General features: G+C 41.0%; 1 protein-coding gene across 1 annotated transcript; it reads right to left on the reverse strand.

Annotated features, from left to right (window-relative positions):
• Positions 1–6,555: 6,555 nt before the first annotated feature.
• On the reverse strand, positions 6,556–35,911 carry ptchd4 (patched domain containing 4). Its single transcript, XM_041064773.1, has 3 exons — positions 35,312–35,911; positions 25,525–26,020; positions 6,556–8,237 (listed from the first exon to the last, which is right to left on the reverse strand). The coding sequence occupies exons 1-3, from the start codon at positions 35,909–35,911 to the stop codon at positions 6,556–6,558; spliced, it is 2,778 nt and encodes a 925-aa protein (XP_040920707.1).
• Positions 35,912–72,089: the final 36,178 nt, after the last annotated feature.

Consider the following 72,089-nt stretch of genomic DNA (forward strand, 5'->3'; position numbering starts at 1 on the left):
CAGTGTCACATACCATATAAGACAAAAAGGGCGATAACACAGCAGGATCTAATGAAACTTATTTGAATTTCACTGTTATCTATTAAAAAAAAAAAAATGCTGAGTAAAGAAACACACTTGGATAAGCAGAATGCATGTCACCACCATATCTGGTACCTTATCAGTTTTAATACAGAGAATGAGGCTGTTCTTACTGTCAACAAAACCCCCGAGAAGACCAAAACCATCAGTGGATTGATCCTACTAGAATAAATATTATTATATTATTATAATAACATAAACGAATAGAATAAACACTTCTTCCCATACGTATTTATATTCCTTTGTGCTCCATTAATGTCCAAAAATATTAAAAACACATCAGTGAGTCATAACGGTGCATCGGTTGACATGTAGTTGACATGGCATGGAGTTTAGGTATAAAGGTATAAAACCCAACAAGCTGGAAATTTCATCAGGGTGCATTATACCACTTACACCACAGCTACTTGCAAACTAAATGCCATATACAATCAAACTAAAAACATCAGTCCTTAATTAACACATATGACTAAGTGTGAGATAGCTTTTCTGCTATTCTGCTTGAAGCCTCTCTCCCAGCATATTTAAATTATACAGCAGAGGAGTGAGGGAGCAGTGAGTGTAGGAGGTATGGGCTTGTGACCACATAGTGCGTGACATGGAGGGTCAGGGGGGACAAGAGGGAGACTGACTGACCCCCACACAGTCTAACATGGAGTCTGAGCTAAACAGAAGTTACTGTGGGACTTTTCTCTGATAGAAATTGACCCTGCGCTGCAGCTGAACCAGCAGCTCTCCTACCAGAAGCTGGTGTGTGTCTGTGGGGGGGTTACTACTTGCTACTTGTAGCCTCACATCTCTTTATTTTCTGAGCAGTTTTGGTTGCATTTTCCTCTCTGCTCCTCTTTCCTTTCCTCTGCACACGCCCCATGAACTGAGGCTACCAGCTTCATTGTTATTTAGATCCTCTCTAAGTACCAATGTCTTCTTCCTACCATTGCTATCACTTGTTGATTTAGAGTCACGCAAATGTGACACACATTTACAATTAAATGTGCACTGTGTCATGGAGAAGCTTTTTTTTTTGTCCTTTCTTATTGGTGCCTTTGGTCTTTAGCTGAGGCTCAGCTGTTGTGATTTTTAAGTACAATTTAATACTGGCGGATTAATTTAAAATGGCAATCAAGCACATATGTTATTAATGTCTGGTTTAAATGTAGCTAAAAGTTAATCCATGCCTTCCAACCAATCAGAATCCAGATTTTCAATGACCACAGTATAAAGCTGCTGTAAACAACTTTTGGTTTTGGTCTTATCGAGGCATTTGTGGAAACTGTTAATTACATTTTCATCAAAGGATTGCAGAAAATAATATTAAGTGTGTTTTAAATTTGGGATATCCCATGCTGTTTCAATAACCTCAGCGTGTTGCTGTTTCTATTTATTCCTAATGATGCTATTAAAATACACAGTAGCCTAATCAGACAGAATTGGGAATGATGCTGATTGTAAAAAAGCTGAAGAGTAGCAAAAGGTTGCTGGGCAATAACTTTCTAGGTAGCAATGAGTAAGAAGACACCAATTATATCCAGGAATGATGTTCCAGAAGACTTCACAACAGTGCTAAATATTGATATCTTAGCTGCTAAGCTTGGCATGCCATATAGCAAGGTGTAACAGTTGTACTTCATGATATAAACTGGAGATTTCATCTATATTCTGTAAATTTCTAACCAGCGTTTTTGTTAAAAATGATCATTACAAAGCCTGATTGACTGTTCTGTTGTTCAAAAAGGGGCTGTTGAAAAATGAATGTTGTCCTCAAAGGATTATTCTGGTATTTTAAACCTGGCCCCTATTTTCCCTCCTTTTTGCATCTAAATGATTGAGCCAAAAAATACTGAACGAGAACGCCAAAACCAGCGACCCAGAAACCACTGCAATGTCAAAATAGTCACTGCAAACACGGCGCAGTGTGTAGGGGCAGGGGGTGTTTTCGTCCATTTGTAGTACAACTGGCCATAACCTCAGCAGAAGGTAGTCTGTGAGAGCTTTGTGAAGTCTGGCAACCCATTTTGTTGCCACAATTTGACATGAGCAAATGTCCCTTTTGGTACCGTTGCAGATGTTTTGTGGTGGCAGGTTATAGCGTTCCCGCTCAACAATGGACTGATCACAAATATTTTTGCCTCTATTAATCATTTAGAGCCCAAAACAAGGGGAAATGGAACCCAGATTTAAAAATACAGGAACTGTCCTTTAGACATGAGGGCCAAGTGGAGGTTATAAAGGAGTCAAGACACACACACACACAAACAAACAATAAAATGGTGGCAACAGTTTCCCATATAAAAATGTGAATCATCAACAAACACTGACACTGTAGTGTGCAAGGAATAAGATCTAGTATACTGGTAACATTCCACTGTTTGTTACTGGCCTACTGTGTTCAACTTTTTCCCCTTTTTCTTCTTTTTTTAAGAAAATTCTGTCATTAAAAATCTTTCTATAGAATATTTTTTTTCTTAGAAAAAATAGAAAAGAGTAATTTACAGGTATTTTACACATGGTATCCTCTGGCTTTTGTTTTGGAACAGATATGACTCTTTTTTTTTTCTTTTGCAGCACATGGTGTTACAGAATACCCATAGAAACAACAGCCAAAAAATAAATAAAATAAAATAAAATAATACGCAGACTTCATACAGAAAAATTAAATACATGCATACATACAATACAGTGCCATGCAAACACAGTCCATTTTGGGAAGTAAATTATTTAAGATTTGCAATTCTTTCCTGTTTTTCTAACATCTCATGCCTTCCTGCTATACATACATAACATGGCTTTTACATAATGTGATGTTCACTCCAGCTGCTACAGGAAGTAGCTTGCCACAAACTCATTTCGAAGTAGGGCAATGCCTCGTGGATGAAAGATATAAGGTTCTTGACAATTCAACATTTAGTATTACTTTCTAATTCCACAAAAGCAGGAAATGGTGTTCACGGTAAAATATGACAAGTACAAGATGATTCATTCACCTTTGTTCCTCATTTGTTTACTGATATTCATTTACATAAGATAGCGTTTTGTATGCACTCGTTTGTCAAACACATCAACACATACCTCTCACTGGCATTTGGTCCAGTATGAACATTCTAACCTCCCTCCAGCTGCCTGATTAGTTGACCTGTGTGAGAGCCATTCACTGCCTTGGTGGCAGCGCAAAGAAATGAGACAGCAGTGTCCTCTCAATGACAGCCCTGCAAGAACCAGTCAGTCTGCTAAGAAGGTATTGACTGGTCTGCAATCGGCCACATCTGCTCACACATGGGGCCTCTCTATCACATGCCACTAGCTAAGATGTGCCTGCCAGAGGTCAATGTGAGATTGGTATCTGTTGGGCCTGCTGACCTTGAGTGTGTTTGTTTTGGGACTGCAACAGAGATTCTTATCGTGCTTTGGCAGACATAGATAATACTGTTTACCCAATGGGGAAACAGCAGCCATTTTCAACTTCTAAGACTGAATATTGAAGAGGGGTGTTTATAGGGAGTTCTGTTTTTTTTGGATGGAATGTTTTTTCAAGTATTAGGGCAAGATCAAAATATTGGACAAGACCAACTCCAGGCCTACAGGTGTTCTACAGGTTCTACAGGTTTTCCAGCAAAAGTGAAACAATTCCTGCGGTTTACGGTCCATAGTCTAAGATAAAGTGTGTTCATATATATCTTCATAAACTCAACAAGCACTTAAGTAGGAACACCCGTATACCAGCTAATGCAATTATGCAATCTTCCACTCGTTTGGCTGATTGGATACAGGTCAGGAGCTTCGGTTAAGAATGGAGAAAACAGTCTCTGGAGTTTACTCAAACTCCAGACCGGACAGTTCTGTGGACAGAAACACCTCGCTAATGACAGAAGTCAGGAGGAGGAGGAGGATGGCCAGACTGGTTGGAGCTGATAGAGAAGCTACAGTAGCTCAGATAACCTCTCTTTTAAACTGCGGTGAGCAGAAAAGCATCTCAGAATGAGCAACACGTTTCAGGTTCCTGTCAGCCAAGAACAGAGACCTGAGTCTGTAGTGGGATTTACTCAGTATTAGTATGGTGTTCCTATAAAAGTGCTCAGTGAGTGTATATGCTTCTATGTGAATCATTCATGATTGTAATAAAGTTAAAGGATTAATTTGAAAGTATAAAAAACAAAACAAACAAAAAAACTATGCAATGTTCCTAACACAGACTATTATACATCATGACCAATTCTTCCCTGGCTAGTAGCTTGTCCATAATATCCAGTTTGTCAAGCTGCTGATATTAACCAATGATGGACTTAGGTGTAGTGGAAATAGCGTTCATCGAAGCAGAATTAATTGATTTTCCTTTTTGGCCATGTGGGAGCAATAGAACAAAACTGAACACGGACAATTTATCACCTTTTTAAATAGCTGTGGCAAATTAGCAAACAACTAGCTATGTACACATCCAGCAGACTCAGAGCAACACTGACATTCATTTGGAATTGTGTTTCTGACCAGATGATCAGTCCAATATTTAATCTCCTGCTAGCTCTGTTTTGGTTTCCACCAACTCCTTAGAAAAATGTCTGGCTCTTTCACTGCTAAGTACTCCACTATGTTCATCTGCTGGTTGCTAAGTTAGTTTGCTGTTTGGTGCAGGACACATAGCATAAGGAGGCTTTGATAAAGCTTTTTCACAGGCCAAAGCTGCCTTCTGCAGGAAATGAGGCTGATGAGAGTAGTGATAGTGAACCAAAACAGTAACACTGAGGGTTGTACAACCAAAACAATGAGCTGAAAGATGCTAAAAAAATTCTGCACAGCTGAGGGGAATTGCAGAATCAGGTGATAATTCTCCATGACTTCGTTACTATGATCGACCCCTTTCCATTTTGCACTTCGTCATTTGATCCACTGTCAACAGAAAAATATTGACTACAAATGCGTTAAAAAAAAGAAGTAAATAAATACTGAGAAAAAACAATGATGCATTTTTTAAAGTACTATTTCGTGTCTAGACAAATGGAGTGAACAACATGCTCTTCAGCAAGGTTATGTTGCAGGGCTTGATTTTAAGTTGTTTTATTAAAATATCAATGTGACTCTGAGTGGAATTTTCTTACATTTGGAACAAAACCAGCTCTCTATCAGTTTTTCACACTTTTCATAGACGGTGTACTTTACAAAAAGTGTCTCACTGCTTAATTTTAAGCCTGCTTCATAATCTGCTTCACAGACCTGAACACAACACTGAACAGCAATCAATTAAATTAGCTGGAACAATCCATGAGTCTTGTTGATTTGTGTGAAAGTTCAAAGTTATTGATTTTTTTTTTTGTTTGTTTTTGATAGAAATCTGACAAACAAAAAATTCTGTACACCATTTGGCACCACTGCTAGTATTGAAACACATTCAGACCTTCCAATTACCAGTGCCATGTCAGCGAGCTTTTGTAAATGGATCACAAAGACATTCGTACTCTCACAGAATTTTTCCAACGTTATCAGTCTGTTAGAAGTTTGCTATTCCCAGCCTCGGAAACACTCTTCACTTTTGGTTTTACTGGTCTGCAAAAGCAGTTTAGGATTTACTGACGTCATAGTCTCAGAATCAGGCTTACTGCCTTTTTAAATACTGCTGCACAATAGTCACTTATCACTTTCTCTTCATACGCTGCAGCCCACTGCAGTTTCTTTTGCCATTGCCTAAGACCTTATATGACTTCTTGAACAAAGCAGAAATATTTGCCTCCTGTGTACACAAACCTTGTCAGTTCTATTCACATAATGCATTGTGCAAGATAATTCTTCATAATGGACACAGTGTATGCCATCTGCCCAGTTCAGCTGTTCAGCTATTTTTCATGTTACAGAAAAGCATGCAGTGTGCTTTCGGGCCACAGTTTCTCTCTTTCCACAGAATTTGGTTTTGTTTCTTTTTGCTGTTATCAAGGTGTGAGGAGTAAGGTGCGTGCACGGTCGTCCTCTGCACAGTTTTAACTTGCACACTTCTGTGTAATCACCCTATGCGCTTTCACCAACTTGTCTAAGCGTCTTTACTTTAAACAGACTGCTATGCTCCTCACTCACTACCTTTGAGATAAGGGCTGCAGGAGATGAACATAGAATTGCTAATATTAAAATGGACTAACATACTGTATGTTTAGAATTTACTTACAGATTTAGCAAGCATTGGTTCTGGCAACTAACTTGTTTTTTTTTTTTATACCAAATAGTTGGGAAAGAGCTTTAGAACCATGAGCATGTTGCAGTTTGTGCAAATGAGATACACTGTCCAGACTGAAGGACTGAATGACTGACCAGTGGGGCTGCGCTCTACTCTGGCCAGCTTAGCTGCTATTGGTTAGGAGTGACGAGTGCCCACTCCTCAGGGGACATATCGGACTCCCCTGCACCTCTAGAGGCGCTTCACAATTGAAGGACACCTCTCATCCACCAATAACTGACGGATACCCACTGATACACACTGCTAAAATTACAAACTACTCAGACGTTTGTCACATGATCAGGATTCTCCCCAACTTCAATGCACTCTATCTCCTCCCTTTCTCTTTCCCTCTCCCTTTCCCGCTCCCTCTCCCTTTCCCGCTCTTTCCGCTTGGCCCGTTTCTTTTTCTTGTGTCTCTTTTTCGATGGCGGGAAGAAGGTCAGGAAGACCGGCAGGATGACGAAGCAGTGCAGCACAGTGCAGCCCGCAGTGAGGAGGGAGCACTTGAACAGTGTGTAGGTCAGATTGGAAGGCACAAACACCAGGGGCATGATCCCAATCACAAAGCAGGATGTGTTCTGCAGGATGGCAGCCCCGTGCTCCTCCAGTGCCAACTTGATGCACTGCGTCCTAGTGTGCTCGGTGGCCAGCACAAAAGTGTACAGGTGTGGTGCACAGTGATCCATGGCGAAGTTGAGGGTATAAATAAGGCACAGGATTGAGATGCTGTCCATGCCAACGTTCCAGAGGGTCATCAAACCCAGGACGCCCAGCTCTACAGATGTTACTGTGAGGATGAGCCAGAAGTTTCCTAAGGGGTTGATGACCAAGAAGAAAGTGAGGATGAGAATAGTGAGTACGCTGAAGCCTGAGGTCAGGATGGGCGAGATGACGGAGGAGCTGTAGCGGTCCATGAACACAAACGTAGGATTGAAGGCAATGAACTTGATGCTATTGATTAGCATCAACGGACGAAGCTTTTCCAGAAGTTCCACCACCTCCTCGCGCTTCTTCTCAGTTGTTCGCGCCACCAAGTACATCCGTGAGGCAATAATATCGTACTCGTCCGTCTCTCGGTTCTTGGAGAATATGATGTCCTCAGTGAAGTGCTGGTACTCCGGGCTGCGAAGGAAGGAGCCTTTAAGGATGGTGATGAAGTCACTCTTGGTTGACGCACTCACATTCACCACCCGCAGGTAGTGGAAAAAGTTGTCCATCCAGGAGATCTTGTTGAAGCCATGACTCAGAGTCTTCAGGTGCTCCTGCACTGTGGAGTTCCAGTACTCGATGGGCTCGTAAATGTAAAACCCAATCACAGGACTGTAGTTACTGAAGTATTTCTGCTGGGTCAGAGCATATGAAACACTCGGAGAGTTACTAGCCAGCAGGTTGACGATATTCGATCCATCGCTAATTTGTAAACATCCCATGAATGAGAAAGAGGCGTAGATGAGATAGAGAATGACCACAAAGGGTTTGACATAAGTGTTGGTAATCCACTCTGTGTAGTGCTCTCGCAGGAAGTGCTGGATGAAGTGATTCTGGTAGGGAACACTGTCATGGTGCGTGGACAGGTCATGGCCGTCACTCATCATAGTTTTAAACCATGTGGGCTGGCGGTCCAGATACTCCACTGAGGGGATTTTACAACAGAAAACACTGTGGTAGCGGTTCTGCTCCAGCTGTCCGGCAAACACCAGACAGGAGCCATAGAAAGAGAAAACGTAGAAGTAATTAACCAGTATGGCGACACACATGCTCTGGCAGAAAATTTTCACAGACTCGATGTTGGTAAAAGGACTAGCTCCCATGCCAAAAGTGATGATGTAGAGTGAGCTGGTCATGGTGTAGCACACCATGACGTCAGCAAAAGCGTCTGCCACGCGCTCCTTGAAGGGGAGATTTTCCCTTGTTCTCCTCCAGCCTGCCAGCAGCTCAAACACTCCTTTGGTTCCATGGCCTAGAAGAAAAGAGAGAGAGATGTCTTAACACTGTGTACATCAAAAATGACAGTGTGGAAAAATGTTTTATTTGCATGATAAGATCATTTTAAGGAAGTGAAATGGTCCATGTGCCAGAAGCATTTCTGATTTTTTTTGTAGCACCGCCCATGCTTGTCCCGGTATGTCCGATGGACGGCTATGGCACAGAGGAGGAGGAGGGGTGGAGGAGCGACCAAAGACTGCATTTCCGTCTTTCTAACAATAGGGATGGACACCCCAACTTTCTGGTAATATGCTGCTCCCTCTTTGTTTGAAGTAGCCTACAGATTGAAACAGCTACCCAGTTCCCACACATAGCCCCTTTAAATGTATGCTTTGTTGTAGATGTCAAAGCAGGAAGAACAATTTTGTGAAGTTAACTATGACTCCTGAGGTGCATTTCAGTAGAAGTCATCCAGCTCCTGACTTTAAAAACACAGGCAGCACATATAGTCTTATTATCTAGCTCGGCTGGTTAGTGGTGACAACATGCTTTTTCCACACCCTGTGGTACTAGCATGATATTAAAGTGCAATGTTGTATTACAGAGTATATGACAACACACAGCTGTGATGGCAGGTGTGGTTCAAGAGGCTAATAACTTTCAGCTCATAGATGCTGAAATATTTTTCCCCCTTTGAAAATCTCGAGCTGAATATTGCTTACTTTAAAATTCTGTTACATGTGCTACGACCAATGAGCAGAAGCTGAAGTTTGCAAAAACTGATTAAACTGAATAATTAATAAATTCTGTATGAATTCTGCAACCACAGTGCTGTCTTAGCCCCTATGGTGCTGTGTTTTGGCCCCCAACAGCAACGACTAATTTTTTTTAATATGCTGCAACTCTGATCCATGCCCCTGACTGACTTCTTCTGCATAGCTTCTGCAGCCAAGGCTCATGGATTTTATACGAGAACTGAAACAGATGGTATTGTTTCATTGTCAAGGAGCCTGTATTTCATTTTTTTCATTTGGTTTTGGAATATGAAGGATATACATATATATATGTAAAAAAAGAAAGATTTGAAGCAGAAATTTACAGTGGGGGAAAGTACTTCTGGGGAGTGAGTGAGGGAATGTGTTCAGAAAGAATTTCTTAACACTGGAATTAATTTAATTCACCGGCATGTACATATTTCAGTCACAGTGAACAATGGATTTGGCCCATCTGTATGTTTCTCTGCTAACATCAGCTTTAATATATTCCTTTCAGATCTAGCAGGTGGACAGGGAAGTAAGGGGGATTTCTGCCCTTGACAGTATTAAAAATTTCCCCTTGTTTGACACAGAGGGAAAAAAAAAAGTTAATTAACTATAAAGGATTAGGCCTATGTAATGAGTCAGCTAGCTGGCTCTTCCTGCTTTTAGTTTTATTAAGCTGTGCTGCAAGTCAATTAGTTAGTGTCAGTTGGTTTAAAGGGTGTGGAGAGAGAGGAAATTCACACCCCTGGTTTTTCCAACGTTACACCAAGGACACCCGCATGCGTTTCCCTTCACCAGCTACCAAATAGGATGTTAAGTAGCGAGTCATTTTCTAGACATGATTGGAAAAGCTTGGGGATTCATTACAATGATTGATTGCTGGCAGGTGGAGGTGGATAATAACAATGAGCCCATCTGGTAAAGTGTTCCGGGTTAGTATCAGTACTAACACCACTGAAGAAGGATTCTGACAAAGATGCTTTGACCAATGTAGTAACTAGCACTTATTATGTTAAAATCTTATAATCAGAGGTAAGCAGTAAATCCTCACATTTAGAAACTAGAACCATCCAATCATTGTCATTTGTCCTTGAAAACAACAATTTATTAATTTTAAACTACTGATTTATTTTTTGCCAATGGAGCAGCCAATCATACATGTTCTGCAGTTATTCAGTTTAAATATTCAGAATTTAAACTGAATAATTGCAATTTACAGTGAAGAATAAAATAGGTTATACAGAATAAGGACATATCTGATCTGACACAAACACTGTATATGATGATGATGAGTAATGATGTAAACTGGGACGATTTCACAAATAATAAGAGTAATAAAAAGAATAAATACTACTCAAATTATTAATAATAATGCAATTTAAAATCAGGCTAGATGACCACAGAATATCTGATGGGTTAGCATAATCAAATCACTTTCATTTTAACCTGCATAATTATCACTAACTCTGAAATGTGTGCAAATAGAAATAAAGTAACACCTACATTTTCAAAGAACTGACAGTTGGGTCTAATTTGGCATTTAGCAAACTGTTCTGGTCTAAGTGCTGCATGGCTAAAAGTAGATGACAAAGATAATATCAGTCTGCTAATATAGAACCTATTTGGAGTCACATAGGGACATATCTGACCTGATGCCTGCTCAAAATGCTGTTTCATAACAAAGTAAAATGACAAGGTTTTAAAATACATTTCACAAATACACACAATAACAGAATGAACACTTTCCTGCTCACTCTAGTTCTTAAAACCTTAGGGAAGACTTTACATACAAACTCAGTAACGGAGTTTACAAATGAAGGGAAACCAGGAAAGCCTGCTCAGTGTGGACGGTGCAGGAGCCTTAATCAGTGAGAAAGTGACAAAGCAGGAGGGGGAGCAGCACATGGCTGGAAGCATGGACTGAAGCTCAATGCTAATCATCTTTGGAGGAAGCCAGCAGTTCTCTCATTGTCTGAACACTGAAAGATGCAAAAACTGAACGTCCCCATTTTTACTGGGACCTCTCTGTCAGGAAATACAAATGGATGATGGGGGGGGGGGCGCTGGGGTAACACAGCAACTGAGGCTGACAGACAGACTGTAGTCCCATTGGCTATGGTTATTGCTTTGATGAAACTAAACTAGTGTCCTCTAAACAACGGAGCATAAACACACATATGCACGCACACACACACAGTATGACTACCATCTTTATAGCCACAACTATGAGTCTGCAGGGAAGACCAGACTCTCATTTGTTGTTGCTCTCGTCATCTTCACCCACACACAGACACCCACACACACACAAACACAAACACACTCTGGAACAAACACGCACACACTGAGACGGCAAATGAACAAGTCTGCATCTTTTCACCTCCCCTTTTCCTCTATGTATGAGACTGCAGGTGGTGTAACACACTTCTTGGCAGCTGCAGTGAAGAACTTCCAACACTTGGTCCACAAAATATCCGTGAACAGCTGACTACAATGACATGATGATAATATCAACCTGCTACGAGTAATGTCAGCCTGGAAAACATCTAAAAACTGTTCTAACTGTTCTATTATTCCACTTCAGTTCTTCATGTGCCATCTTTAGTTCAGTTTTCAATACAGCAGACAACACTATTTTAATCAACTGTCTAAAAAGCTCTGTTGGCATCAGTGTTGTGGCTCTAGATTCAGCTGTTTCTTGTCCAACAGTTCCTCTGTTTTGGTTGGAAATTCCGCCTCCTTGAATGCTGCGAGTGCTAGTTTCACCTTTTATTCAAACCACATAAACACATCAAGTATTTAGCCATCAAATACATATCTAAGACCTTTTGGCATGTCTTCGTTATCAAACTATTCAAGGACATTAAAAAGTCAGCAAATCATCTGACAGAATCTTTCAGCAACAGTTGCTGTGTCAACTGGGAAAATAAGTTGGCAAGACAATGGTTGCCATTCAGAAACTACAATGAACCACTGAAATGAACCACCAAACACAAAGGTTTGACAGATACAGCAACAAAAGCTTAAGGCAAAAGCTTGAGATTAAGTGCTGAATGTCCATTTGAATGACTATAAATCAAAGACCCTTTTAATTACTCCTTCCCCTGGTCCCAGTACCTGCACTATTAATATTATCTAATGTCTAGTCTGGGTCATGCATGCTTTTATCTCCTCCAGGCTTGACTATTGTTATGTACTTTATTGGAGTCGCACCGGGCACTTATGCTCATGACCTCAGGATTTCTGAGATTCGGGCTATGGCCCTGCTTGTCTCTTTCAATATTTTGCTCATTTTCACCTACAACACTGATGAATTTTTTCACCAAGACAGCAGCTGCTGTCTTGCACAACTCAGAGACTCTATACATCCTCTACAACCTTTGACTGAGTCACCTGTTCGCCTTCTGTTTAACGGGGACTCGCCTGTGATGTCTGCCAGCCACTGCCGCAGCGTGTCAGGAAGCAGGGATGGATAAAGAGAGGAAGAAAGATGAGAAGCTGTAGCTCAGCCTGGAAAGATGAAGAGGCAAGAGATTTTATATCTAAAGCTTCTCCAAGATGCAGGTACAGGCCTGAATGGATTGTAAGAGGGCAGTTTGTCACCAGCTGTCCTGTAGACGATTTTCTGCCCAAATGAGAGTCTCACAGCCTGACCACAGCGATGCTATAATAGAGGCCCTGGCTGCTTTTGCCCTCCCCTCCTCCCCTGGCCCACACCAAAAAGCCACTGAGTCATTAAACTAAGCTGCTGCTCTAAAACTTCTGTGGCTCTTAGGCTCCAAAGGCACATCCATCATGTGGCGAGAGAGCACATCAGCCGCTCCGACCCACCGATTGGATTCTTCCAATCAGGATGACTGTTAACCACGCCGGGTTATCACACAGGTGGTGATGACAGAGGAGCCAATGTCGCAAGGAGGAGGTCCCGCGGCAGAAGAGTGATCCAAACTCAATAAAAACAGATGAAGGGAATGAAAGTGAGAATGAACACAGGGGAACCCAAAAGCAATCTCCACAAATCAATATATGAGCGATAACACTCCATAGAAACCTCAGTCTCTCTTTTTTTTTTTTTTTACAACCATAAAGGAAATTTCTACAAATTTATCTCTTAATTTCAAGCGCACATTTCTTCTGTGCTACCTACACTTGCTGGCCTGGTTAACTGCAGCTGTTAGCTCGTACACTGTTTGCTGGAGGTGAGCTTCACCCTGCTGCAGGGGCTCACATCCAGGAGTAATGACTACTGAAAGACACTATCATTACCCGGACTGCAGGATGAGACTAACAAACTGTGCTCAGGCAAAGAATCAGACTGCAATTAACAAAAACTAACAAGTTCAGGGACTTGTTTCTCACCGGCTTCAAATTAGCCTTAAAGATCCTGAAAACCTAGAAGAAAGACTTTTTTTTTTGGCCAAAGTTTGGTTATTTCACACAATAACCAGATATTTTAACACAGAACTTCCATGCTGCTGGGTTTAAATGATTGTGCACCAAGTAGAGTCACTGCAGACAGAATGAAACCCTATAAAAACTGAAATCTGCATCACAAGCAAAACTTTTATACAGTTCCTCTGCTTTTAAAAAAAAAAAAAAAACACATTTAATAATGCACACATTAATGTATGCACACACTCACCCACATACACTCACACTGTCCCCCCATGCAGTTCACTAGCGATATTATCCTGGATTTTGAGTAGGAGTCTGGCAGGGTTTGAAACAGATTTTCTGGAATTGCCTCCAGGTGTGAAACAGCAAATTTGGTGATTTGCATTTTTAAGTCCCTCTCCTTCTGCAAGAAAACCTCCAAAGTATGCTACTGCTGCTTTTCTGCTAAATATATTTATGTTTTTAACATATATATATGTCATTATTCCTGCTTTCTTCAGCGCTCTCCAGCAGTATGGTTTTATTGTTGTGACAATCTAATAAAATAGCTTCTCTGTCTGTTGAAGAGGTGCAGTGTTCAGACTTTTATTGTTTTCAGGTGAGTGAGCTCCCTGCATTTGTGTGTATGCGCATCTTAATTTATTTATAGAACCTTTCTTTCTCTTTGTGTCTGCCTGCAAATACATAACCCACAAACCGGTCCCCGTCAGTCATATTACAGCACACTAAAACAGCACTAAAAGCATGATCAGGTTTGAGTTACAGGACAGCTAAACAACCCAAGCTGTTTATCAAGCCATGGCATTACTTTGGATGTTGTTACACTTCAGACTGAAAAAAAAAAAAAAAAGAACCCATCTGTATTAAACTACTGATGCCACTATAGGGATGGGACGGGAATTGGATATTATTATGAATATATATTATTACAAATATTATAATAATAATATTATTATTATTATTATTATTATAATAATATCAAATTTCTGTGTGTCTCTGAGTGTGAACACAGGCAGTAGCCTGAGAGTTAGCTGTAGCAACAGTCTGTCGTCATCTAAAATGGATGAAATGAGAGAAAATTTGTACAGCATTCGTTTTCATTTAGGTTTTCTTGGTGTAAAAGTAAAAAATCTGCTAACCCTGCCTGTGTGGCGCTAACGTTATTATGACATAGGATATTTGCCCTCAGTAACGGACGTGCTGCTCTGTCAGGAGTGTAGAGAATTTCCTTGTGGTGCTGGGTGGGAGAGACTGGTTACTGCAGCACACGCAGCTCAGACAGGCGTGTGTCCAAAAGTTAGTGTGTTTGAAATAAGGTGCTCCCACGTATGGAGAAACACTGGATTACAACAAGCACTGTCGTCATCATCATCAAGTCTCCAGCAGAGTAGATGCATGAATTTGATGTCATTGTTTAGCAGTGTGCAGCTGTCAGAGAAACATCGATAAAAAGAGCTGATAGAGCTGAGAAATCCTGATGGTTTGGACACTTTGGAACAGATTCTCAGTTCTGTCTATACACAATCAGATCTCTGTGTTTTCCTTTGACTCTGGCAGAAAGGTCTGTTACATAAGATGCTGAGAGTTAATTAATTCACTGGAGATGCTAAACTTTTATAATACATTCCAGTGTCTGTTTTTCTTTTTGCTGTATAGCATTTTGTTGGGAGTTTTGCTGTTTGGGGCTTTGACTGAGTTCTGTAAAGAGAAAGTGAGGAATGGAAAATTAGTTTGGGGTGTATATGTGTAAGAATTTACTGGATGCAGTTCTGCCTTCAGATGTTACCGTCAGTGTGCAGATGTCAAAACCAGACAGAGCGCAGGGAACACACACACGCAGCCACCAAACAAATCAAATGCCTTTTTGATTCTAAATTTTCCTCAAGTGATTAATAGTTTACATAACTGTCACAGAAAACCCACAGCTATCAGCACCACTCTGAAAAAAAAAAAAACCTAAGAGGAAAACATCGCTGTCACAATCTCATCTTTGATGTGAAATGACTTCACAAGCAATTAGTGACACGCTGCGCACAAAAATACCACAACAGACCAAAATAGACACTCAGGAAGGATGGTGCACAGTTAACAGAAGTCAGACCTTTCTGCTGTCGATCCATTAAACATTCAAGACCACCCGACTCTTTGATGCCACACTTAGCACTGTCCTTTCAAAACCCCACTTCCTGCTGAATGTTCCATTAAAAATAGATTAGCCCCCCAACACACCTGCTCATTGGCTCTCATCAGTAAGAGTGGCTCTCATCCCGGTCAATATTCACACACACACACACACACACACACACACACACACACACACACACAAATGGCAAATCTAATGAGAGGGTGAAATGTAGGTGGGAGTGTGGCTTGTTCTAATTAATCTTTGTTGTCTCTGGCTGGGTTTTCACCTGTGTCTGTGGGTTGGTTTGTTTGTCAGCATGATTACGCAAAAAGCACAATTACGCAAACTGTACTAAACCTATTTGCACTGAACTTGGTGGAGAGATGGGATATGAGCCAGGGAAGACAGATCCTGATCATTTACTATGAATTTCAGTTTTATTCTCCAATGTCTGGTGTATGTTTTCTGGCACAGGCCTTGGTGGAGGTCTGCACTCTGTCCTTCTGGTTCATTTTGGGCACAATCAAAATTACTGGACTGGAATTTAAATAATGTTAGCATGAGCAGGGTTTCTTATTGGTTTTCTCAACGTCGACCTGCTGGTATGGTTATATTGAGTAGAGCATGCTGTGTGTGTGTGTGTCAGTCAGCCATCTCCTGACCAGCGAACTCTAACAGTAATGTGAAGATCAATACTTTCTGACATAATAAGAAAAAGACACACATGATACATGTATAAATATATATACGCACACACACACACACACACACACTCTCTCTCTCTCGCTACTCAATATAACCACACCAGCAGGTCGATGTTGAGAAAACCAATGAGAAACACTGCTCATGCTAACATTTAAATTCCAACCATAGCATACAGTATTAAAGTTTCATTATTCTAATCTATTAATGTTCCAGCATGCAGTAAAATGTGACAGAATTTTAATCAACACAGGTGTCAGATCAGATCCCTCACAGGATAACACATGATGTTAATCCATCAGCTGTATAGTTTTTCATTGATGCCATGGGGGGAATGGACACAATAGATGAGACCACTGTGGCTGACCACGCTCATGTTCAGGCTTTGAAAGAGAAACGATGATAGACAAAGATTTATCTGAGAATCTATTGCAAAGAATCCAGTTTTCAGTTGAGGGTTTGATTCCAACTTTAAAATTTAGTCTGTAGCTTTAGGGTTAAATTTGTCTGTGGAGTTTCAAACCATCCAACTTTAACTGCAGATCAGATTTACTGTTTTTGAAAAACGCATCGTGTGGCAGTAGGGAATACAAATGACTTGCCTGTCATGTAAAGGGCTGACAAATGAGGCTGTAAAGCAGATCATCAGGTGTGTCTCTGCTTGGTTGTGTAGCTGCTGTTGGAGTCAGTGCCTGAGCATCAGTTCGTTTAAACACATCTGCTGAGAATTCGTGTTCGTTCGAATTCGGCTTTTTTTTTAAGATCCAGAAGTTAGAAATAGAGTGCTGTCAAAATAAACTACTGAAGCCTTGGTGTGAACAGCTGTACCTGACTTTTGTTTCCGTGGGGAAAAAAAGAAGATTATTTTATTCTAGTTGAAAACACAAATATAATGCTGCAAAATGCAATCCACGTTACAACTCAGATCTGGTTTGGAGAGTAATATTTTGGAGAACAAGCAGCTTTGTGTTGATAATAAAAGGATATTAATGTAGCAGGAAAACAACACTTTAAATTGAAATTTGTTTTTGCTGAAAACTGGGGCACCACCTTCTACTGAAGGAGACTTGCCTACCACTTTAGAGATTTTTTTACTGCGACACAAACAATAATTAAAACAGAAGAAAAGAAGTCTTGAGTGATTCCAGCTAGTGCCATCCCATCCATCTTTCCCTCAGTCCTGACCAGTTTTCCAGCCCCCTGCCGATGAAAAGCATCTCCACAGCATGAAGCCTCTCACCACCAGGCTTCACTGCGTGCACGGTGCTCTCGGGGTGATGGGAAGTGCTGGGTTTTCACCACACATAGCGATTCCCATTATGTCAAAAAGTTTAGTCTCATCTGACCAGAGAATCCTCTTCAGTGAAACCCGCATGCTGTTTGGGAAAAATCCAAACATGTTTTTATTTTTTATTTTTATTTTTAAGCAGTGGTATTTTTTTTCTGGCCACTTTTCCATAAAGCTCCTACTCTGTGAAGTGTACGGCTTAAAGAGGTGCTTTTGCTGAATCTCTGCTCTCCTTGCCTGCTCTGTGAGGTTTGGTGGACCGCCTGTTCTTGTCAGGGTATTCAAAGTTTGTGATTTCTTTTTAATAGCCCAACCCTGATCTATACTTATCTAGGACTTTGTCTCTGACCTGTTTGAAGACAAGTGAAATGTCTCGACAGTTATTAGATGGATTACTGTAAAATATGTAACAGACATTCATGCTCCCCTCAGGCCAAATTGTAATAATTTTTTTGATCCTTTGAACCTTTGTTATCAGCATCAGGTCAAATTTGTAATCTGTTCAAGACATTTAACAAAAACAAAAACAACCCTTTGATATCTGGCAGTGTGCAGCACTTGAGGCTGGATTTGCCTTGTTGTAGCCAAATACATACAAAACATACATGCTGCACATAGAGGACATGCAATGGAGGATTTTCAGATAAACAGAATTACGTTTCCTCTTTTCAGCAAACATTAAAACCTCCTGTGTTGGAAGAATGTAACAATCACAAACTGTGTTGTTTGATTTAATTAAACTGTGACTTTTTCTACCAAACACCGAAGTTTTACCTGCTGGAAACACAGTGCTCTTATGTGATAAATACAACAAAGTGCCAGTTTCACAGTCATCAATTAAAGATCCTGTGATACAGGCTAGTGAACATTGGTTACACAGTTTTGGATTGAGAAGGGAAGGGATGAGTGGAAAGGCTAAATAAAAGCAGTACATGATACTGGAAATGAGGCCAGGAATAATTCTAGCTCCCAGAATAAAATCTGTCTTCCTGTTGCCCACAGCAACATTAAAATTCTGGTGGAAACATCAGGGATATTGTAATGACTTGCTCCTCCAGAAATACTGCATTTTACCATTTGGGACCATATCATCTTGGAGCTGCATTAATTAATGTATGGACCTGCTTTATTATTCCTCCCTGCATTCCTTAATAACGACCCTGAAGCCGTCATACCTCCATCATCCCAGAGCCACTCACAGCAATAACATCCACAGATCGATCATCAGTCATCCAGTGCTACTTATTGAAAGAGGATGGGAATTCCCAGAAGGCCTTTCACCGTCAGAAGTGATGGCCAAGGCGCATAACTAGCTGTGAAAGTCGAGTGTCACTATCTATCTTGCCCTCACAGGATAAAAAAAAAAAAAAAAAAAATGTACCAGTCCGTGAAAACATCAGTGTCCAGAAAGAGAAAACTCTAAACAGCTTGTAAATCATGCAGTAACACTGACAGGAACATCACAGCTTCAGACTGATGTGGCAGAACACAGAGAGCAGGCACGAGGAGAGAACGTCACATGAAAACACTGAACATAATCACCCTTCCTGCTATAACAGTAAGTCAACCTGCTACATTACTAACTACACTAACCAATTTCCAGGTGCATTAAACATGTTGGTATGTGCAAAGAAAAATGGTTTTTTTTTTTTTTTTTTTTTTTTTTTTAGAAAACGATTCCTTTCCTTAATAAAAGAGAGGACGAGTGCTATAAATCATCATTAAGTACATTATATTTGGTATAATTTATGGAGGGCCTCGAGCCAAAGCAGTCCTGGGGACGGAGAAGATGAACAACTAACATCCAAAATGGATCACAGCTAAAATGCAGAGCTGTTAAATAGAACCAGAAAGTTTTTGAAGCATTTCCTGCTCAGTTTATTTTATTTACTTTGTAAAACCTGGGGTCTATTTTTTTTGTGACAGAAAATTTAATTGTTGGCTCTAGAGCTAGACAGATAAATCTGCTCTCTGATACAGAGAACAGTATTAGCTTACAGTATAAATATCAGTATTGGTGTATGTACTGACTAGTAAATAACAAGAAATTGCAGTACAGAAATGCCCAGACAATTTAGAAACTCCATTAACATGACATAGTTTTTCCACCAGTGGTAAATTTATTTTCCAGCTGTAAAATCGACCCACTCAGAGAAAAAACAAAGGAATTTCTCCTCACAATATTCTCATGAATTTGCAATTTGTTAATGCAGTCTCTGTTTATAGACAGCTCAAGCGCTGCCAAAGTATTGACAGTATAGCCATTAGCTTTAACTAGCTAGCAATGTACACACTACCATCTTAGGTGGTGATGTCCCTTTGCAGTGCACGTCCATACAACATTACCCAAATACTGCTGTGACCACACATGGGATGTTAAGTGTAAAAGTACGAATGTTTGTGATCGATCATGGTGGAAGGTGTTTAAAACAATTTATATTCTTATTCTATCAAACTATGACAGAGGTGAATAAAATGGGAGTACAGCTCTGCACCATGCAGCACCATCCTGTCCCAGTAGGATGTACAGTAACAGTGTACAACACAGTTTAGGAAGGTCAGGTTGATCCGGGCCACTTCCTCTGTAATGTCACAGCATGTATGTTTCATGAGTCCTGCTCTGCTTTCTTTCCTCTCCTCCTCTCCCGGCCTGTTTTTACACTTCTAACAGCCATCACATATCCAGGGAGAGAACGAAGTGACAAGCTCAGCTCAGCAGTAATTGGCCAGCTCGCAGATGACACGGCAGATAGACACAGGGGAGACAGACAGGAGGAGATGCTGCTCCATATTAAACGAAGGTCCGCCGACACATGGAGGTACCTGCCCCATGCAGGCTTTCTTCCTCTACACGATTCAAAGGCCAGAGATGACATTATGTGGATTGTTCAGAGGGAATAATGGATTAGTTTTACTACAAAGTGAGAGGAAGCTCTGATGAAAGAGATAAAGGGAAACCATGACACAGCTTTACATTTAACAAACCAGATTCATCTACAGAGGGAAGGAAATTCACTCTTGTACACGTGGACGCTGTCAAACATTGTCACAGTGCTGCAAATAATAATCCAGTTAGATTTATGTGAAGTTCTATGGTTATGTGCTGGGTATACAAGTGTACATCAAATGTTGGGTCAAACATTTTAAATAAAAATGCTTTTGTTTTTCTGTTTTAGTCACCACCATTAAAAACTTCCCAGCAGCAGGATGCTGTAACCACTGTACCTCCACTACCACTGCGCCTGACCACACATAACACTTGGCATTTATGTCAGAGTTTAATTTCCATCCCATCAGACAGAAACTTTTCCGGCTTTAAATGCCAAGAGACATACACCATTTGGGTGGTTAGCTTTTACTTATAAGTGGCTTTCATCCGGCCACTTTACCACTCAGGCCTGATAGATGGAGAGCTTTAGGGATGGATGGAAATTTGGGTTGTTCTACACCTTTTCTACTTCACAGTGATGGAGCTCCACTTTTTTTTTTTTTTGGTGAGCTATGGTTCTGAATTTGCTCTCATGGAGCTCTATGAACTTGGTTACCAACATGCCTTAAACAGAGTGTTGTAGCAAAGACCATATAATATGTTTTTATTAGGATATTGATAGTAAAAAAGAATATTTTAATGATACACTCTTACTCACTTATATTCTTATAGTGCCCAATGGCACAATAATGGAGGAGGTTAAGTACCTTGCCAAGTGGAGCTCTAAAAACAGCCTTGCACTGTTCACTGATCATATTGTGGTTATGAAGGTACATCAGAGTCTGTAATTCTCATACAAAAGAGAATCCTAAAAAAAAGTTGTCTTGTAGTATGGTTGAGTTTCTGTAACAGTTCTGCTGTTGACCTGACGGCTGTGCAGCAGGTTTTAAAACTGCCCAGACAAGTCCAACAATTCATTACGTCCAGCTCAAATCCAATCTGAGGACATTAGCAGAGACTCTGCCCAGCCTGGCAGCAAAGCAGGCCTTAGTCATTTCTGGAGCCACTGCATGGAGTGGCAGGATTTTAGAATAGAATGACAACACATGACTGACTTTAACATTTGCAAGTAATTCATTTAACATTAATGCACCTTTGTGTAGCATTCTGAATGTCTGGATTTTTTGTGGTAACATTTCAAAGAAACATTGGAAAACAACAACGCACAACATTAATGACCGTCAATATAATCTCAAGGATTCTATGATAACATAACAATTCCACACACAGGGGTTTTATACAGCTCACTGGGACCTCAAGTGTTACTGTAGTCTCCACAGAGGAGATGAAGGGAACACGAACCAACTAAGAAGCCATGGGACTATGTTCAGATAAGGTAATTAGGTGTATAGTGGATATATCGCCCCCATGAATGAATCATGGGACTGTGCAGAGTCTGTGTACCTCTGCTTCAGCAAAGACGTTTGTTAGCATGTGGCTGACAGACACCAGCAGCTTCAGGCTAACTCATTAGCTCAAAATAACACAGCAGAGTCGAAAATATAAAATATTCTTCCAAAAACTGGGCCACAATCCAGTCGACTGACTTCATGCTATCGTATGCAGATCTGTGTAGCTGTACTGCTCTTACATATCTGCTGAGCTGTGACGTTGACATTGGGACACATTTTTGAGAGTCAGCTTCCATGTCTGCCTCAAAATGGTGAAACTGAACGTGACGCCACATGTGGAAGAGCATTTAAGCTAGGTCAAGTTTAAGAACAATAAAAGCATATACAAAAGCTAGTTTTTACAAAATACACATTTATGAGCATATGATGAATCACTGTTTTGTATTTATGAGCTTGTACAGTATCCAAGGGAAAAATTAACAGCAACCAATGAGAAACTGAGCTGTGGTGGGAGGAGAATCAGTGCCGAGCCGCACAGGGGTCTCACTAAGCGACCAGCTAATGATATTAGGGCCACTTTATGATGATCTCTTGGAACTGGTGTTATTAAAAATGCTGACTGAGAACACACTAGAAGGTGGATGAGTGAAAAGCCAGCCATCATAAAAAAAAAAAAAGGAGACATGACAAAACGGGTGACTGCATATTTTCGCAGACTCTCGAGGAAGATATTCATCATGTCACTCTCTGTTGTTTGCTTGAAACGTGCCACAAATAGTTGAGTAACAAAAGAAGAAGAAAAAAGGAGAGATAGGGAGAGAAGTTCAATCCTTGGCTCCTTTCCCGTTTCTGCACAGTGCGTGTGAAGGTTCGATTGTTGGGTTTGGAAAGTTTCAAAAATGGTCTGACACAGATACCCTTCATCTGGCATCTGACAGGTGTGTGGAGGTGTGTGGGTGGTGGGGCTTTCCAAACCTTGAAAGAAGTGCATAGCCCCGCTTAACGTGTGCTGTAAGCTCTGCTATGACACCAGACTAGGCATCACCAAAACAGGTACTGATCTCCTAATGCTTACAGCACAAACTAATGTAGAATTACTTAGAAAGGATCAGCTTTCTTGGTTAGTCATATCTCGTACTGACAGACATATGACACAACCACATTTTTCTGTTTCAGATGTAACAGTCCTGCCTCCTCACCTGCACACAGCTCACCTAAGCACGGAAGCTAGCACTGCTAGCTCCAGACATCACTGGGCATGGAGGAAAAACATTTTTCTAGCCCCTCTCATTATTTTTCTAAGAAGTTTCTTAATACAAGCCTTCAAAGTCAAATTTACCAAACTCTCTTTGCAAGTATGGTATAAATCGCTAATTTAACCCTGATAAATGCAACCTGTTCATGAGGAGCTGCGAATACATGAGATTTCATCGTTAGCATAATCTATGTCCCAAAATGTTCCATAAAAACAACAACAATAATAATAATGATAAATCTGATAACCTACATTTGTAGGAATGTTTCTTTCACAAAGTGTTGCCAAATAGGTATGAGCTAAGTGGCCCATGCTTAATCAATCACAGAGATATTAGACAGGATAATATTATAGCCTACAAAACTTAGCAACTGACAAGCGCCCAGACTCACTACTGTCTACTACCACAAGGTGCACTGTGGGCATACTGCCCTATATGATTATATATATAATTATAAGAAACCAAATCAGAATTTCAATCATTTGCATAATTCCCATTTAACCTTAAGCTCAAATTCAGTAAGGAATTCAACCTACAAGTTGCTCTTGAAATGAATTTCCAAAGAAAGCTTTAAATAGTGATGAGTTCTCAACAGGGGGCGCCGCACTGACAGATTGGGTATCAGTATCCATTTCAGTTCTCAGTGTCTGCCCTGATGTGGCGTTGATATAGTGATAGGGGTGTGCCTCAGTTAGGACCTCCCAAGAGGAGGGTGGACATCTGCTGCCTCTGAGGTCCTGTCACATGAAATTACAGACTTAATCAAGACTCTCCATCTCCTTCGCCCTTCTCCACCTCCTCCATCTGTATGTGACTCTCTCTCTGTCTTCCCCTCTCCTCTACCTCTTCCCTCCGTCTGTCTGTCCCCTGCCTCTCTCTCTACACCCTCCCTTTTTCTTTCCTGTATATCACACATTATTTTTCCCTGCGCTCTTTTTCTCCTTGACTTTACTTTTTAGCCTCTCTCAGCAACCCACCCCCCTCTCCTCTCCTCTCCTCTCCTCTCCTCCCCTGCCTCTAGGTCACAAGGAGCTGATCCAGCCTCCTGCTTCTGAGTCTTACTTAAACTTCACTTATGTCCTCCGGCCTGCAGCAGAGCTGTACCAAAGCCCCAGGGATCCAGTGACCTTAGGAGTGCACTGGGAGGAAATGCAACATATACTGTAGAGTAAATGGACAAAGTATAACTGAAGATGTAAAGAGACGAAGAAAAGAGAAAAGGGGAAGAGTCAGAGGGAGAGAAACAGAGTCTGAGGTACGAGTGTACAGGAAAAACAGATATATCCCAGTGACCAACCAATACAACATTACATGTATTCATGTGATCTTGTATTGGTTATTACTAATATATTGCAAATATTCTGATCTCTTATTTGTTGGCCAATTTATCCTTTATTTCAAAACATATGGGAAAAATAAGACAATTAAGTTGTTTTAGCTTTTCAAAGTCAAAATCAATTATTAATTTAAAAATCAACTAAAATTTGTGCCTCTAAACAATATTTGAACCTAATGTCTTTATCAGTATCAGCACAGAAAGGAAGTTAATGTTCAATATAGTACTTAATCATCTTTTCATATCAAGAATTCATTACTCATGTTCACAGAGAAGTGGCAAAGCGTTAGTGTGAATTTTCCGTATTTAAAACTAAAATGTCATCTGAACCACAGCCATTCCTTACTGTACAAAAAGTCATGTCCCCTGAAAACCATCTTTTCCTTTCTTTAACATCACAGTTGTACCATGATCGACTCGAATGCATGAATTTTGATAATTCAGCTTTGCTCATTCTGCATTTACTGTGAGCCATCCTGCCATATTTGCTGCCCACACTGCAAATAAATCCTTTCTTAACAACCAGTTTCTGCAAACAATGCGTTACAGTATATCATGGTTGTGTGACACCACTGAAATGTGAATTTGCAAAATTATGCAAATGAATATGCAGATTTCAAACATTAAATAAATTTATTCCAATGTGTCTTCATAATGAATTCCAGCATTTTAATTTCCACTGTGATATTTGATAGTTTTGGTTCTCATCGGTTGATATGCACTGTAATAATATCAGTAAATCCATACTGAAGATAATGTCACATGATGCTCTGTGAAATAATGAAAAAAAAAAACCCACACAACACCTGAGGAACTGTGTCCTCAACGCAAAAATCACAGACTAAAACATGCAAAATTGCCAAGCAAAAAATGTGCCGCAGAAGTGCAACTGCAGAGACACACAGGGAAACACACACATGCCACTCTCTGTGTTTCGTAACAACAACAACAATGAAGTGCCGGCATTCCCTCCGAGGAAAAGCCACAATTCCGCTAATCCCTTCTCCAATCAACCCACAGTGTGTGTCAAACCCTGATAAGCCCCTTAACTAACCACTGCACACACACACACAGATACAAAACACAGTCAGGCTTTGTCATGACCCACACTCCCACTCACCCATGGCAAAGAATGGGATCCCCAGCAGCGTAGAGTTGAACTTCCCATCTGATATAAAGAAGATCCCCGCGGCCGTCACGTTGGCAATGCAGATGGTCAGCACGCCCAGGAGGCCCAGGAACGGCTTCCCCCTCAGGCAGTCTCTCATGGAGCTGGAGATGGTGGCTGCTAGAAGCACCAGCACCAGGCTGACCAGCACCTCCCCCTTGGCCAGCACGCCCGTCTGGTGGAAGTCCCGCCACAGGCTGAAGGAGGTGAGCGACTGGATGTGGAGCTGGTCGGGCGCGTGGGGCGCCTCGGCCGTGGACAGCCGGCTGACCAGGGCGCAGAACTCATTCTCCCAGCGCTCAGCGATGGCATCCTGCATCACAGGTCCATGGTTGCGGAGGTAGTAGGTGATCTGGACAGCGCGGGCGAACTTGACCTGCTGGTCTCGGCTGTTGGGCGAGAAGGACACGCCGCCCAGCTGGTGGCCGATGAAGGACACGCGGCCATTCTGCAGAGGATTTAGAGTTAGAGAGGAGTTAGAGCCAGTTATCTGGCATCAACTCTGATGAAAGAACAATTTTTCGTAAAACTCACATCATTGTAGCTGTTTTTAAGGCCCATGGCCACAACCCCATCACTTAAATATAGTTATATTGTCCTTGACAGTAGACAGCAAACACTTTCTTTGACATCAGTGATTGGGAAACAGCCAGCTGTATGTGTCCAGAACCTTCCAGTCCACAGAGAGCAGTGCTGCAGTAGTTTCCTGCCTTATTTGCTCCAGTGTTGATTCACTATTTAACCTGAACTCTGATTATAGCTGTGGACATAGCAGGTTATATATTGTCAAGATTAATGTGGAGCTCCACAGTAAATTAATTTCATTATACAGTGAATGCAAAACATCACAGTGTCAAAAGTTTGGAGGTAATGGAAGTGTGCAATAAGAACTGTGCAGGGCAGTGAAGGGTTCAATAAGACAGCTGGGACAGTAAGTGCGGGTGGCATTAGTCTGTCAGGAACAAATCAGGGTATAATAAGGTACGAAGTTATTGTTGGCACAACCTTCTTCATGTTTAACCTAAAAGTGTTGCCTGGATGAATACAGTATCTATACAGGAATCACAAACGTACAATAGTTTATAAATTCTTATAGTTTATAAGAATTTAGGTACACTTAGCTACTACTAGTCACCCACAGGCCTCTGGAGAGATGTTTTAAAGGAGTACTACTGGCTGCATGCTATGTTTGTCAGTTAGCTCCACCCGGGTAAGAGGTGAAAGCAAATACACCCAAAACCACATTCGGGTGCCACACACATAAAAATGCAGCACATTTCCTTAATTTTGTTATGATTAATGCAATCACGCACATATATCAAAGCTATATTCATCAGGTTCAATGGTGCAATATAATATACATTATTATAAAACACTGACACAATAAATATTTCCCAAGCCCATTTAATTAGGAATATAAGACACACACACACAATCAACACTGTGATGTGAATGTGAACCGCTACATGACACTGTTTTGTTATTCTAACAATGTCAACTTTAATTTGCGGCTTATTGTAGATATGATTTATCTTGTTATGAACACAATAATCCAGCACAGTCAAACAACCACAATATGCTGTTTCACAGCGGGGAGCTTGATATAAATCTTACGCTTCTAGATAAATAAATCCCTGTGACTGTTTGCTTCAAATTCTGGGAGCAGCGAGACGAAAGATGGATGCGTTATTGTGCTCTGCCATTATTTGGGCAGCAGAATAAACCGGTCATGGCGGTAACTGCATCTTCAAGTCACATAATTAATCCCGTCCATAAGTCAACAGCCAGATTTCCTGTCAAACTTTATAGCTGACTACCTCCAATACATCATCTACAGTGTCCACTGCATACTAGCATATGAAGCAATATGTGCACGTTAACTCTGGGCTACATTATTACTCTCAAAACAATCCGACTCAGTGCTTCAGATCTGTCATTTCATGGCAGTATACAAGTGTGTTTATGTAATGTAATCACTCAGTAATTGCTGAGGGAACTCAGAAAGCATTAGCTCTCATTGCACTTGTGTAATTGCACAAAGCTGAAATCCATCTACCACACCGACTTTCCAACTTAACTAAAGCATTTCAAATAAATCTCCACATTCCCAACACACTGATTTATAAACTTTTTCATCCCACACTGAGCTGTTCCATGCTTAGACTGTGCACAGTGCAGACACACACACACACATACCTGTAACCAGCTGTAACATAACGAGACATTATCAGGACACTAACTTCTGTATCTGCAACAAAATGTTTGCTCAATTCAACTTTTGAAAACGCCGTCGTGCGCGAGAGAAAGAATGACAGAGTGAGAGTAGGTGGAGACGGGGGAACCACACAAAAGCAAGTATGTGTGTATGTGTGATGTCTGTGAGAAGATGAGTGATATGTGAAAACGGGGGATGTGACATCTCTCCAGCTTTGCGACAAAAGATGGACGTGACTGGTGGGAGAGGTGCTTCCTGGTTTTTCCGACAAACTTAAACAAAGGAACTGTGGCTCATGGACGTCATTAGCGTCATAGAATGTCAGTGGGCAAGTCAGTTAAGTTTTGACCTGATGACGACGCTAATTCTCAGTAATCCTTTCAATATACTGTTGTATTCATGTTAATATCCTGATACTGATTTCAACAATATTGCTTCTATACATCTGTTTGTGTATCTCATGCTGAAAATGCTATTGACTGCTTTTTATTGCCCGAGCACCAAAACACGGCCTGGGGCAAACCAGTTATTGACACATGTATACCTAACCTCGTCAGCCAATTCCTGTGCCTCGTCCTCTCTCCCATCCTCCAATCACATCAGCTCTGCTGCAGCGTCTAAAGTGCCACAGTAGCTCCTTCTGCACATCAGCTGTTTTCCTGCTGCCTCACCGCTGCCGCTCTCACCTCCAGTTTTATGATTTATTAAAGAGAATGGGGTGTAAATCAAACACTGACCTTAGCTTGACATTGTCATGCAGCATACAACCCAAACTGCTCAATAACTTAATTCAATCCAGCACTCAATTTCACTGTCCTCTCATGAATGTAACAAGAAGCTTGATCTTGTCTAACACAATTTTATTAGTGTTAGGATAAATGTAACGCAGAAATGACACACCTGTGTGTCTTTTTTATACAAATCAATTTTGACCACCAGAGCCTTCAACTATGGAAGCCCAGAGCAGCCAAAGTTGCTATTTTTTGCTCCTTAATACCACAAGATAACAACTGAATAAGCTCATTATCACGAGATATCAGACTCTTTTCTCTAGATAATGGGCTTTGACAGTAAGTACCACAACATTTGATTAAGACAAATCACAAGCTTGAGTCCAATCATGTAATTAAAAAGAAAACATTTTTGCTGTAGATTTATACTTTAAGTTTGTTATCTCAAGATTCATTTCATAATATCATATGAAACGTTAAATATTATCACTCTCTGTGATATAACTATCATTAACTTTTTAATTATTCTTTGTGATTCAGAGAGGTGTGTTGTTGTCAACATGAACACAATAATGCAGTAATTATATACAGCCGAATTCCCAGTTAAGCTGTCCTCCTTTACATATTTTTCTGTTTCTGTTGGCAGACAATGGAACGAGTATGAAATAGTTACGGAAACTCGGCCCAGAGTCTTGGCGTTTCCTGATGTGGAAATATTATATCACTTATATTTTAGAGTAAGGACGGTTCATAAACTTTAACCTTATTATCCCAAGATCATGAGATTATTAAGATGTGATCTTATGATAACAAGAGCGAAAACAATATGCACAACCATGGCCGCTCTGAGCTTCCGTATTCACCTCTGGAACTATAGAGCTGGAAAACAGTCCTTTCTATTTGTATGATCTAAGACAGGGGTGTCAAACTGTTCCACAAAGGGCCGGTGTGGCTGCAGGTTTTTGTTCCAACCAATCAAGAGCACACAGTTTGACCAATCAGCTTTCTGAAGACTGAGATCAGTTGATTAAATGAGTCAAGTCTGGTGTGCTGCTGCTTGGTTGGAACAAAAACCTGCAGCCACACCGGCCCTTTGTGGAACAGGTTTGACACCTCTGATCTAAGACCAACTGTGCCCGACTGTCAGTTAGAGGAGAATTCAAATATTTGGGCCCCATTGTTTATCAGCAGATAATCACATACACGCGTTGCCATACGTCCAATCTGTTGCTGTAACACTTTTGGCACTTCAACTAGCAATCAGCAAACCCTAATTAACCACTGGCCGCTGGAACTGTAATGTGCTTGCCAGTGGTATGAATGCGAGATGAAGCCACAGCCAAAGAACTCGAACATCTCACATTTTCTGTTTCAATCCTTATATTTCTCCTTGATATGTTAATTTCGTTTCTTCATTTAGCCCCGTTTTCTATAACTTTCTTATAGTTTTCTTTCATGTGTTTTTATTCTTCTAACACCTGACAGCTTAAAAAGATCACACAACTGAAAATACAGCAGATGTAAATGCCCTGAGAAAGGGGATGTTTAAGAGAAAGATAAGCGGACGCGCTTTCCTCTGCTCACACGTGTAATCGTTTAGACATTTAAACACAAACGCCAAACAGTACAGCACAGCATTGCTAATACTTGGCTAACATTAAACCTCGCGCTACGTCGCGGTTAGCATCCCGGTTAGCATCTCTTTTACCACATTTTAGCCTTGCACTCAACGGCAAACACAAACATTCAATGACCGAAACGCTTTCACAGCCAGGGGTACACATTAACGGAACACGTTCATTCATAAGTGAGACTTTATAAAGCATTCATACCTGAAAAGGGGGATGTTTGAGAGAAAGATAAGCGGACACGCTCTTTCCTTTGCTCACAGGTGTGATGCTTTGGGATGGGACGATACACCCGCTCACCAAGCTCTGCAGCTCTACACTCCCCCTGCTGGAGACCCCCGACTACTACTTCTTACCGCTCGAGGAAATTATTTTAACCAGAGAAATAAAGAAAAGATAATACTGTGCTTCAACATAATGTAACTGGCATAAACATAAAAATGTGAGACATGGCTTTACAGAACTGTCAATAAATCAGAATATGAACATAAGACTGAACCTCACTTGCATTACAAATGCACACTATTTCATCCTTCACAGAGACAGAGCAAAACAAAGAATATATATTTTAAGCATTTTCTCCTGGGAACAGAGCTAAAGTTCAGCTCAGCAAAAAGCAGGACTTTTTTTTACGAAGAGCACGTCTGTAAAACAAGCACAGAAATAAACCCTGGTTGTGACATCAAAGAGCAGGATGAGGGATAAGAAGTCAGGCAAATGAATTAGCCCAGACAGCTCGTCAGACAGGCAGACGGAGAATAAGGATTCAAGAACATGGAGAGTGCAGAAAGCCTGATACACAGTGAGAAGAGCCAGGGAGGAAAGAGGTCACATCAACCTTCAAGAGAGAAATACTGTCCTTCACGTTGCACAGAAGTTAATAATAATACGTGTGTGTATATGCGTGCATGTTTTTCATTTTTTTACATGAGGACACAAGTCCCTGATGAGAAAATTACAAAGTTTGACACACTGTTGGTCAGTGGCATTGCTTGACAATGTACTGATGTTCAATCACGTTTCGGAAATATCTGTTTTTAACCAATCATATGGCAAATCATATATCGCAAAAGTCATATCGCAAAGTAGGCACAGCAGGGTTAACTGCGTAAGATGAAAATGCAGCGCATGCTCATGTTTTGGTATCAAAAGAAGGATGGCTGGAATGGAGATTCACACTCCTGAGGAAACTTTTTAGTGTCAGGATGGAAAGAAACAGCTTAACAGTCACAAAAACCCACAAAGTAAAGAGCTGCTGTGAAGAGAGAGGTAACATAAAATGTCAGTGATATGGTGAACCAAGGTCCTGCTTTGGCCACGCAGTGAATGAAACGGTCCTCAAGACTAGGCTACTTAGAGTCAGACACAAAAAGACTGATACAAAACCTGAAATAAGTGATTTTTTTTTATTATTTTAGGCAGCAGCAGAAAAAGTTTCAAATACAGCTTTGACATATCATAACCTTTTAAGTTGTCAGTTGCATATTTATAGAGGGTTTTAGAGTTCGTTGAAACATGTACCTGCTGCAGCCAAAAAACAGAATTAAGACAATGGTGAACCAAAACTGTAAATTTACAGAAGGGGACAGTTAAACAAAGCTCAGTGAAGCCAAGCAGAGCATTATCAGGTGATGATTCTCTGTCTCTGAGAGAAAATTGGTCTAACTCCCATGTCTGGGATATGAAGTAGCCAAGTTACGAAATACAAAATTAACGCCTTGTTTGCCATATAACCGCACTGCCATCTAGTGATGATGAAGAGTTGGGTTCCTGTAATCTTTGTGATCCTGAGGATTGTACAAGTGGACAGGCCCATCCTAAACAAGTGGAAGAAGATATATTTTCTTAACTTTACATTAGCCCAGGCCTGTTACACCCACGGTACAGACGTTCTTTAGCAACAGACGATGACTGGATGATGAAAAATCTAACTGATGTTCTACAGACCTTTTCTGTTAAGACAAGCTTATGAATTAACAGTGCAGTCCATCACGCTCTCCCTTGTTAAAAGTCAAACTAGCTCACCCAGCAGTCAATCTCTCTCCCTGCAATCAACTTAAACAAACAAGAATACAGCCAGATCATCAAAGCAGGATGGTATTTCCTTAAATAGAATTAAAATGTCAGTCCCCAGCAAAAAATAAACATGATAGACAGGATAATAAGGTTCATTTTTGCACAATTAGAGAAATACACCCATGTGTGATGCTTGTAATAAATAAATAAATCTCTGCATTAAAAATATTTTTAGAAAAAGATTTTAAAAGTGTCATAATCCAACAGACATGCTAGCTGCCGACCGTCAAAGGAAGGCAAAAATGATTAACTTCTGTAATTAAAGAGCCCATCCAGAATTGATGTGCCTGCCTGAGGGTACAGTTATTATTTGTGTAGGACTTTATTTCATTATATTGTTAATCAAATTAGTTGTTGTTTAACTCTTGTTTTATTAGCAGTATTTAAAAAAAATCTCAACAGTTAATTAGTCCTGTATATCATTCTGAATAATTCCTTGATCTGCTGCACCATGATTATATGCTTTTCTTCATATTCTATATAATAACTTATCATATAAAGTTTATGTTTAGAATCTCGTTGACTGACCACAGCAATGTGCTGAAGAATGAAGCTGATCTTGAAACTTCCTAGAGTAAGGAAAGGGTCCAGATCAATTCCTAGCCCCTTCCTTGAAACAAAGGAATCAGTATTTCTCATAGGTGAACTATAGTTTGGGCATGAAAGGCTTTTCTATCTCCTTTTGTTTTCTTCTTTTTATTTTTTCTTATTGCTTTTTTTCCTTAAAGATTTTCTTGTAACTGCTCAACAAGACTTTTCTCCAGTCTTATATTACTTTTATTAAACTGTGTATTCCTGCATTTTCCTTTTCTTCTTTGTTAAGCTGTGCACATTAAAATCTTTAGCTGAAACAGGCCAACAAAATTACTTTAAAGACCATTCAATGACTCTAGTTAAGGAAAGTGAGAGCAGCAGAGTTCTATCATACTACAACCACAACAGACCAAGAAGACAGTGAAGGCTGTATGGCCTACAAATTCTGCCTGCTCCCTCTACCTTGTTAACTGAGGTCGACAGATCAGCTGAGAAGACCCCCTTTCCTGCTTGGCAACCACTGTATCCCAGGGAGCATCACCTTGCTGGTAAAGTCACGAGTGAAGTCAGCACCAAAACAACAACTTCAGGTCCAACTGAGAGTATTTTACCTCTGAGACAACATTCAGAAGTAGGCAAACTTTCCTCCTGCTGTCTGTGATAAGAGTTGATGCCGGACACTGCTCTGACTTCTTATTTATAAGTCCTAGAGAAGTAGATTACACCCCTATAGCGTCAAACTGTTCTTTATTCATGCTTCAGTACATTATTGCTGTACTAAGCAATCCTTTCATTTTGTCATTCAAAATATGAATTTTACTCATCTTCATTTTCATTATTCATACCTAATTTATTCAGTTACTCACATACATTTATCAGTAAATACATATTCTCATTTATAGCCACGTCCTGGCCTTGCATGTTCGTTCAAAGCAGAAACAGAGATCATTGTATCGAGAGTTTACTACTTCTGATTATAAGACTGATTCATTTGGTTTGTCTATTTTCCCTCAATTGATGGTGGTGTCCCAATTTTCAATTAGTGCAAAAGACACTGATGTCTGTTTTCTTTTTCTATTAAACTTTGTGTCGATCATTTCTACATGAGCATAAACTGTGCAGCGTTTTGTGTCTTGCGACACTGTGAAGCAATGACATAAAATCTGAGAAACAGGCAACGGGATGATGAATGTCCTCACCGCTCCGCTCGGACGCTGATGCTGCACTGACAGCTCACACTGCTGTGGCAGCTCTCAATGGAAGTTACAACCTGCCAAATGCTGGAGACGAGGCCTGTGGTGCACTGAATATGTGCCTGTGACAGTTTGAGTCAACCTTATGAGAAAAGGCAGCGTACAGTGGCACGGACCTCACAGTCTATCTGACACAGTGTTGAATAAGCTGATCGTTATAGTGACTGTGTTGCATATGTCCATATTCAATTACAACTGTACGGTGCAGTACAATGAATGTTCCTCAAGGCCATACAATACAGAATGATTTTTTTTTATGCATTATTCCCTCACAAAAAGCACACGTCATGCAGTAAAATAGACCTATAACCTTAGCACTGTGCTCGCCTTGTGGCGTGACAGTGGGGAAAATTGGTTTAATCTTTATAAACACACAAAAAAGTGTTGCAAATATTCCAAATGATGCCTGTGTGCAACAGATTTGCAGGTTAAAAGCCTCACATGATGACAAACACTTGATCAGACTAAAGGGGCTTTCACATCTGGGACCTGGGCCCAGATCTCAATACTCCTGGTTTGTCTATTTTCCTTCAAGCGGGGGGGCAAGCACCTTACAAAGCAACTGTACCTAGTATGAAAACACCCTGACAGCACCAGACTCCATCTGCAGAGCACATCTGCACCAGATGTGTTTGTGAGCCTCCTGAATGTGCACCTGTATGTCTACATGCAGCATATCTCCATGTTTTGTTGTGCAGAACTATTGCTACAGCCGTGTGTGTAACTGATACAGCTGCATGTGTGCAATCAGATCCCACTGAGCAACACAGAGGGGGATGCAGGCAAGAAGGATACCTGAGTCTATTAGCTGCTGTAGCCATGTCATTATAAAGCACAGCCAGGAAAAGGCCAGAGGGAGACACTGCATCAAAAAAAAAAAAAAAAAACAACTGAGGATATCCCTATGTGTGTTGTGTGAGTGTGTGTGTGTGCATGTGTGTGAGTGTGAATGTGTGTGGTGGAGCAGAGCACAGAGCAGTCAGAGGGCTATATGCAGCCAATCAATTCACCTGCACCAACAAGGGAAAACTGCAAACCGGCTGTCTGTGTTATGGAGAGGGTTCCCTCGCTGGCTGATATATGTAGCAATCTACAGCCCCACATCACAGCCTGAGCGAATACAAGCCCACTGTGTTCATTCAGAAATTATAGCAAGCTCCAAGGGCCAGCCTGCTACAGCTATTCACATGCTGCTGCTGCACTGTCACCGCGGCTCTGATGGAGAGATTTCGGGGGTACAGGGTGCACAGGCCTGGCTGTCATGCATGTACGAGAGAGCTGCAGTGTCCAATAAAATCTCACCTTTAATGTTGTGTTTGGATAGCTGACGGGCACCTTATGGAAAGTGCTGTTGGAAAGCACAGCCTGTCTGATGTCTTCGAAGATGGTGATGATATCATCCAGGAGGCAGCGCTTGTCTCTGTGGCTCAAAATGCAGAGGTGCGCGAACGTGTAATTGAATCCCTTGTAATTAACGCGTAAATCCAGCACCTGTTTGTGGACCTGCAGGACCTGGTCGGCTAGCTCCAGGATGTTTCCCCCGGACTTGGCCAGCAGGATGAGCCTGCCATATCTGCCCGGGGTGTGCAAATCCGAGTACAGCTTGTGCTTGGACTGGTCGATGGGAAACAGGCTGTTGGCGAGACTCCGCTCGATCTTGGCGAGGCTGTGAGTCGGGGCGACCAGCACCTCCAGGTCCGTCTCCGGCTTGAATCGGCTCAGTACGGTAGATCCGAAAATGATGGTGAGGACCGCGGGGACAGTGAGGAAGAAAACGGGGTGCCTGCTAACGAATAAGCCCAGCCAGTAGAACGAAGCCTTGAGCCCTCTGTGTATCACTTGCCGCAGCATCCTCCACAAAATCCAGCTTGCAGATGCCCCGTTTCCTCCGATGAAGCACATGTGACATCAGACTCCGTTCCCCGGCTTAGTCCAATTCGTAAGAGAATTACACCAGGCTACAACATCACCACCATGCACACACACGTTCACACACACACGCACACACACACTCTCTCTCACTCACACACACACACACACACACACACACTACAACACCTGGAAAAAAAAGCACTGCAGCAATTCGCGGCAAGACGGACGGACACACACACAGACGGGCAGACAGTCAGTAGATCATCCTGCATCGGCCGATCGAGACGAGTCCGCGTTGTCTGGTCTCAAGCCATTCCGCCTCCATGTGATGGGGAAAAGCCGTGAGTCTCCTTCGCTGCACCGGCTGCAGTGGCAGCGACGAGCCGCGGCGGTGTGATGTGCATGTGTGCCTCCTCCTGTCTGCCTCTACAGCCCTCACAGCAGCGGTGGCGCCCGATTTATGTACTTAACTGTAACCATGTGGCAGGGTTGAAGAGGAGGAAAGACGGCCGGAGTGGAGGGGGGTTGGGGGGAGTTGGGAGGGGTGGTGGTGGTGCCTGGTTATTTTAGGAACAGTGGAGGCAACAGGCAAGATGAGAGTTGTAAAATGTTCCTGCAAGTGGCTGAAAGACCAGGACCACTTGCAGGGATGAGTCAGTGTTGGCTTCATGAATGGGGAAAACCCACCTTGTGTTGAGCCTCATGCTGAGTGGTTTATACAGGCCAGGCAGGGTGGTCTGACTGGACCAGACAACACAGACCTCCCCCTTTTATTTTATTTTCTTTTTTTCTTGTTTAAGTGGCTTCTCACTGATTATTCCAAGGACACACACACACACACACACACCTCTAAAACCCAAGTCATTAACACTTCAGTTAATCAAGTATATTGTTTTAAATGGATGCTGGCATACATGTAATTATCCATTTAGTGTTTCCATAAGAATGAATAAAGCAGGTACATGAAGATGGAAGCCTCCAGGCTGTTTCTGACAAAACACTCTGACTTCAATTTTTTACTGCGAATTTGAATGTGAAAATGTTTACATGATAATTGAAAGATGTCCAGCCAGTCTAATGACAAGGTTTATGGCAGTAGCTGCAGACATTTTGTGTTTCTTTAATAAATTACCAGGTTTGACCTTGAATCGTCTCTTTCTTGGTGTTGTTACAGAGGTACCATAGCATCAGCTACACTAGTATCAATGCATTTCAGGCCAGCGGGTGCAGCACTGAGTGCACGGATGCTGAGCAGAACGTTAGACAGGAGACATGGAAGAAATCCGGCACAGAATTTGATTTTACATGGTTTGTATTGACAGGATCTCTCTAAAATGACTCATTAAAGCTTTTTTTTCTTTTCTTTTCTTTTTTTTTTTTTTTTAAATAGGATGACCCTTTTCGAGGAACAACACTGTTTGACAGTGCCTTTCAAACCCTTATAAATCACCATTATAAAAAATATTCATTATAGTTTCCTGGTGCCACTGTGGTTGAGGTTTGGTTAGGTACAAGATTCAAACCATGGTTTGGGTTAGAATAACTGCTGGAGGTGGGGTTGCTGCAACATCCTCAGCATGTCTGATCATGTCAACTGTTTTCATTATCAGTTCATTTTGGAGATTGTTTTCATGATTAAAGGATTCACTGTTTGGTTTATAGAATTTCAGAAAATAGTGAAAAATCACAGTGTCTGACTATGGCAGCTTCCTAAAGCCCAGCATGATGTCTTCCAGTTTAGTTTGCTGACCAACGATCAACAGAAACCTTTTTAATCATTTGTGTTAATAACACTAGGTGCTACAAGATCTGCCACAGCCATCCTGTCTTCACATGGCTGCCTGCTTGTTTGTTGTCTAGTTTCACAGACAAGGATTAAATCTCATCCTGGTCTAACATCTTTTAGTGAATATCTCATCGCTGAAAAATCCATTACATCCCAGGATCAGGATTATCTCGTGCTTGTTACATGGTAAATACCATTTGTATACTCTTGGGTTTACAGTGGTAATCATCACTGAAGCCCCTTCCCAATCTGTATACAAAGGAAGCCACTGAAGAAGCCCCTGATCTCACTGTGTAAGTGTTGGAGAGCGTTGCCATTACTGTTGACCCAGAACTTAGTATTCCCTCAGTGGAGCCTGATTTTACAGGCAGCACCTCTTACGATTGGAGAAACAGCAGTGAAGTAGCATAAAAAGTAGGGCATGCACAGTCACTACCTCGGCACCTTCCTAATGCCTTGCCATGAGTACAACCTCATTCACCAGTCTGCCAAACAAGCCTCGTGAGCAAAAGATGCAGCAGCGTCACTTGTTCTTATTTTGTTCCCTTTGATTGTCAGGAGCTGTTTGGATGTATCTGCAGATTTAAATGACAAAGCTTCGACCCCGCTTATTAGACCAGTGCAGAATTCATGTCTGTGCACTTTTGTTGCATAAATTATTATTTAAAATTTCAAGCATGTCAGCATTCCAAAAACTCATTCTTCAGCTCGCACAACGGCCTCCGTTGCTGAGGACTTGAGATAAACAACCGTCCATTGTGGCACACTATCAGCTGGGTTGGAGTAGCCTTTACAAAAGGCGTTTATCTAACACAAAAACACTGGTATCAAAGAGCCCATGGTTGGCACGGCCCATTCAGTGCCATGGAGAGGCAGAAAATGCACCGCAAGACATTTGAAAGCTGGTATTATATCTAATGCGTTACCCTCTGAGTGAAGTTCATTTTAAATTCAGCTATTCACTGCCATGCCATGATATATCATGTTATGATTTAGCTGTTACATGCATTGTCGAAGCACGAATCCTGATCTGTACACACAGTTTGCGGTAACATAAATGTTTTGTAGATTACTGGTCTAAGTGGGTGAGAAAATACTATTAACTCGTTCTCTTCTCTTTCCAGAACAGTAAATCTTCCCCTCTGGAAGGACTTAATTAAAGGCCACACAATGACCACATTCCATTTAGCCTCTTATTGGATGCCAAGTGCTTCCCTTCAAACCAAAGTCTGTGGTCAGCGAGGAGAGGGTCGCCAGCGGAAACCTGATAGCAGAGTTACAGTGTGTGAACCAGTGTAAACCACTGTGCACATAACAGCTTTCTCTTACTGTAACTGATAGCGGATGTTGTCACAGAGTTACCGTACATACATATTTCATTGGTCTGGTTTCAAGCCAAGCCAAGGAAAAAAAAAGGGTTATTGAAATACAGAAGTTGGCTGCCAGAGATGCAAAAGTACATCCCCCTCACATTCCAATCTTTACTTTTATAGTTTTAGGCTGATTTTCTTACTAAAGTCTCCCTGAATATTGCTCTCTTACTGTCCAGCCACCAAAATCCAAAAGAGCTAAAATCGGAGTTGTTGATAAACACATCTGAATCGCCCTCAGCTATTACTGTGTCCTCTCAGGTTTCGTATGTCCTGTCCTACCTTATTGCTTGAGGCTGTTTGGGTTATAAGCAGCTTGAAAGCAGTATTTACAGACACTAAAAAAAAGATTTCACAAACTAAGTTTTTCAGCTCCAAAAGGAATGAATTTAAATTCAATTATATTTGTTACCTGGAGGAATGAAGTTACATGGGCTGCGTTCAAATACATTTCATCAAATGACATTTTAGTTTGCATTTGTTGAAAATTGACTCTGAAAAAGCAAAAGCTTTAGCTGTATTTCCAGCTAATGTGTGTATAAATGTGTGTTTAGTGTGTATTTATCTGTTTTTTTTCTACAGTCATTCAAATACTTAGGTATGTGTGTTGGTTTTTGTGTAACTGTGTGTGTGTATGTGTCACTTAATGATAGTGATTTTCTACCTGAGTGGTTGTTTCTCAAACGCTGGCGATGTCCTGTAATCCTGCAGGTGCCGGAGCAGCTCCACTGTCACCCTCACTGCTAATCAGAGTCATTCATCAGCACCTCCACAAAGCACAAAGACTCACTCGCACAAAAACACACACGTTCTCTGCAGGGTAAAATAAACCTACTGGTTGGGGAATTAATCAGTTTTCTTATTTAAGATGCAGCTTAGCTAATTGGCAAACTCAAGTGGCAATAAAAGGGCTCTGTCAAAATGTAAGAGAGCAGATAAAAATTCTGATCCCTTCACTTCTTGCACAGTGTGTGCTGCAGATTTGATTTTAAATGGATAATATTGCCATTTTTGCCCATCAATCTACACTCAATAATCCCCGATGAAAAAGTGAAAACGTGGTTTTAGAAGTTTTTGAAGATGTATTAAATATCAAAAACGGAAATCTCTCACTTACAGAAGTAGTCAGACAATTAAGTACTTTGTAGAAACCCCTTTGGAAGCAATTACATCTTTGAATTTTTTGGGGTATGTCTGTACAAGCTTTGCACAGCTGGATTTAGGCAGTTTATCCCATTCTTCCTCTTAAACCAAGACAGATTGGATGGAAAGTGCCTGTGAACTGCAGGTCTTCTGGTCTCTCCACTGATGTTCCATGGGTTTTAAATCTTGGCTTTGGCTGGGACAATGGCAGTCTTGTCCCGAAACCACTCGGTTCCCTGGGCCCAGCCATTTGTAGATACAGATATTATAAGGTGATGACTAGACATTGACTTTCCTTGGTAGGAAGCTTTGGTTGATGTTACTCAGACCGTTTTGAGAGCTGAGACGTGACAGAGGCAGCCATGTCCTTGTCGAACAGGTGGGCAGTGAAAAGTCTTCCAAGGTTCCTGCCTTTTGGCTGTTTGACTCTGGATTTTCGGATTGGCCTCACTGACGTTCTTCTAGTAAGTTCCCTGTTTAGTTTGTGCTTGTGATGCTCACGCTGTGGGATGTGCTGATGTTGATACAAATCCTGCTGCGAAGACTGATCCTCCTCTCTCTCACCAGCTGCAGTGGTGGGATAAGTAGCACTGTGGTGCTCAGCCTGGCTCTGAGTCGCTTTATCTAGCCTACTGCTGGAGTGTAAGCTTGCATCCGGTTGCTGCTGCCGTATTTTGCCTTCCCCTGGTGGATTTGCAGACCCAAGTAGGTTATCACTTTGGACCTTCCACAGCCGCATTCAGTCTTGATGATCAATGAATGATCATCCTTTGATCATTCATTGTTGCTGTACAGTGTCAAAATCCACCTACCAGAGCCTCTAAGGCCCACTAATATACTTTATATTTGGTAGATTTATACATATACAAACACTGTTGTGTAAATGGTATAGACCCAGCTCCCAGTCTTAGTGCTAAGCTAACTGACTATTGACTGTGGCCTCACATTTAGGGGACAAATTTGAGGAATTGATTTTCTCATCTAAATGTCAGCCAGAAAGCAAATAAGCATATTTCCCACAATGTCATTCCTTTAATTTCGTTTATATAACGTACCTGAACTTTCTGCCAGAATCTCTTGTTGAATTTGTCAGCGTCAGCTTACACTCTTGGTAATTCACTCCATTTCATAAACAAAACATCAACGTCTGATTCGGATACCGAAATCAAAAGAAAGCACGTCTCCGTCCCTGAAAATAGCTCACAGTCAGCACAGGTGACATCAGCAAAGTGTCACTCCTTTCCCAAAATATACCTGCACATAGTGAGTGAGCATTATGCTTCTATTTCTGTCTCTGCTCCATCAATAACATCTGGGAACAGTGACAGTTGAATGTCTGCACCCTCCTTCCTGCATGACAGCACATCTAAACCTGCTGAGTTCATCTAAAGCAGCACTGCACGGTGGTGTGCATAGCAGGTTCTGTCATTACTTTGCGGGGTTGATTGATACAGTTCATAGCTCCCCAAAATTCACACGGACACAACTCTACCTAATTATGTCAAGAACAAAAACACAGGCCTTTGTCACCGGATTCACGCTCTCATTCGCTTCAGCTTCTCCTCTAATGATCATTAATCTTTAGAGAAAGACTTCTTCAACCAGTTTTAGCTAAATTTAGCAGCCTCTCGGGCTATTCATTCTCCAGAAATCTTAATAAGAAGAAACTTTTTCATCTGCCTATTAATTTGACTTAGTGAAAAAAAAAAATCTACAGGGTTTGCTTAATGAGGGTTCAGTAGTGGATGACACTGATTGATTCTGCTTGTACTCTGCTGTTCCCCACAGACTAGACCCTAATGAGTCCTCTGCTGTTCATAGTAAGCCCATTTAACCCAAATTGGGTGTCATTAACCGGCCATTACACCCTGTTCTCATAGACTAAAGTAATTACCTATAGTCTACAGTCTACAATCAAAAAACTCCATATAGGACCAACAAGCATATTTTATTTGGAATCTTTCTGACACATTTGTGACTTGTTTTACACAAATAATCTTATTTTCTTTTTCCTGAGTCTGAGATGAAAAACCCTTCTTGTTTTTTCGAGTTGGGGTGTTAAAGATGAAGCTGCAATCTGCATTAAGAGTAGAAGGAGGGGGGCCATCAAGCTTGGCTCTGTCCTATAATGTAAAAAAAAAAAAAAAAAAAAACAACTGTAAAGCTGACTAACAAAACTGCATTGTGTTGGTTTAACCTGTGCAGAAAGAAAAGGTTTGTGGTTTTAGGGGGAGCTGGGTGGTGTAACTACACATTTTCTGGAAAACAACAAAGGAGTGCAGACGCTGTGCACAGAATCCTAAACTCTTGGCTCTTAGGTTTGATACAATTAGGTTTTTTCTTTTTTGTTTCTCCAGTATAAAACGTCCACAGCAGACCCTCAGTTTTTGTTTTCTTTTGTTGCGCTCGGATCCATTTCCAGAACACGGAGCCATCCTTTCTCTACGGTTTGTTAAACACTAATTGATAAAACCCTCAGTAACACCAGACCCTCTTTTTCTACTAATTACTGCAGTATTCACATGTGAAGGAAGTTACTATGTGTATAAACGTGACTGTCTTAAATGTCACTGTGGTTACTAAACCAATATTATGATATATGTGCAGGTGCTTATGGGATGTGTAATGTTAGCCTTTCTGCTGTGCATATGCTGGGAATTGTTTTTAAGAAGAATGTTATTTTCAGATAAGTTGATATTTGTATGCTAAGACAGTCATCCTCTACCACCTACCATGGTAACACTGTAATCTAACGATTATCTTTTCTTTGCCACATATTGACTCCAGCCTTGTATTTAGGCTGTAAACACAACACTGACATAACAACCAGAGCCTGATACAGAGTGGTAAACATGTTAAACTGGAATTATACTTCTCCTTTTCCTCTCCCTTTAGCTCTGTTTTTGCCTTTCACAAAACCTGAGGGAAATATCTGACTGTAAAGATGCTAAATGCTCCACTATGTTCACCAGCTAGTCTCTAACTTTATCAGTCTACTGTTTCGTGTTTGGTGCTGAGCAGGTGGAGGAAGTAGGTTTTATCAGAGCTTTTCAAAACTGCTGCCTGATGCTGTTAGAAAGGAGGCTGAAGAAAGCGAGCGTGAGAGTTTCCTGTCAGTAAAAAACAATAAGGAATAAGCTGAAATGCTCTGCAGAGCTGAAGGGAAATGCAGAGTCATGTGATCATTTTCTGTGGGTTCATCATAATGAGAGACTCCTTTCACATTCCAAACAGATCAAGCCTTACAATTCACTTTGAATAGATTTCCTCAAAACATGAAGCCAAGCTGATTTTTTAAAACAAATATCCTGAAACTTGCAATCTTTACGTTTGCTGTTTGCTAGCTGGCAGTCTTGACCCAAATAAATGCACATGCACAAGTCTGTTTTTTTTTTGTTGTTGTTGTTGTTGTCTTTGGATGCACCTTTTTTTTTTTTTTTAAATGGATGCAATATGTTCTTTACTCAGAAATAACTGCAGAGACACAAATGCACGGTGTGAATAATTGATGAAGGAAGCATATGAACGTGCAATGGTGCTTACACTTCAGGACACTTCGGGAAGCATGTTTTATGAATCTGCAGATGCAGTACATAACGACCCCCTGAAGGACTGGATTTAAAGTTGTGTAGGAGAGATAGAGAGAGTGAGAGCCAGAGATACCCTTCTGTGTTTCTTCCCCCACTCACCCACATGAAAAGGGCTTTTATTCCACAGAGACAGAGCAGCAGATCAAGGGAGTAGGAAAAAAAAACAAACTAGGAGGTAGATGATAGAAGTCGACCGCTGCTGTGTGGGGGGATGGAGGAAACCCTGTGCGGAGTTAGCATCTTTATGGCCTCTGAGCTTTACAGACACTCACATCACTGTACCTGCAGGGAGAACATAACGCACTGAGCAATGTCCTTATGAGAGGGAAATACAGGCAGCAGATACAGTACATGCAGGGAGGATCTTCAACTTGATAAAACATACCTCTGAGTCATACTCCCCGAGCGCCGATTGTCCTCTCCATCTGTTCTTTGGAGGTTACGAGCAGTTGCACTGGCAGTCCCTGAATGGAAGGCTTGTCACCTCTCCTGCTTGCACTTCTGCTGAGACACACACACACACACACACCATGAATCACCTCCATCTGTCACCATGTCCACGCATTTCATGCCACACTCCAATCTGTCAGTCCGTCCTTTTTAATTGGCAGTGGACCTGCTCGATGGCTGTTCCATTCAGATGCAAGCAATTCCTACCTGGAAACCGCCCAGTACAACCACAGCTTTCTTATTATCTGCTGGGCGGCTCTACTGGAGGAGTTAAGGGTTCAGTGGCTTTGTCAAAGCCTCATAAGCGGTACAGAGGGAGTAATACTCATACACCTCACTGACCCACAGTTCCCCAGCCAGTGAAGGGGGTTAAACTACAGCAATAATTCAGAGCCTTTATCCTCCAGGCGACTGCATCACCACAAGTTTAGCTCTGCTGTCTTTAATCATTAACTACGATTGCTAGAAATTTCTCGGTATCAAAGATGATTTGATGTCAGTAATGAGATGCACAACAACTGTAGTGCATCTCAATAACTGTAGTAAACTGGTTACTCTGAGGCTCATTAACTTGTGCTCACCAGGAAATAATTTTCGTTATGCATTCCTGACATGCAGCCTTTTGGGGATCATGTGAATTAAAGGCAAAGGTGGACAAACTGTGATGTTGTTTAAAGACAGTGAAGTGTCTGATTCTGACAACATGAGAGTGATGGCATCCTGTGTCTCCACTGTAAACACTGGTTTCTTTTAAACACAATCTACCAACAATGTCAACTCTGGTCTGTTTAGTAGAATTCAAGGACTCTGAACTCGACTACATGGACCTCGATGTGAGATTGAATCGCTGACTCACTGTAGATGACTCTCAACAACTTTGTCTTACCTCTGAAGGTAAGTAAGCTGCATGGTGTTTTGTAAGCCCATGCAGGGTGGGCACCTTTAGGTATATGACACTTGAATAAAACATTCATTCATTCATTCTTTCAGTATAAACAACCTCTTGTCACTGCCTTTTGACAGGCTGAGCTGACATAATAAAAACTGGAGCATACAGATACACCATAGCCAGTACTGTCGCTTCTTTGCCTGCTTTCTCTCCAGCAGTGGCGTGTCACTGAGGGTTTGGAAATTATTGTGTTTTTCTTCTGCTACAAGGTTCTGTATGTAGGTGTTGTAATTTACCAACAGATATGACGGTAAAGGGCAAATCCATCCAGGATAAAATACATATTAAAGCTGGAGTGTGGGACTTTCACATATAAATGAACATCCGTTGCATTCAGGCCCTTGAATGGGGCAGCGACCTAGGAGCATCGTGGAGAAACATAGGAAGGATTCAAGAAAAGTTTCTGGTGCTCCAGATAAAAAGAGTTCACCTGTTGGCACACGTCATACGCGCGAGTCAGCAGTGTTTGTTATTACTCTCACTGCCAGAAGGTGGAGACAAAAGTTCTGCACTGCAGGTTTGAATTCTATAAAAGCTTCTCTGCAGAGATGTTAACGGTGAAGAGATGTCAACGATCGGCCTCATTTTGTTGGTCTAAGCTTCTTAGGCACTGAGTTGAAACCTAAGAGGCTGAATGGCAAAGTCCCAATCATCCCTGCACTTTAATTTTTACTAGAGTGTGAACTTGCCAGAATCAGGATGTGGAGCGATATACTGGCTCATAAAGAGTCAGTGCAGCTGCTATTAAGCTAGAAGCCTCTGCGCAACATGGACACTGTTACTTGAACAATGGTTGCAGGACGGTTGACATGAAAAGGACATTTGGGATGAATCAGTTGGTACATTCATATAATTTGCTCGCAGAGCTGCAGGTTTAATGCTGGTTTGATTTTGGCTGCTTATCCATTCGCCCACTCTTCAGTCTAATCTGAATGGTGAGAAACATTATGTAAGGAAATACTATTCAACACTGCATAAGGGTTTTCTATGTCTCTACAGCAGAGCAATAAGAATAAAGCATTAACGTTGATATTACTATTGTTTGGCCTCCATATTACAGTATGTTTATGGAAGAAAGCATTTTATGGATTTTAAACTGCAATAACATTCACAGCATTATGTATTGATCTGTTTTTAAACACAGCTGCCAGAGAGGGCAGGTCAGAGAGAGGGCAAAACACTTTTTATTACTTTCATGCAAAAAAAACCCCAAACAAACAAAAAAACAGTTATTTAAAACATTAAAGTGTCAGGGCCAAAGATTTTATTTAGAGTTTAAAAATTTGGCTCTGAAGGATTCCTCTTTCCACATCCAGTGAAGACTGAATGAATTTTAGGAAGATGACAAAAGACTTTTAAGACAGCTTAAATAAAAAGAGAAAAAAAAAATCTCTCTAAATCTCTCTAAAGCCACCGTCAGTTATATAAGCTTTGGAGAGATAATGCAAGAATTTGCTAAACTTAAGGAAAATGCCAAAAAAATAAGAATAAACATTTCAATGATACACCACAGATTTCTAGTGCGTGAAAAGAAAATCAGAATAAAGAACTATAAAAACAACCGTATCATTCATGTTACACTGTGTACTTTGAAGAGAGAGTCACAACCAAGCCAAGGAACCATATGCTGAATGCTAAATCCCTGTTGTGCTCAGAGATACCTGTATTTGAATAAGAGCTGCCACAGTGGGCTGGGGAAAACCAGGGATCCTGTCCAGGATTCAGAGCCCCCCTGACAGGATATGACTCTCACACACACACACACACACACACACACACACACACACACACACACACACACACACACACACACACACACACACACACACACACACACACACACACACACACATACACACACACACACACTAAGCCTGGACAGCCTTGTATTGTTACCACCTTCTGTTTCACTTGAGAAGCTTGAAGAAATGTGGGGAGCTCATGATGGAGCACACCAGATTTGAGTCTTGTATCCGTCACTGCATGCCTGTATCCACCACCCCTGATCTACAACATAGATTGCCAAGGACATACGTCTCTACCATGAAGTGCATAAATAACACCGATGGTCGGGGTGGCTGTATTGGCTGGATGTACGGAGATTCTAACCCCCTCCCCCCTCTGAAATGGACCGTAAAGCAGTCTTGGTCAAAAAAAAATATAGCCACTTGTTAAATGATGTTGGAGCAGTCATTCCTAACCTCATTAATCAACTGGCACTTGTCACAGTTGATTTGCCACCATGCTGACACAGCATATCTGGAAATATACAGCCCTCCAGGCTAAAGGGGATTTCTCGAAGCATCCATCCTCAAGCTCCTTCCCATGTCTTCAATCAGTCTTCTCCATGTTTTCTCCACCTCTTCACCTGCTCTGTTCTTTCACCTGTAACCTCCTCTCCATCTGTTCCTCTGATCCTCTATCTCCCATCCTTCCTTTACTTCCACCTTTATCTTCCCTTTCTCCCTCCGAAAACTTTAATTCCCTGAAACATAACTTCTGTTTACCCCCAAGCGAAAATACAGCCAAGAGCTGCCATCGGCCATAAGCCGAGCAGGGAATACCTACTTTAAAATGAATGAAAGCTCCTCCGCTGCTGCTGCACTGTGGTGTTGTTTCACAGTCTGAGGGAAGTTCAAAAATATCCAAAGTTCACTGGTAGGGCATGCAGCAGATGATGCTTATTCTTTGCTTACCATCTGTTCATTAGGGGATAAGTTTGATGATATTTTATATTTTTCTTTTGTCAAAAAAACAAAAACAAAACAAAACTGCAAGCCACACCACCATCCTCACATCACATCACATTCATTTCATTCAACGCTGTGATTTCACTGAAATGTCCACTTTCTTTGTGACAAGCTTCACTAATTAACACACATTTTGTTTGTTCATGTGCTCTAACCATTTGGTGAGACAAAAGAGCGTCTACAGTGCAGCATCCACCCTCCAGCTACAGTGCAGGTTGCCAGATATGGTCTGTTTGCACAGGTTTAGTACACTGCAGGCTTCCACAGCCATGCTGTTACCAAATCTGGCATCTTCACTGTGATGACAAAACTCCTGAAAGTCACAGCATCTGGAAGCTGTTCAGCAAGAGCAATAGTTAGGACAAATTACTCCCCCTAAAGCCATACATTTCTGTTTATATGCAGATTAAAAAAATAGCACATAACGTGTTAGGGAGCTTTAGCTATGTTAGTTTTTTTTTGTGTTTTCTTTGTTTTTTTTCTTTGGACACATCCAGACTAGCTGCTTCCTCCTGAGTGGTATCAGTCCTCTCATCTCACTCTCAGAAGAAAAAAAAAAAAGCAAATAAGTGTATTTTCCCCAGACTATTCTGAGAACAGCTCAACAGATTTTTCACAGGATATCCAAAGGTATCAAGTGAAGCCTGTTCCCTGTCACAAAAGGAACAAACGTGTCCTAGCTGTGGAAGATTATGCCTTTTCCCTTTCCATTTTCAGTCCCTCCATCTCATTTTCCTTTTTTTCCTGTTTTTTCTTTTTCTTTCTTTTTTTTTTTTTTTTACACTCACTTCATGGTCCCAGAGGCCTCCCCTGCCCAGCCCTTCCTGCTCTGCTGGCTCTGATGCCTCCTCTTCCTTGCACCCCCATCTTCCACATGCTGGAAGTTGCTAATTAATTGACTGGGGGGTTTCCTGGGGAGGATTTTTCTCCTCCTCTCTGATGGTTAATAATGCAGCAGGATTAATGGAAAAGAGGGATGAGATTTTCTTTTCTGTCTTTCCTTATTCTTCCTCACTATTTGCCTGTCTTGCGATCATCTTATCTTTCACACTCGCCCTTCCCCTCTCTTTTGCCATCCCTTTCTCCCTGTCTCATTAAACAACCCTCCGCCCCTTCGCCTCCTTCGTCACTCTGGTGGAGGTGACTCACTGTGGCCGGTGTTGATCATGGAGCTGAAACAATCTGTCAGGGTGAAGGTCATTTGATTGTCTCAGGGGGAGCCAAGGAAGGGATGTGAAGGAGGAGGAGGAGGAGGAGGAGGACAGAGCGATCGCAGAGTGGATAACCTTTGCTGGGCTCACAGCATCATAAATCCATGGCTAAGTCAGGAGGAAGACACTTAATAAAGAATTGACTGTCTCTCATATAGAGGGGTTCCCTGAGAAAGAGATGAATGGAAAATATACAAAAGGAAAGTGCACGGTGTAAAGATGTGCTTGACAAAAAGCTGCTTTATGCCTATTTTTTTTAATGAGCTTTACATATTTGCAAAAATCTAATTTTACCCCCTGGACTTCTCCACAATTGTTAACGCCAACCAAACAAATGCAGGAAATACTGCTCCAGATCAAACTACTCTATATTACAGCAGACCAAAAGGCATCTGACCTTTGCTCCCAGGAGCTGGTCGGCAAAATCAGTTACCTTTCCCAAATGTTAAAGAGGAATCCATATCCATTTCTAATCCTGCCTCTTTTGCTTTGTGCACCTGGCTAAACTTTTACACACAGCTCATACTTGCATTTCATGACTCCCTGAATACATCTCTGCAGATTTCTGCCACTGAACACTGGAAAACTATCTTGACAGTGCTGACCTTTGAAGTAATGGAGAACCAGAGAGTCCAAAACAGAGGAAGCTATCATGGTGTATTACTTCTGTTTCACCATGCATTTTTATTTAACCTCCTCTATCAGAGTTTAAACCGTTCCACAACAACAGCAATGGTTTGTAAGAGTCGATGGTAAAAACGCATGTTTTACCAGCCTGTTAGCGATTAAGCCAGTTTCCCTTTTTTTTTCCATCTGAATAACTCTTTGTTGAATTAAATGAAGCAAAATTCTGGGAACAAAATACACGAGGGATTAGGGTGATGAGTGTGTAGCTATCCCTACAATTAATCAGTGAATTTCTGCTGGGCTACTTCCTGGTGAGGTCGGGCCTTTACCTGTGAGTCTGTCTCATGTCCAACCAATTGGAGAGAAGAGATGGGTTTCTGCTGTGGGTGCAAGGACGATGACAGAGGTAGACTTTTCCTTACCCTGTCCACATCACATCCAGGCTCTGTTCTGCAATTTGCCACAACACACACAAGTATAAATGTTACTTCGTCATAAAGATGGATTTGGCCAAAAAGACCAAAATAAAAAGCATGAATGAAACAGCAGATGCCAGTCAGATAATACAAGCTGGACTTCAGTGCTCTGCCTGAACTAATGCCAAGCTCGGCTAAAAGCAAATACAGAAATACACAGTCAATACTGCACAAGACATTTTAACAATTATAGGACGTGAAAAAGCATAAAAACTTGAGGAGCACTTTTGATGGTTATGCAGCGCAGACTTTAATTCTTTAAACTTAATTTTTATGCTTGTTCTCTGCCTACAAACAGAAAGACAATTTGGTGTTGTTGCTGAAAGTCCTAACTAGACATGCTCTTTGCTCCAATTCATCATACTGTCAAAGCCACTGTGTGTGTGTGTGTCTGTGTGTATCTGTGTGTATCTGTGTGTGTATTTGTGTGTGTGATGGAAGGCTGGTGGCTGCTCTGGATAAAATCTTTTAACTCATCAACAGCTCAGTTTCCATCTCCGATTTAGCTCTAGAGGGAGAAATAACGAAGGGCTCCCGCACACACACACACTGTATGTAGGCTGGTGTACAGATGTGAGCCCTGCCTGTGGGTGTGTGTGTACACAAACATGACAGACACCAAACTTGATAAATAAAAAAATATTGCACACTGCTACGTATGCACAGTGACACACAGCAGAGGGAAGAAAATGCGTGGAGAGGACAGAGAGGAGCTGCGATGTGATTTGCATTCGTAAATTGAAATTGTTTGTCACACACTCGGTTTCACTCGGTTTCTCTTTTGTGCCTGCCGGAGAGAGGCAGTGAATTCTTCTATGCATACATTAAGAAAAGAAAACTGTAAAAATATATAATGTTGTACGACTGGAAAAAAAAATTATGAGGGTTTGAAAAAAAAAAGTGCATATTACAAACTAGTCATCTGTTAAAAATCAAAAGCAAAACACAAAAACTGGTGTAATGAAGCTCTTAGAGAAAAAACCCTGTCTCCTAGAAATTACATTTCTATAAAACTAAACTTTTACAAACAGTAAATATGTCCATACCAGCCTGGGACAAGGACTGGCCTTCAGCCACGTGACCATAAGCCCAACTCATCTTTGTTTTTCTAGGTGGTTTAGGACTAGGACGGTCTCTCTGTTTTGCATTCTAGTCCTCAGGTCAATGACTGAGTCAGACAGAAAACCAGCAATATGAATCATGTCTCCATCAACTACAATAATCCTTGTGCAGTGGACAGACTTATGTCCTCTATTCACAACATTCTGACCAGGAGTATGGATGGCTCCGACATCATCGGCCTCAGGACTCCTCAGATAAATAATGTAGGTGTAAATTTGGAGGAAAAGCAGATATTTTCCTCTCAGTACGAGGAGGAGGATGAACAGCCTGGCTAAATTACTTCTGCCTCGGGCACATACGTAACATTTCTGCTAGCATTGAAAGATTTTATGGTCAGTTGAGTTTGACGAGAGCCAATAAATATCCACTTAGAAAGAAAAGAACAATTCTGCTGAGAACAGTTCTACTAATTGCCAGTAATTGAAACTCATTTTAATAGAAATTCCAAAAACAAGTTATGGTGCCTTGTTAAATGGGTTTATAAATGTTCTCGTCACTCTTCCACAGCTGCGTACATTTCTCGTTCACTCTTGCAGATGGAGTTTCATTTAGGTTGTTGGATTTAAGCTAAAATCAAAGCTTAGCCTGTGATTAGAGTTGAGGACTTATTAAAAACTAGCAAGATGAGACATAAGATGCAAGAGCATTGCTTCAACTTTTAGTTGAACAACTCAGCTATGAAACCGTTCAGCTTGTGGACTGAGCTGAGTGTCCTCAAAGCTGTGCAGAGCTGTCACACACTTCTGCTTCAGTTGTGAAGGATCCTGAGGTCATAAGGGCTGCGGGACAAAAGGTCGAATGTTGACCCACTGTGTGCTGTCAAAGGCCCAGTGGCTTTTTGTTTTGACTGGCTCCACCTTCCCTCTCGAGACTTATTCTTATATGTTCAAACTGTTTCATAACCTGCCGTCAACATTTTATATAAAACCTAATAGTTTTGTATTTGATGTTTCTTTTATGATCACTGATAAGCAATTTCAGCCCCGTTATCATCGTCCCCAACGTCAGGTTTAGTGCTAATGAGCAAACGTTGCTAAAAGATGTTAAACGTGGTAAACAGCTCTTTGCGTGGTGGCTTATTTAATAATCCAAGGTGCAGCACAAAATATATTTTTGTAGATGAGAAGAAGCAGACATTAGCTAGAGAGCTAATGTAGGGAGCTGTTCTTATTGTGTCTCATGCTTCTGTCTGGTTTGTAGTCACTAAGTGTGTTTCCATCCATTTTCCCTGCCCATTTTCCAGTTTGTGCACAAAACATTGAGAGGAGAGATATTGCGAAAATATCACTAAAAAAGTTTTTATGCTTGCCTGAGGAGGAAAAGCTGGTGTATCAATTAAAGTAAAATGCAACAAAGAGCTATGGAAACAGCTTCGACGAATAAATCATGTGTGCACTTAAATGTCCACCGAAGCTTCCAAAGTGCTGAAGAGAAAATTACGGCAGAAAAAAAATAAATAAAAGAAAAAAACATCAGACTGGTGTAGAAGAATGAGGAGACAATAATGTTCCTCAGACTACATCAAACAAACGTGAATACGGTATTTCCACCATGTTTTCACATCAGTTTTGCTTGTTTAAGGTTTGATTGGCCTCTTTTAATGACATTATCACATTACACTGTTTTCCTCCACAGTGGGTTTTATAGCACCTGACTGACAAATTAGTATCACCAGCTGTTTATCTTCATTGGTCCAACTCCTGATGTAACAGCAGAGGATGAAAACTCACATTAAGTCACATTTGCTTTTGCTTTTTTGCTGCTTTATGCAGATACAGGTAAACTGAGATGAAACACTTAAAGAAGAACATGTTAAGCAACTTCCAACTTCCTTGGTTTTAAGGTTTGTGGAGCATCATTTCATAACTCACTCATCGCGTCACCGTGCGATGTTGTTTTCCTGACATCTGACGCCAGCTGCGAAATCACTAACATTCCCATTTGAGTTCTACTTGTGTGTCAACAATCATTTCATCAGAGCTTTTCAGATGCTAGACATGGGACTAATGCCTCCCTCACCGAGCGTCTGTCGGCTTTCCTGCTCCGTCCCAGTTTCTCTGCTTGAGATTTTGTTTCTGTTTTCCACCTCCTTCCTGTTCCGTCGGTGCAGAGGAGGCAGCCTTGATTGCAAAGCTACACAGAGCACAGATGGTGAAGTTGTCAAGGAACTTTTCTGTGGAGTGGAGATGAAATTTGACCAAATTGAGAGAAGGCTGCTTTGATGAAAGGACTGGATGGGGAACTAATCATGTCTAATTTCACTAATGAGGCTCTTCACTAGCAATGCTAAGTAGGGCATATAGCGCCTAGGAATTCATGAATATGAAGGAAAAAAATACAGTGGTAGAAATTCTAGGTAGAGCAAAAATGACTTCCCATACTAATTCAGAAATGAGGCCACTGAATCTTTTATTTTAATTATAATTTTGAGCTATTTAAATCTATTTTCACATTTTCTTGACTATATTTTGGGAAGTTAAAAAAGATGAATTCCAGATCCTTAATATTAGTAATCAGGAGACTTTTGACAGACAAGTTTTCCATTAAACCTGCCCCCATTTCCTCCTTCTGTCTGAGCCTCTGTCTCTGAAAAGCCAGAGACTTGATGAGAATCAATATGGTGCTGCTCAGACATGAGGCTCCCTGTTTGGACAGAGGCAGCTTCGGCTGTGGTGACACACAGAGAGACAGAGACCAATATAGGGAGAGTGATGATGAAAATGTCATTATAATAACGCACAATAATACTGAGACCTAAGAACTAAAAATAAAATGATTTGTTTCACAGATAAATGTCCTTCACTCTCTCTGTCCTCAGACCCTTGACCAGACCAGGATGGACAGACAAGCAACAGAAGCTGTGTGCACAGAGTAGCATACCTAGTGCATTTGTAGTATGGACAATCAAGATGACAAACTTAAAGACTGTAAACACGTACTGTACAGTATGAAGACTTTGATCCAGGAGGATGTCAAGCAATTTCCAGGTGCGAAGGACCAGATCTAGAACATCTGGAAAGTGGCACCGGCAGCCAGCGGAGAGAGGGGTCCCAGGATGGTGAATAGTCCAGAGACAGAAAACCTGAAAGATGAGAGAGAGAGCTGGATGCTTATGTGATTAAGGAAACGATGGGAGGGTTAAGGGGATGCAGTGGTTTTCAGAATGTTCACAGTAAATCTCATCAGCAGGACCATCGACCTGCTGATGAACTTTTTTCACCACTAGTATGACACACCTGAACCTCCAACCCAACTGTCGGCAGTCAAGTTGCATTGTGACTGACGTAGGCCCCAGGTTTGACAAGGACGAAGACAAGGAAGACGAATGTCCTTCACTGGGAAAATACAGCTTGGGAAGCAAGATACAAGGTAGTCACTGAGCACCTGTGATATGGGCTTTTACCACCTGGAGGGACAAAACCGAGTAGGAGGGGAGCCAGAGTGAGCTATTGGTTCATAATATTATAACTGGCAAAGAGGAGTGAATAGAGAGGGAGAGAAATGAAATAAAAGAAAGAAGGACACGACAGGAGAGTGAAAAGAGATCTGCAGCAGAGAGGGAAATCAGTAATAACCAGGAGGATTATTACAGCGACACTCTGCTGATCACAACCTGAAAAAAGCAGCGTTCAGTTCTGCAGAGGACACCACAACATGTACATCTGTACACACACACACACCCACACACTGGGAATGTGTGAGTAATGCCCAGCCTCAGCATTCTGAGGGGGATCCAGATGGTTGAGGGCAGCGTCCAGGTCATAGTTTGTTCAGAGGTTCCCCACCCGCTCTGCTTCTGCTGGACACCAGTGATAGGACGACATGCACGCACACACACACACAATCCTGCAGACACATTCAGAATAAGAGATTTTCAATTAAACACATACACTACAGTTCACTTTGCCTGTCACACACAGTACGGTTCAAACCTTTTAGGCACACTTTACCTTTAAAACTCCTACATACACTTTTTTTTTTAAGGTACTTGGCAGACTGGTTCCTCCAAGAACTCTTCATGTAATCCCAGACTGATTGGATGATGTCGAGATCAGGGCTCTGATCTGAAACAGCAGAAAACGAAAATATAAAATGTGTGGAGCAATGAGGAGAATGTCAAATGAATACTTCAAACAGAAATAACATATTTCCAGTCGTGGTTTCGTCTGCTATGGTTTAATGGCACCTGTCTGGAGAATCCGTGCCACCAAACATTCACATAATGATAGAATATGGAAATGCTCGTTCATTTGCATCGTCTTTTGCTGATTCTCTCAAACTTTGGTTAAAATTTAGCATTAGCCTGCTGATGTTAGCCCTGAGCTCAGAGCTCTGCTGGGCCTGCAGACTCTTCTCATTTCTCTGTAGACAGAGTTTGTGCTCTGTATTTTAAAACATCTTGCTCATTTCAACAAAATCTGAAAGACTGAACCACTCCACTCCTCTAAACATTATAATCTGTAAATCTGCAAGTGCTTCATTTCCATCGGGTGCGTGGAATGATTGATCTGCTTAACTCAAGATTCAAAAGTAATCTCACAGTAAATGTCTGTCTAAGATTTGTGATATGTGCGGCTAAGAGAGAAAAACTGGCTCAGATGAACACTTGTCTTCGCTCCCCAGGGACAAAAGAAACATGAGTTGAGGGAAAAATATGTACTTTAGTATCTAATGTGAGGGTTTTTACTGATATATGCAGCATATTATTATTAAAGGCTTTCTTGACAACTGTAGCAACCGGTGAACACCCATCTATCAATGTAAATTACAGCTGTTCACATCCTAGTCTGAAATAGCATCCATACATGTGAGAGATGGCGGTCTCAGACACACACACACGGTGTTTTATGGTTGAACTATGTGCATTGATAGATGGCACTGTCAGATACATTGCCTTGATTTATTACTTCATTAAAGAATGCCAAAGGTTATTAAAATAAGATCATTTTGGTGTGTTAACTCCACTGAGTGTAGAAAGGTTGAGGCATAAGTGAATAAAGAGGTAAGACACTGTTGGATTTGGGGAAAAAGGGGCATGTCAAATGCAGCTAAGCAGTGGTCAGTGTGGTTATATGGACTTTAAGTGATGTTGTGCACTTCTAATCAACTTGTGATGACATGACATGGAGGGACCCGCTCCTAAAAGGAGTATTTGGGAGATTTGTGCTGGTAGCCAAGCTGTCAATGTGTCAGCAGCAATTTGACTGTGCGTGACAAGCATTCACATCTCTGGTAATTGATTATGACACCGTAGCTGGAAAAAAAATATCCCAAAATTGCAGCTTTCGTGGTGGGTGGCTGTTTAGTTATTTTCAAATCGCTGCACAGTCAACAACATATGATGCCGACACAGACGCTCATTCACACACAGGTGGCTGAACTATAGGGGGAAAAAATCTCAACATTTTGTAGATGACTTGGCACTAAATTTGGCACAGAAATTCATGGTTCTTACTTAGACATTGGGATAACTGTCCTTGAATCTTCATCCAGCATCAATTGTCCAATTTGCAAACACTGTTGACATTCCCAGCAGCCTCAGCTGGATGTATTTATCACTATTTAGCATCTAAGAAAATGTTAATGTTAATTGAAAGTCTGATACAATCTTAGTTCTTCAAGCAAAAAATAAAAAATAAAAAAACAGAGGGGTTCATCAGTGTTTCTCTAGGCACAGCACATGAGAAAAGTATTAGAAGTTCCTCCAAACCACTTTGTCTTTTTAAAAACTTTGGTCCATGTGAAGCTATATCTCTGCTACTGAGTGAGTCCACTGGAGGAGGTAGGGGCTATTCGCCGGGGGTTAATGGTCTTTAATTGCCACAACAGGAAGGAGGAGACTTCATTCACTTTGCCTCACTGATTTCAGCAGGGATTGCAACTGTAAATCTTTCCAGTCCAAGTCACAACTTCTCTTTAATTTTCTGCTACTGAAAAGGGCAGTCCATACCAAAGATGATAACTATAACAATAACTATAAGTATAACATTCTGACTCAAGTTCATGGCATAGTCCACACCACAACCATAAGAGCAACAACAATGATGAACAGTATCGTTGGGATCACTTTCAGAGGGTTTGATGAACAATAGAAATACTGACATCCAATCAAAATACATCTGAATTTATGGGGCATCGCGTTCAGCATGTCACCTTCAAGATGGCAGGCGACCTTGCGGAGAGACACCCTGTTTGATAAAACAAACATATATGAAGACGCTAACAAGAAGGACATCTGGGATGCAATCGGGTTTATCCTCGGTATGGTAAGTGTTTTGCTATCATTATTAACAGAGATCACGACACGATTATGAATAGCTAACGCTAAGCACCATGACAACGCCCTGTAAACAGAACGATGAATGCTCACATCATTATCATTATAGTCATTGTTATAGTTACCATTATAGTTATCATTCTTGGTGTGGATGGCTCGCAACTCTCCCAGAATTCATTGTGGACCTCATCATTCTACAGTGTGTTTTCTTTGGAAGCCGATTCATCCCTGGCAGCGCTGACAGATGTTTTCAAGGACTCCGCCTGTTGGAACATAAATCAGCAGAAATCCCCAATCTTAATGGTGCACTCCACTCAATCACAGGTAGATCAAACTGCAATAGAAAAGCCATCATAACCTACTCATCCTGTGGCAAGGAGAGGCCTTTTGCTCAGTGATTCCCAGTTGCTGTGAGGGGGGGGCAGCTGCTAATGGCCAGCTCCAACTTAGACATATTTATCTAAAGATAAAAATGTCTAAGATGGATTTGGCCATTAGCGGCTGTAGTTACTGGGAATCACTGAGTTGGACATATTTATCTAAAGATTACGATACATTCATAGTGTAATTTTGTTGTTTTTCCTCCTCAGATGACAATAGAAGCTTTTCATAGCTTCCACAGCTTTGAATCTGAGGAAAGTATCTTTTCTACTCCAGCCTACCCACTATGAGCTGCTGCAGTGCTGGATGAGCATGCCTACTGGGCATGAGTGTGGGAATTTATTTTCAATACGGGGAGCTGCTCTGGATGCATAAACATGAGCATTAATGCTTTGAATAAACAGCTTACAGCTGTAGAACCTCCATGGTCAAACATCTGAAACATGTGTGGACATAATATTACAGCATGATAAACAATGTGATCCCTCTGATGGAGGATATATAAACCTGCTGCAACATCATCTAGTGGTCAAAGTCTGTTTTGGTGTTTTGTAGTTTGAGTGGATGGACTTATAAAACTTCTAAAAGTTCTTCTAATTTGAAGTTTTGAAGTGATGAGTTGAGTTAATGAAAGGCAAAGGCGAAAAGAAACGGCAAAGAAGACACGACTGGAATTAAAGTACGAACACATTTCTGTTAGAAGGAAACAGAAAGAGCAGCAGAGTGGTGAGTTTAACATGACGGTAAATCTACATCACCCCCATTATATTTTTGTACGTGGCCTTTATTATCCTTTATTTGTTTGTGCTGGCGAAAGCTATTATTTTAGACTCTGCCAGTCTAGTTAATGTTAATGTGTGGCTGTGTGTGCTTTTTAATTACATAGTAAAGAACTGTGTACGTGGCAGTATTTAAGCACTGGCAGGAATCAGTAGGTATCTTGTTGGTACCTGTCTTGCACAACAAAATTACTGCATCATGCTGTGAAGTGTTACCACATGATTTTTGGATTCAGAAAAATGCTTCAAATCTATGAAAAATCTTTGTCCAACCAGGCCGACTGTTTGACTGCCGCTGCAAAAATGAACCCTGCCGTACGGCATGCATAATGCATGTCTTTCCCCGAGCATCCATTAAGCCTTGTAGGACAGAATATGCACATCACTCCAGCAGACGAAGTTGCTCTTTATGTCTGCAGAAGAGCATTTATGTTTGCAGTGGTGCAGTCACTTAGAGAGTAAATGAGAGAGAAAGACAGTGAACAGAAGAAAATGGGAGGACATTTGATGGAGATGGAGTCATTTGAGTGTCATTTGACTGAGCTAATATTGGCCTAGCTGCGGATTCAGATTAGCTTGTGCACAGTCCGTGTTGGTCTGGCCCCGGCTTGTTGGAGGTCTCTGGTACGGTTTCCACTCTCCGACAACTATTTCTCTCCTATCGGCCCTTGTTATTGCCATCGTCAGCGGCGTGTGTCAGATATCTGAGCTTATTGACTCCTACAGGGTTCCCCACAGCTGTCTGGCCCCTGAGTCCTGCGAGAGAAAGAGGAGAGGACACAGTAATCAATTGGTTTGTGACTCAGAGGCGGTGCTGAGGTTTCATGCTATCCTTTGCAGTCCTGTGTGCGTGTGTGTGAGTGTGTGTCTGATAAATTGTCTCCGGTTGCATTTCCCAAATGTCCCAGCCAGACAAATGGCTGATAGCATCCCATCTGCAAATGACCAAAGTCCAAAATAACTCACGTACCGGGTTTTCAAGTGTTTCAAAATTATGCCGAACTGAATTTGAAAATTGCATCATTTGTTGAATTAAAAAAAAAAATGATATGAGCTTGGCATGATGGACTAATGACTGGCTCAGTTTCATTGTAATACACTTAGAAAAAGCTTTGGAAATCATGTCTGGCTTCAAAACAGTGCATGGAATTAGTTTAGCCCTGAACAGCCACAACAAAGCCATATTAACTGTGAGTGGATAAAACAGCTCTCCAGTCAACAAGTATCAACTCAATACAAACAATAATAAGCAATGAAAAAGCAGCTCTGATTATAAAGTGAAGATTTTTTGGGGGGCAGAACAGTGAAATAATAGTAAAAGGTAATAAATGGTGTTATGGCCAACAGCTGCTGCAGTGGAATAGGCTAGCAGATTGTTACAAGAGCCAAAAGTTTCAAAGACTTTAAAATATGGACTCACCAGATGGTAGGAACTCTGTCTTACATTTTTAAAAGAGGGGAAAAACTGTCACACAGGTGTAAATCAACAAAAACAGAGAAAGTTAGCATGTCGATTTCTTCCTTCCTGGAGAGTTTCTATTTCCAACATTATGCTACAGACTTTCTGAGAGCATCAGTTACTGAAAGGGTAAGTTAAAGTATGAAATGTCTCCAGCTAACTACAAAACATCATCCTGCCAAACGCGAATCACATCCACAAACCTCTTTCCATTTTTCTCCTAGATGTGACATTCAAGAAGCAGATTTGTTGACTTCAACTCAGCTGGAGTGCTCCTGATTCATATTTTAAGAGCATCTCAGGAGCTTGTGCAAGATTCATTCGACAGTTCGACGGAAGCGTGAGCTAATCAGACGTTTAATCAACAATTCATCAACCTCTGAATCCTGCGTTTCCATTAATCAAACCTTAGAAAAACATGTTTCCGCTTTGTTCGGCAATATATTCTTTATCTGCCTGTTCCAGCACAAACTCTATGAATCTTACTCTGCGTTCAAATATTAAAACCCAAGATGCCCTGATTTTTACTGAGCAATTACATCAAATAGAATTATTCTAGAAGGCTGGTGCATTATTTAACATACACATGTCCCCTCACACTTCTGACGTCTGATATATTCAGCATCTTTACAAACTTTGGGATGCCCACTAAATCTGAAAAGAAAGCTCTGTGAGTTTGAAGATTTCTTGTCTATTTAACATCTGTTTGCTGTTGTTGCTGTTATATATACTTATACCTTCATTAATACAGTTTACTTTGTTATTCTATTTTATTTTACTACTACTGTTTTGCCAACACTGGGATCATAGACACAGACAACCACAGGATAAAGCTTGACACCACGCATGTCTGTGCTACCATCAGTACCAACAGCCACTATGGCTGCCGTTTTGGTTCTGGCTCAGCCGTATGGCTTGGCAGTTTGGCTGTCCGGGAACATGTTTTTAAAAAATGGTCCAGCATGGTCACAGATACAGATAATAGCAAGTTGTGTGCTCAATGATGAAATTTTGTAAATGGTGTCTCTGTCCAGATTGGCTGCAAATCCTGTTCTCTGAAAGATTTCTTGTTGATCTTGGGACTGACTCTGTTATGTTTTCCATTTTCTTACAGCGCCTGAAAAGTGTGTGTGTGTGTGTGTGTGAACTACTTTTTACCCATTACTGTCATATTCCTGTTAGCAGAAAAAAAAAAGATTTAACTCACCTCATAGTATCCTGTGTCAACATGAGCACTTGTTATTTTCATTCTCGGGATATGTCTGAATCATAGCTATGATTAAAGCTATGATTGGTCAGGACCGCACAGAAAAGAAGAAAACAACTTTAAAGAAAGAACATATACATGTACAGTGAACTGCACCTTGACACAGAACATTCTGATACAACCTATTTCCTGTGGCTACACACTGCACAGGATGAAATATTCAGCTTTAGCTATGAACCAGAGAACTGAGAAAAAAAAAAAACAGATTACAGACAGAGTGCTTTGAATTTGTCAGTCTCTTTTCCAACATTTGTAGTGAATTGACAGCAGAGTTTTCAACAAACAATTTCATCTTATTTTTTAGCCTCCATAGAATCCTCCATCTTACCAGCGTTCTGTATTTTTCATAAGCAACTAAGTTATAGGAAGCAGAGCCTGATGTGGAAACATGTTTTATTTATGACCGAACGGGTGGTGCGTGAGGCAACCTAACAAATGGGCCCTAGCAAAACAGAGGCAGAAAAGATCCTCTTTATGCTACATCACGACTCAAGTCCAATAGCAATCACCAAACATATCCCTAACCACAGTTTTACAGGAATCAAAATATGCTCTGTAGGGTACAGAGGCAGAAATACAAGGATAATTTCTCCTGCAAACATTAACTTCAGCTGCTCAGTGGCTAGATCATTTTGATTCTCAGTGAGAAATATAATATAAGAAGAGTTATCAGCTGTTATGGTTGACAGGAGAATAAATAAAAGGTAGAAACGCAGCAGCATGATAATCCTAAGAAAACTATGAAAATGATGTATCAAAAAAAGCACATGCTGCAGTACCTAGTGGATCGCTCAAAATATCCAAAGTGCAGCTCAGAGCCAGAAGTGGCCACGTGGGAAGACATGTCAACAATTACACAGCCCATTTTTAAAACAATTTCCCCTGAAATAAATAGGCTGATATTTTGGGAATTTCTCTTATTTGGCCTTTTGTTCTTTTGTTTGGTTTTCATTGATTTGACTTGGTGTGTGTCTTGAGTGTTTCTCAGTGTTGAGTGTTGAGTTTCTTGCTTTTTCTGAAATGCAACAGAAAAAGAAGTCTGTCTGTGTCGCAGCCAAACAAACCATCACATCACTGTTTCGATAAAGAGCGTGCCATGTTGGGCGACCAGTGTTCAGTCTCCACTGTCTGCAACAATTAATTAGTACATACTCACGGAAACCGCACGTTTATCCATGCAGCAGTTGTCTTTTCTCTCGGACTCTTGTGGGCACTGCCTCGACATTTACAGCGAGCACACAGTTAGGCTGCTGTAGAAACAGAAATCAGGAAAAGTGGGGGAAGAGAAATGAAAGACAGTTAGTCTGATAAGTGCTTGTGCGGTAAATGTTAGCCCATGGTCTCAGCTGTGGAGAGTATGTCCTGGTTCTGGTGGTGAACCTCACCCCCAGACCTAACATAACATTTAGATTTAACTTTCAACATGCAGATGTAGATTTAATATTTAGGTTTAAAATTAAACTATTCACAACATCTTCATAGAAGACGCAGACATAAAACACAAAGTCATTGGCTGATTTATGCGTATTCCAATCACAGTCTGCTTTTACATTAACTGTGTGTCCTTATCTGCATCTCCTTTGGAGTTAGGTAAGATTTAATATTTGAAATCAATAATAGATGATGGCTTTTACCTGGTTTCCCCTGTCAGGTCCTTTCCTGATAAATGAGCCCTTAATATTTTGGACACTTGGTTTGAGTGCCCTATGTGAAAACCTCTAAGAACTACTCTAAGCCTTAAATATAAATAATGCAAAAAAAAAAAAAAAAAATGACGGCAGCATTTCTATTTTAATCAGGCGAGCACAGAGATGTCCAGCTGCTCTGAGAGAGAGAACCGGGGAGGGGAGCCTTGAGGAAATACCCTGTTCAAAGCAATCACAGCTCTGAGACACCAGCACCTGATGGTGTGCCAGACAGCCTGGCTAAGCAAAAACACACTGATGGCACAGCTCTGTGTTCCATGAAGGAAAGCTCATTAAATGAAGGTCAAATTCACTGCGAGGAACTGGACTGAAATGACACTGCAGTCACAGAGTGAAGCAAGTTTTAAGTAAGGGGGAAACTCACATGGAAACTTAGCCAGTCAGTGAATTATTGTTAAGCGTTTCAGTGCGTTTCAAGGGAAGTCCTGTATCTCACGGGTCTTCACATCACAACCGAGTCGGAAAAACCGTTCACACCTGCAGCCGGGATGTAATTCAGAGTTGGGGAGATTTTACATTGAAGTGTCAGTAACATGGCTGTTACATCTAAATAAAACATAATGTTAAAATGAACCGGTTGACAACGCGCCCTCAAAAACTCCACAGTGGAATGAAAAAATTGTGTCCATGGAATGAAAACTTTACTTTCTGCTTCCAGCCCCACAATGCAATTCTCTGCATGTTATAGTTAATTCACCACCTGCCAGCGAAGATGCAAAGTGAAGAGTAGTAATTGTCCAAAATGGACAACTTTACTGATCACTGTTGCGTTAACAGTTAGGTGTTGGTTTTATAGGAAGATATGGGCGACCAGTGTTCAGTCTCCACTGTCTGCAACAATTAATTAGTACATACGCACGGAAACCGTACGTTTATCCGCAAGCACACAGTAAGGCTGCTGTAGAAAAAGAAATCAGGAAAAGTGGGGGAAGAGAAATTAAAGACAGTTAGTTTGACAGTGAGTCCATAACTGCTTGTAAAGAATTACATATTTAAAAACTGAAGTTTTTTATGGAAAGCTGTGGGAGGCTTGCACTGCATACCTCAATATACTGTAAGTTGCCAGAGTCTGGTTTCCCCAGTCTCTACAACAAATGTGGCAAAGTTAGCATCACCATAGTTGGAAAGGCCACACTGATAAAAGCAATGTTAAAAAAAAAATACTAAACTTAATTTGATGAAGATAAAAGTTTGATTCAAGCATAGCATACATACTTACTATTCAGATCATCTGTGCTAATATTATATAAAAACATGTTATTCATTATTAAGCATTATGACTCATGCTTAATGGATTTGGTGTACGGTATGACTGCATCATGTGACTGTCCTTGCTCATGAATGACTGTGAGCCATTTGTGTGGTTGACAGCTGCTAGATACTGAGTACTACGGCAGTTTCAATCGAGGCATATGTTTCAGGCTGATGATGCGGACGGCCAGGACTGATGATGCGTTTCAGTGGCAGGTATGTAATACCGCTGGATAAGGTAGCTAATGCGGCTTGTAAAGTGCCAGATATATGGATAGCTTTTCCTGGGCTGCGCCAAGGTTGCCAAGGTTGTTCTTCCTGACCAATGAGCTGTGCAAATGGTCATTAAGCCTTTGAACTCCCTGCATGTCTCCCTCTTCCTCTCTTTTCCACTCCTTGTTCTTTCCTTTCTTTCTCTTTCTTTTAACCCCAGTTCTTCTCTTTGCTTTCCTTTTCAGTCTCTCTCTCTGTTTTTGTATGAGTAAGTCCTCCATCTCTATCTCATCTCTTCTCCATTCATCTCCTCTCCCTGTCTAAAAATAGATGGCATCTGGATAATAGTCCCCCTTCCGCTCCACTCCCCTCACCTGATTTATGCCAGTAACCAAACCAGCCTGCCAGCGGAAGCTCAGCAGAATACCACATCTAACAGTTTGGAACCCAATAATCATTTCATGCTTGGTCAGCTGGCGATTGGAGCGTGACGCCATCTGAGGGTTACAGGGAGGCAAGGTCAGTCGAAGTTGATTAGCAGCCACAGAGCGGGGTCGTTCAGTGAGAGGTCAACTAAAGGCTGCTTTTGCTGACATATAGAAATGTTGCAAGGCTTTTAAAGTGGCACCACCAAACATTAGATCAGCACCAAAATCTTTTTTTTTTTCTTTTTACTTTCTTTACAAAACAAAATGGAATCTGAAATGACACATTGACTAGTACTGGTATTTTTTAACTACAAGTATAACTGGTAGATAGTAGTTGCTAGATATCTTCAGAAGTAGGAAGCAAATCCAGTTTCCTTTGACCTTCACCTCGCTGACCTCAGTGAATGAAAACCTTAAAGCTGCTCTAATGAATATTTTTATATTAACAGATACTAGCAGATATTAATTGATATTATATGTTAGGGAAACTACTTTGAATAAATGATAAAATACTTTTTAAAATATTTTTTTTATTTATTGGAATAAATATTATTTAATTATTCCCAGGAACTCCACCAAACAAGACAACCCTGGAGTGGCTTCAGGACAAGTCTGTGACTGTCCACGAGTGGAGTCAACTGCCCCGAATCCAAGGAGACTAAAAGTTATAATCACTGCCAAAGGTGCTGAATTAAAGTTCTGAATTCTTTAGTAAATGACAGATTTAAGTTTTGATTTTGATTTTTGCAAAACATTTTACTTTGTCATTATGAGTCTACAACACAATAAAGAGTAAAAAGAGTAAAAAAGTGACACTTTCTGAAGCCACTCTTTGCTAATTATACCGTGCTCCACTTCTTTGCAGTGACCTGACAGCACAGGACTTAATATGCAACACTCCCAGGAGACCATTCATTTCAAACACTTCTCTTTATACACTTCCTGTCACATCGCATCTTGTTGGATCTTTTTGTAGCTGCAAAGCAAATGTGACACAAGTCAGTTTTAAAAAGATGAAAATGATTTAAACATAAAAATATGATGTATGATACATTTCATAATACCTTGGTCTAAACCCTGAGACTTGGACAAAACTGCAAACTGATTGCTTGAATGATTTTAGATGTTCTTGTGTTGCAGTGGAAATCAGGATACATGGCAACATTCACATCTCAGAAATGATACAGTAGCTTGTAGTTGTGTTGAGTAACTGTATTGATGTCACCAGCTGCCTAATCTTGAAACCCTCTAAATCATCCCTTCTGACACAGTCTCTGGGGAGCTGGACAGTGTGAGTGATGTAGTGTTCACTTAAAATCCACTGGTGCAGTGAGTCGTGAATACAGGAGCGGGGAATTGTCTAGTAATTCATTGACAGGAGAAGCGTACACATGGATCAACCCGGCCCAGTCTGTTCTCTGGAGAATAGCATGAGGAGGAATTGAGTTCAAAGGTCAAATGAGTGGTAGTGACCTCAAGTTGACACCCATCAAGAGTTTGGCACTCACTTTGATAATATAAGCATTTATAAAGCTTTGCACATCGCAAGTACTGCACTTTAGTGAAATACTTGTTTCTGGCATCAGTGTTGTGCACGTAGAGCAGAACAAGCAGGAACCTGGTGGTGACTAACTCATGGACCCACCAGAGCACAAACCTGATATTTCTGCTTTTTATCCACAAACCTAGTGTGAGTGGGGGTTGGTTTATGATCCTGTGCTTTGGTCTCTCATGTTGATGGCTTTTTTTTTTTTTTTTAAACACGTGTAGCAGTGAGCTTTTACATAAATCATACCTCTGGTAGTTCCCTCTGCCTTTGGCTGTTTGTAGTAACACAGCTCATGGGGAAAAAAATGACACCTCCCAAATATTCAGTCAATTAAACATCAAAATTAAATATTAAAGTCCAAGTTGGAGTATTTATAGTGCATCCTGAGAACTGAAGCTCTGGTAGTTTGGATGCAGGTTTTGGCATCAGGTGTTTAATGAGCTGATGATCCAGGTGAAAACGATCCCCCAAACTCTTGTCTGACTGTCTCCTGGCAACAGGTGAATTACTGCTCCGAGCGGACATGTAAGATATGTCTGGGATTTGTATCAGAAAATATATATGATAAGGCTAATACAGTAAAACATGAAACTAGAATCCACTTTCTTTCGGCCAAATGAACGCTGTCTGTGTGGCAGTATCGGCAGCATTTTATCCAAGGGGGCTGTGGCTCACAAACACTGAGATAAATAAGAATCGGTAACAACTTAACGGAGTGGTAATAAGTCCTCGAACTTGAAATGAATGAATCTCTGTCAGACAGAGAAGCGTGGGAAAGAAGCACGGACGTCACGTCGCACAGGCTGCTTACAGGTTACAGCTGTTTGGTGCAGGAGAAGTTAATACGTGCTTGAATGCTTGAACAGCACACTCACTCTGAGGTGAAGGTGAAATTACTGCTTTGTACTTGTATAGATCACTCAGGTGCCATTTAAAATAATAGCAATTTAGTGCTATCACTTTAAAGTGCTCTGTTTTAGTGTTGAACACAGCACCGACAGAAGTACATATTACCTAGATTACAGGTGCAAATAACAAGGATCAGCGTTCGCCAAGACCCTTTCTCTATCCATGCAGAATGTGTGTACCTGGTTAAACAGCAAGTTGGTATTACAGCAGAGCAGCTGTCCTTGAAGCGATGACTCGTGTCCATGCGGCTAAAAAATGTCCTTGAGCGTCCCTGAGCTGACCTCGTGCACTGACCCCTCTGGATGTGGGGAGAACAAAAAAAAAAAAAAAAAGGAGAAGTATCATAAACCATCACTTCAAATCAGCGTTTTAATTTACACATTTGGTTCACTGATCCTGGGGCAACAGTGAAAATGTGAGACACGATGACAGCTGTCAGTCACACGCATATATACGTCTCAGATGAAGGTGGAAGGTTTTCTGAAGGACGGGGACTGGAGGCAGTGTAGTGCTTAAGATGTGCTTCAGCGCAGCACTTGAGACACAGTCTAGACGATCACCCCCCACCGGATGTCTGGCGGTACAGATTTAGGTTGTTTTGCTCTGTTTCCAGACATGTGGGTTGGCCATTAATAGACACTGTCCTTCTTTCTGAATCCTCAGCAGGGAGGCGTGATTTCCCAATCACAACCTCTAAACTGACTTTAATGTCTCTGGAAAATAGGCCAGGAGAGGTGACTCCTCAAAGCTGTTAAATATAAATCTGTCTTAGGGTGAGAAAGCAAATTTTCCTCTGGAAAGTGGTTGTAATGATGTATTTTCAGTAATCAGAGTCCCATTTATTTTGTGACTGACAGATTAGGGTTACCTACAGTAATGGTGTTCTTTAACACTAGATGACTGATCAGTGCTGTCAGCCTTGAAGGTGTCCTGTTTTAGGCCACTAGTAGCACTATAGAGTAAGAGCAGAGTGATGTTTGGATGTGTGGGATGTATCTTGCATGTGCAAACAAGAACACATATGCATAACACCATACAGTTATACAGTAATATTGTGCAAACGTTTACCATCATTATTCACCAGAAACTCCTGGTCATACCACACCAAATAACGCTGTTGTTGCTGGATACCCAGCTAGTTGCTTGTGTTGCCCCACTCCTCAGAAAACAGTCCAAATCCTAAGCTTGGAAATTCATTCACATCTTCCACATTCAGGCTTTTATCAAAACCCGCGGCCGTATCAGCAGCTCTATTTGATGGCAACTCAAAACAAGGAGGTCAGGGGTGATGTATGTTTTTGTGCGTCTGTTCAAGGTTTTCCAATAAATCTGTGTTTTCTGTCTGGCAAGTCTGAAAGACACATTATGCAGGGTGTGCTTTCCTCTGTCCTCAGCCTGCCTGACATCGCTTCCTCCCCCGACTCCTCATCTTTACCATTTCTAAAGTGAAATGATGATCGAGCCAGTCCCTTCCCAAACCATCCTCTATCAGCGGCGGATGAGAAATAAATTATGTTATAACACGTAATTAGCCGAATCAAAATTTCAAATGAATCACGCTAATCCAGCCTGACATGATCTTCTTTGGCCATGTCTCTGAGCACCAATACAATTATAACAGAAAAAAAAGAAATGAAGGATTACTACAAGGACTAGAGGGCACGAGAGCTGCTCAGATGCACGGGTGGGGGGGGGTCATCTTGAATTTATTTAAATGGCCTGCGTGTAACACGATCGCGTGTATGAAGGAGCAGCAGGTGGGGTACGATTTCCTCAAGTGTCCACAACAACTACACTTCCACACTTCCTTAAACATGTTGTCATAGATGCTAATGACTGATTCTGACAAAAAAATGAATTACATACTGAAGAGTTTTTAATAATTTGTAACCAGGACCATTGCTATAACTGAAGACAGTGAGGTCATGCCTATTAATCACAGAGTTAGCAGTTTGATCCCTGCGTCCAGTTGTCTATAAATTTAGTTTTACATTTATCATTTTACAGGACATATGGGGGGGTTAGTAACCGGGGTAGATAATAGTCTTCTATTTATTTAGGACAACAAAAGGTAAAATAACGGTTCAGATAATAATCATAAGCTTATTTTATCCTAACTTCCTAATAAGAGGACAATTCCAGTCTTGTCTGTGGTTAGGTTAGAGCAACAAACCTAAGCACCACCTTTGGTTAAGGTTAGGGAAAAGATTGCGGTTATGGACACAGTAAATGTAAATAAAGATGTATCTGAAGTCAGTGAGCTTTCTCTGTATTAAACCAGACCACAGTCTTTCCCTAACCATAACCAGGTGATGTGAGAGTCTAAACATAACCATAAAAAAGTTCAATAAGGCTGTAGTCACCAGAAGAAAATATTGTGCTGTCAAATATGTAAATTAACAACATGTAATTGTAATTTCTACATGTACTGTATTACATGTATTACATGTAAATGTAATTTCTAGGAACAAACACACAGACAGAAGCACATTTTGGTGAGAATTCCCAGGAAATACCCAGCTCTCTGTTTTTACAGCATACATACACTCGTCTTCATCATAGTAAATAAAACATAAAGACACTAACTGAACAGCTAAGGGTGTAAATAAAGCACGAAACATCAAGAGCATTGGTGTCTGGGTGGGTGGCACTGGGGACTTGGACACATGACCTCAGTATCTCTAAATTCCTGGCTACAGCTCTGAGTGTGACAGTTTGCTCATTATATTCCAAACACTTAGATCAAATTCATTAGCAATGAAAGTCGCAGTTGTATATCTTATTGAGTGCACTGTGTTTGCTAGTATATTGTATCATTACATAGTGTTAATTGCATGTACAATTACATACAATGGACATGTATAATTATGTATAATTAGGCCTATAAAGAGATTTACATTCACTCTACAAATGGTGTAAACTGTCAGCCATGATTTTTGCAAAAGCATTGCACAACACACTAAACTTAATGCATCATTTTGTGACTAAATCAAATTGAAATGAGTTGTTTATTGACTCAAGCACTTGATATTTTCTTTCCCCAAACCTCACACAGTGTTGTGTTTCTATGCTGGATCTGCTTGTGTAAGTATCTTACATATTCATGAGATAAAGTTTAAGAAAGAAAAAAAAAAAATGGAGCCAGATAAGCCACTTTGTTTTTGACGTGGTCTCTGAGGAACATTAATGCCACCCAACAAACTGATCTAATTATTCTCTATCACAGCTCAGCTATTGATTCAATCAGTAACATTGGTGGTGATTGATTTAATTAGTGTTTGCTTAATGCCTGGGAAGCAGGCTTGCATGTAAATAGCTGTTTTGTTTTTATAGCGGGTAGTATTTCGTTAATTTGATGAGGGAAGCCTCTGAGGCTATACAGTAGCTTTTCATGGGGCCTCGATCCCACTGGTTTCCAATGGAAGATGCTTTTACCAGTGCTGGGCCTCGCTGCAGTTTAACAGGCGGTGGTTTGAAGTGTAGGTGAGAGACAGTCTGAGCAGAGAGTCTGAACCAGTGAATTCAGATTTTATACCAGGTTATACAGTTGTATTCAAAGATGTGAGCACCCCTCGGCAAATTACATATTTTCTTGATTTTTGAAGTGAAATTAATTTCATCAAATGTTAATGCACTTTCTATTTTTTTATTTTAATTTTTTTACTTTTTATTTTATGAGCTTAAAAAATAGAAAGTAAAATGTGGCATGTCCAAAGGTTTAGGTACCCTCCTACTCCTGAAACACTCAGAACCTAATTAACTTGTTAGGCTTTAATTGCCTCATCAGGACTTGTAATGCAGGTCAAGAGTTGTCATTAGGAACTGTCAGCCGATCACAATTCAGAGCTGAATAAACTCTCTGACTCCTCAAACCTTGCGGTAAGACACCATGAGCTCCTCTAAGCAACTGACTGAGGATCTGAAAATGAAGCTAATTGTTGCCTACAAATCAGGGGAGGATAAAAAAAAAAAGGTATCAAAGCACTTCAAGCTTGAAATTTTCACTGTTTGAGATGTCATTAAGAAATGACAGTTAAAAGGAACCGTGGAAGTCAAAACAGGGAAGTTTCAGATAAACCTGCTGGACAGACTACAGGCAGATCAAACCCTCCATATGACTGCAAAGGACCTGCACCAAGGTTTAGCTGAGCGGTGGTGCACTGTTCCACTGTGCAGCTGATGCACAAACAGGGTGAAAGAGTCCATCAGAAGGAAACCTTACCTGAGAAGTCAACATTTGAAGACTGCAAATCAACATCTGGATAAGCCTCTGTCATTCTGGAGGCAGGTGCTGTGAACAGAAAGTTAAAACTCAGCTCTCTGACCAAAATCACAAATGTAGAGAAAAAAAGGAGGAACACTTACTAACTGTTAAGCTGATAACTCAAACCACGACACAATGTAAATGTAGTGTAAATTCTAGATGTGAGAAATTCAGCTTAATTTTAAAGGGTCAGCTCGTTTGTTAAAATATCTGCCTCCAACACAACAGAGGTGAATTACATTCTGTTTGTG

This window comes from Toxotes jaculatrix, chromosome 19 (genome assembly GCF_017976425.1).
Source record: "Toxotes jaculatrix isolate fToxJac2 chromosome 19, fToxJac2.pri, whole genome shotgun sequence".
In the NCBI taxonomy this organism is placed as follows: Eukaryota; Metazoa; Chordata; class Actinopteri; family Toxotidae; genus Toxotes; species Toxotes jaculatrix.

Bases quoted from the DNA above. Each gene is read 5' to 3' on its own strand.
- ptchd4 (XM_041064773.1), bottom strand. From the start codon at position 35,911: ATGTGCTTCATCGGAGGAAACGGGGCATCTGCAAGCTGGATTTTGTGG. The intron at 26,021-35,311 runs GTGAGATTTTAT...AATCCTCTGCAG, and splicing joins ATCCAAACACAACATTAAAG to AATGGCCGCGTGTCCTTCAT. The intron at 8,238-25,524 runs GTGAGTGGGAGT...CTTTTCTTCTAG, and splicing joins GATCCCATTCTTTGCCATGG to GCCATGGAACCAAAGGAGTG.